The sequence below is a fragment of the Dendropsophus ebraccatus genome, chromosome 1 (genome assembly GCF_027789765.1).
Source record: "Dendropsophus ebraccatus isolate aDenEbr1 chromosome 1, aDenEbr1.pat, whole genome shotgun sequence".
Classification (NCBI taxonomy): domain Eukaryota; kingdom Metazoa; phylum Chordata; class Amphibia; order Anura; family Hylidae; genus Dendropsophus; species Dendropsophus ebraccatus.
Genome location: NC_091454.1, coordinates 23,863,170 through 23,935,258, shown reverse-complemented (window position 1 = coordinate 23,935,258; position 72,089 = coordinate 23,863,170). Strand labels below are relative to the sequence as shown.

At 42.3% G+C, this 72,089-nt stretch overlaps 1 protein-coding gene across 1 annotated transcript; it reads right to left on the bottom strand.

The window, feature by feature from the left end:
* Positions 1-26,847: 26,847 nt before the first annotated feature.
* NMUR2 (neuromedin U receptor 2) lies at positions 26,848-54,017 on the bottom strand. Its single transcript, XM_069955719.1, has 4 exons — positions 53,292-54,017; positions 36,927-37,011; positions 34,042-34,167; positions 26,848-27,798 (listed from the first exon to the last, which is right to left on the bottom strand). The coding sequence occupies exons 1-4, from the start codon at positions 54,015-54,017 to the stop codon at positions 27,539-27,541; spliced, it is 1,197 nt and encodes a 398-aa protein (XP_069811820.1). The 3' UTR covers positions 26,848-27,538.
* Between the last annotated feature and the right edge of the window lie 18,072 nt (positions 54,018-72,089).

Below are 72,089 nucleotides of genomic sequence, written 5' to 3'. Positions count from 1 at the left end.
CACGTGTCACATGCCATACCCACGGCTGTATTCCTAACAAAGAAGCCGGGGTCCGATACCGAGATCGTTGGAGGACACATCTGGACAACCTCTTTAACCGTTTCTAAATAAACCCCCTTTTTCATACCCCACCCCCACCAATCTCCCATCCCTTTTCTTCTTCTTCCAACTATCCCAACAAACTCCAAAGACGCCAAGAGAACATTGGAAAAATTGGCCATAACAGCCGCTTTATTAAAGTGCCATTGAAGAACGGAACTTCATATAAATAACATAACACTAAATAAAATTAAAAACCTTGGTAAAGCCAAATCTACGGATGTCTGGTAGGCTCCATCCAGCAGCACCAGTACTTAAACTTATCCTCCAGCCGCACCACGCCGAGCTGACAATCTTTGAATTGGTACTGAATTTTCGTTCCCTGGGTCTTATACGCATTGGGAACCACACAATATCTCCACAACTAACACCAGCAAAAATAGTGGGAGTTTACCATTCCTCTGATGGGTCTCCCTCAGAACGACTCCACCCTGAAGTGCCCTGCAAGATCTCCCTACCGCAGGCTGTCATGACAAAATAAAACAAAACAAAATGTCAACACCCAGACACCAATACAGTCAAAATATGCTGCAACAGGGCGGACAAGTGGGAAACTGATGCTCCACCTCTTCATCCAGACCTTTAGCTCTTCTCTGGTAAGTGACCTCACCTAGCAACTCTCTCCTTTCCTTTCTAGTTCCTCCCTACCACATTGTCACTTAAGCATTAACCCACATTGCCCATCCTCATATCCCTCTATTAACCCCTTAGGTCGTATTCCAGCCAATCCGGTCATGCTGGGCCATGCTAATTCTGCCCCCCTGCTCCATGCCCTTCCTATTGTTTGGCACCAAGTCTTGAAGTCCTGCGTAGAGCAATGCCGTAACACATTGCATTTCACACACATAAATAATACATTTAGCAGAAACCTATGATATCATTGGAGAATAAAAAATAGGGACTGGAGAGAACGGAACGGCTGCACATCCCATCTATGGCTGATACTAATGCCGCTAGGCCTATATTAAAAATCAACACCAGAGTGTCTGTATATGATTTTATGAAGCCATAATAGCCCCGTGTACCAACGTGCAGGTCCTATGGTTCACACGGGTCCCTACGCTAACTCCACACCGTGTCGGTCAGTGACCGCCGCCCCCGAAAAGCATGCACGTGCAAGGAAGGGGGGCCTTGGAATTGCCCTGCAACCCCCATGTCACAGGACCAGACCCAAAAAGCCCCACCAGGACCCGGCCAGCACCACCGGCGGGGAAGGCTGCCCCCAAACGACACAAGTATGGATGTAGTGCTGGCCGGGTTCTGGTGGGGCTTTTTTTATCTGGTCCTGTGACATGGGGGTTGCAGGGCAATTCCAAGGCCCCCCTTCCCTGCACGTGCACGCTTTGCGGGGACGGCGGTCACTGACCGACACGGTGTGGAGTTAGCGTAGGGACCCGTGTGAACCAGAGGACCTGCACGTTGGTACACGGGGCTATTATGGCTTGATTAAATCATATACAGACACTCTGGTGTTGATTTTTAAATACAGGCCAAGCGGCATTAGTATCAGCCATAGATGGGATGTGCAGCCGTTCCTTTCTCTCCAGTTTCCGAGAATAAAAAATAGAAATGTACTGAATTGGATTCATATTTTTCTCATGATTAATGTTTCATTCATCAGATAATTTAAACGTGATCATTTTTGTTCTCAATAAACACAGATCTCGGGCTTCTAATTACATGGTTTCCTATGGCAACTGTAGATGCTCTCGCCTGGTCCCCGTCCATTTATTTGCATACAAGTGCAGCATTTAGGTTGGCAATACAGTCAAGTGTACAAGCGTTATAGATTAGGCTTGTGTTAGCTCCACACTTCAGGGGCTCTCCAGATCCATCTCACAGGCTTCTTCTATATACGTCATTTTCCGATATACGAGGGCTAAGATGCTTTCAAGAAAATTGCTAGAATGCTCAACTAATTGTATCTTCTTCCTTCAGCTTGTGTGTTGGGCCTCACAGGGATTTCCATTAGGGAATTAGACCTTGAAATATTGTGATCCCAGCGATAGGAAACAACGTTTACCTCCTTATAGAGGTTCTTCAGCTGTAAAACAAGTCATAATGAAGAATTAATCCAGAGACGTAATGCAATTCTGCAGAAGGTTTACAAGAGGTCCTTGGCAAAGGAACCTTACGATGAGTTATAGTATGATGAAAACCTCCTGTCAAGATGGGACCCAGAGCCACAGGACAAGTGAAGCTAAAAAATAAAACAGAAAAAAACAAGGGCACCGGCGCCTCGTGTCTTACTGTGGCAGACCAAAATAGAAAGAGAGTGTACAATTGCACTCACCTGAAAGCCCCTTGGGCTATGTGCATATCACCCCACTGGGGTATCCGGAGCTCTGTGCAGAGAAGGTGGCAATGGAAGCTGAGGACTGCAGCCAGGTGTATCATAAACGGGATACTCCCAAGACAAGGGCCCGTATAAGGATAAATGGAAAAACAAAAAACTTTGATACTTGCAAACAGCGCTGTCCCAGAAAAGGTCCAAAGTTACACCAAAGTAGTAGAAAACAGGTACATATTTATTGTAGAAGCACAAGGTTTACGCGTTTCAGGAGCTTAGTAATCTCCCTTCATCAGAACAGTGCATAAAGTATAATCCAGTGGTAGTGTGATTTAAAAGGAAGAAAGCAACCCGCCCAAACCGCCCATTTCCCAAGGGGAGGGGGAGGGAGGGGAGGGACATAAATAACATATAAGCATAACAAGTTTATAACATAAAATCATCATAATAAATCAACCAACATAGTCTTTAGAATGATCTCATTAGTCTTTCAGTATATTCAACGCATATTAAACAGGAACTCGGGTTCAGTGCAGCTCCAGCACTGACAAATACCGTTGTATCTATCTAAATACGCAAATTGCGTACGCTAATTGCGCACGCCACGGGACTCTTCAAGAGGAGAATCCCCATAGCGCCGTCGCGCTATTCAAAATAGGAGGAACCTAACTTGGAGCATTCCGTACATATCAGGGGGAGAGACCTACATCCACTGGCGTATCTATCTATATACGCAAATCGCGTACGCTAATTGCGTACGCCACGGGACTCTTCATAAGGAGAATCCCCATAGCGCCGTCGCGCTGTTCAAAATAGGAGGGACCTAACTTGGAGCATTGTGTACATGTCAGGGGGAGGGACGTACATCCACCGGCCAATCAGCAAGTCCGGACCAGACTGTCAAAACAACATCAAAAAATAAACAAAACACGGGGCGCTTACGGCCAGTAGCGGACCGCCGCAATAAACCTCCGGGACACACGGGCTGGAGCAATGTCTAGATGGAAAACACTTCATCCAGGAGTCAAAAAAAAACGCACGGTCCGAATCCAGCCAAAAGAATCCCGCTGGTAAGACTGGCTAGACGGTCAGCACTAATGATACATATTGTAACTATCATGACACAAATGGTACATATTGTTATTATAATAATAAATACAAATATATAAAAATATAAAATGCCCTTATTAGAAGCTAGTTTAAAATGTAGTTAGTAGACCATAACATGGGATCATTAGTGTAGTGAACATAGTTATATATGTAGAGATAGGTATAAATAGAAAGAGATAAACCTAAGTGAATTAAAAAGTGGCTTTCATGTAAAACCTTTTTAGAAGTGTCTATTGGCATACATTTTCTATATACTCATTTAGACCTTCAGGTACCAATGTTTTGAGTTTGTAAATCCAGTAGTTCTCACGTCTCCTAAGACTCTGATACCTCTGGCCCCCCACTGGTATCTGTTCAATGGGTAGCACAGTAAAGGAGGAAAATTTGGAATTATTACAGTCAATGGCATGTCGGGAAACACTATGTAGTAGAAAACCACGTTCAACATTAGACCTATGTTTGTTAATTCTCACACGAAGGGCTTGGGTAGTACGCCCCACATACTGGATCCCACAGGAGCAAGTGATTAAATAAACCACAAACGAGGAACTACAGGACATAAAAGATTTAATATTAAAGGATTCTCCCGAAACTTTAGAACTAAAATTGGTGATTTTGTTAGCAATGTTAGTACAACATTTACACCTACTAACCCCACATCTGTAACTACCCCTAGTATTAGCGAGAAAGCCACCATCCGCACCCCCTTTCTTCTTGGCAGATTTGAGTTTACTTGGCGCTAGTATATTCTTAATACTTGCTGCTCTTCTAAATGTAACACCGGGGCGGGTGGGCAAAATATCCCTTAAGAAGGGGTCTCGCTGCAATAGGTGCCAATGTTTAGTGAGGATAGCTCTAATATTGGCATTGTCCGATGTAAACGTCGTAATAAAATTAAGATTGAAATCTTTACCTATAGGGTCATTTTTCTTACCAGGTAAGAGGCACTGGTTTTGGCTGAGGTTAGCTGCCTTGATCCTAGAGTTGGTGACCAAGGACCGCGGATATTTTTTGGCTAAAAACCTCTTGGTGAGTACTCTACTTTGATCCCTATAGTCTTCTAATTTAGTACAGTTCCTTCTGATACGACGGAATTGTCCTATCGCCCTATCGCTGGCCCCTGCCCCGCTGTCCCTTCCTCTTGGAGTGATCGGCCCTTAGCAAGCTGTCCCCAACCTGAAGACTGGTCGCTATGCTGGTTTAAGTGAAACACAGAGACAAGACAAAACAACCAGCCTGGCCAGTTGCCAGGGATGCTGTCAGCACATCCTTCAGGCCAGTGGCACGCTCCGCTGCTATTAGTACTAGGAGCCAGTGCGATGCCCGGCGCCGGCTTCTGACACCTCCTTTTTATAACAAGCTGAACCCGCGATCAACTGCTCACTCTGGATCTGGTTTGTGAACCCCTACTGCCCTACTATCCAGATATTTAGTATAATATGCTGGCCATTCAAAACAGCCAGGTTGAGAGCCACTGTTCACTATGCAGTAATGCCATGGCCCCGGGGCGCTGAATGCAGTTGTTGTGGCAGCTGGTGGGCTCTGTTTTTTTTTGGCAGCTTCATCACGGTGTCCAGGAGTTGTAGTACCCACACAAGGGAACAGGACCTTGGTAGAATGGTAGTGAGATCTGAGGGTTCAGGTGCAACAGAAGGAAAGGTCCAGCCCTTAAACAAGGATTGAATCTTTTACTTGTAGAAACTTCAGTGCAATACAAAGAATACAATAACAGGACCACAGGAATGGTAGTGTAAGGGCAGTGTAAGGGCCCTTGTCTAATAATAAATAGTTGTGTGGTTGCACCTCACCTTGCCTCTTTACCAACTTTCCATAACCACCACCAGTTCTCCAAACTTCTGCCACCATTAAGCCACTGTAACCGGTTAGGAAATCCAGAACTACTTAGCTTCCTCTTTGAATATCCAAAAACCATGCACTACAGCTGTCGTGACAGTAAACACTCCCACTTCTTTCACGGGAGAGGTTCAAGTCTTTATTTTTAGGGAACGGAGCATTGTATCGAAGAAGGAACGCACTAGCGCTAGGACTAAGGAAAATACATTGGATATGTTCATAAGAATAATATTACTAGATTTGCAACGTGCTTAACAAGAGAAAATGCACAGAGATATCTAATGGAAGCTTTTACGGAGCTGATACTTTTCTAGAGCTGGTCAAAGACTTCCAATATAGTAAAGATCCCATATTATATAAGTTACACAGGTCCACAGGAGGAGCTACAGAGTCAACCAGCCACAAAGCCATCTGTGATATCACCTTTCTTCGAGAGACTACTGCCCTCATTTGCCTTGCACTGCTCCACCCCTTGTGGACACCACATCTGAACAGCCCCTACAGCCGACATCATCTTCTCACTGTAATATACACATACATAATATGGCACAAACAAATCACCCATGAATTCACTGTCCACATTGTATCACAGAAAGATTGCTATCAGAGATAAGCGCATCTGGAGCATGCACGAGTCAGACTTTTCCCGCATTTAAATACCGGTGGCTGAAGAAGTTGGATGAAGCCTTAGGAAATCCGGGAAAACATGGATACAGCCAGCCTATGGTCTATGATTGTATCAATGTTTTCCCGGACTCCCCAGCGATGGACGCCCCAATGTTCAGACTCAAGCATGCTCAAGTTGCGCTCATCTCTACAGGCTTGTGGCTACATAAGGCCAAGTTATTGCTTGGAGTGCTTGCATTTTTGGGAAAACCAATCATTTATAGCATCCGAGTGGTTTTTCGGGCCCCTACAGGCAGTATTGTAACAAGTATAATATATATTGATCTGATGCAGTTTATGAGTATGATAAGATTTACTTCTCCCCCATCCCACTTCCCTTAATACTCCTCCATGCTGGGCTGGTTGTATTCTCGAATATTCCCTCTTCTGGAAACAATTTCCTGTCTTTGTGATTTGTGTTGCGGTTGTCGGTGCTTGAAGGGATCCAATCTACAATAATCTGCTCATTTCAACAGATAGTTAAGTCAGTGGTTCACATGCAATTTCTTTCTACAAGGCACTTAAGGCATTCAGGCTGATGAGATGGTTCTTTGCGGTAGACGCTTCTTGCTGTGCCGGGAAGGACACGTTTTGCTGAGCAGAGTATAAGGTCACCATTGGATTTATATTCATCGTCTTTTAAGATAGTTTGGGTCCGGATAGGAAAAAAGAGGGACTCTTCCCAATCATGGCTAATCATAGGGTCTTATGCTAATGTATATTATCATAGGCAATGGAGAAGGATAGAGTTTTGGCACAAGATGTTGAATTTCTCTCTTTTTTTTTTTTAAGGTTTGTAGCAGCTAAATGTTGTAAAATGATGTCATGGCATGGCATGTGTATAAAAAAAGTTATGTCTAGTATCTGTAACACCTGTATGAGCTATTAAATGAGTACAGCTCTCATGTGTATGTGGCATTTCAAGAAGAGGCCACCACCAGGGCCGTCTTACCCATTGGGCATGGTAGGCGGCTGCCCGGGGGCCCTTGCGTCCTAGGGAGCCCCTGCCCGCTGTCACAGCGGGCAGGGGCTCCCTAGGACGCAAGGGTCCCCGGGCAGCCGCCTCCCATGCCCAATGGGTAAGACGGCCCTGCGCGCCCCCCCTTCCCCTTCTTTTGCGACCGCAAGCACTTTCTTGCTTGCGGTCGCAAAAGGAAATCCGGCCCCGGCTGATGCGTTGCTCCCCGGGGGATTCTCCGGGAGCGCACGCATCAGGAACCTCAGTGCGCGTCGCTGGGGCTTCCTGTACCGGAAGTCCCGGCCTGGGCGCACACTGAGCTTCCGGATGTGTGCACTCCCGGAGAATCCCCCAGGGAGCGACGCATCAGCCGGGGGCAGAAGAGGAGAGGAAGAAGCGACGGGGGAGTGCTGGTAGGTGAGTTGGGTGTTTGTTTTTTTAATCTGCTGTGCAGGGGGGAGCCATCTATAAGGGGGGAATACGGGGGAGCCATCTGTAAGGGGGGAATACGGGGGAGCCATGTATAAAGGGGGAATACGGGGGAGCCATCTATAGGGGGGGATACAGAGGGGAGCCATCTATAGGGGGGATACAGGGGGGAGCCATCTATAGGGGGGGATACAGGGGGGAGCCATCTATAGGGGGGGATACAGGGGGAGCCATCTTTAGGGGGGGATACAGGGGGGAGCCATCTATACGAGAGGGGGGGGTACAGGGGGGAGCCATCTATAGGGGGGATACAGGGGGGAGCCATCTATACAAGGGGGGGGGGGATACAGGGGGGAGCCATCTATAGGCGGGGATACAGGTGGGAGCCATCTATATGAGGGGGGGATACAGGGGGGAGCCATCTATAGGGGGGGATACAGGGGGGAGCCATCTATACGAGGGGGGGGGATACAGGGGGGAGCCATCTATAGGGGGGATACAGGGGGGAGCCATCTATAGGGGGGGAGTACGGAGGAGCCATCTATAGGGGGGGATACAGGGGGGAGCCATCTATAAGGGGGAATACGGGGGAGCCATCTATACGGGGGGGATACAGTGGGGAGCCATCTATAAGTGGGTAATACAGGGGGGAGCCATTTATAAGGGGGTAATACAGGGGGAGCCATCTATAAGGGGGTAATACAGAGGGGAGCCATCTGTAAGGGGGTAATACAGGGGGAGCAATCTATAAGGGGGTAATACAGGGGGAGCCATCTATACGGGGGGATACAGGGGGAGCCATCTATAAGGGGGGGATACAGGGGGGAGCCATCTATAAGGGGGGGGGATACAGGGGGAGCCATCTATAAGGGGCCAATACAGATGTGCAGTGTGTAGAGAGATGAGGATGGTGACAGAGTGTGGAGCCTAATATGTCTGTCTGGCAGATTCTGTGGATTCGTGGCTCGGAGAACTTCTCATAACTGCACAGGGCAAATGAAAAAGAAGATGAAAAGGGAAGAACTCCGATCAGAGAAGATGTCCCCTATGAGTCACTTGATGTATCTGCACTGTAATGTATATGGTGTACAGAACCTGTGTAGAGCTTTGTACCTCTATATGACTGGATGAGGTGATAGTGATCTGTGTACAGTGGATTAGTCAGTAGCAGCGGTGGTGTTAGTCAGTATGCGGTGGTAATATTTGTTGCTTGTTATCTGGCATATATATAGAGAAGGGCAAAACAACATGTCTCATATATACAGAGGGGCAACAACATGACTATTATATTATATATAAGCCATGTTGTTTCCCTGTATATTGTATTATACAGTATATATACATACAGGGAGACAACATGGTTCTCATATATAATAGTCATGTTGTTGCCCCTCTGTATATATGAGACATGTTGCACTGGTGTGACAATAAACCCTGCAGATTGCTGTTGGAAGTGCTGTCTCCATTGCGTTTTTTGGATACTTTGAAGCCAACCTGGTCTGGTTTGGTGCGGCACGCACGGTTATTTTTTGTTTTTGCGCTGCTGAAAGACTGTGTTGTGAATTAAAGTTTATGTTAACAATAATTTGTATTTTTTATTGTACGTAATTGTACTGGCTAGGGGCGGGGTTGCAAAGATGGGGGGGGTTTGATGGCGGCGGCCACGGGGGGTGGGGCCCAATTCGCACCTCTGCCCAGGGGCCCATAATGCTGTTAAGACAGCCCTGGCCACCACTATTCAGAATTGAATGCAAATTACCCCCTATCCACTTGACAGAGAATAACTAGTTGATCGGTGGTCCCATAAATCATAAGACCGGAGGTCCCCCCTCCCCCTCAGTAATAGCAGAGCTGTCTATGCGCCTTCTGAACATAGCCAACTTTAAAACTTGCTCTGGAAATCCCAAAGAGAGTAAATGAAGTAGCGGTCTAGCCCTTGTCGTGTCACTAACTCTAGTTCTTGTGATGTGTGGAAGTCTCAGTAGTAAACCCCCCACCCTTCCCCGCTAATCTGTCTATACTGTTCAACTTAAATTTTGGCATAATACCTAATTAACCAATTCACAATCCCTACAAACTGCAACTAAACAGGCCTTGACCCCTTCCCCATTCTTAAATGACCGTTGCTGAGCTGTCCCTTGCTGCTCCTGGTGTTGTGTATGCCTAAATAGTCATACCAGATACTGTACCAGATGGTAGAGACAGAGAGCATTGTGTACAGACACACAGCATCGGAACAGCCGAGTGTACAGTGTAGGTGTGGTTCTGCTACTCTCTACTACTGCTGGAATACAGAAGTACGGACAGTAGCAGGGACTTGCAGAGCCACCCCTGAACATTCCATATCCATATGGAGAAAGCACAAAAGAATTGCAACACTTACCAAGAAGTGATCTTTTTATTATTCCTTCCAGTAAGCAGATACAGCGGGGGAAACATGGAGCAGGTACAGTATGTTTCAATAGGCGATTTCCATTTTGCTTAGGTGCCCTATGTATCCCCCACTGTATCTGCTTGCCAGAAGGAATAATAAAGAGACAACTTTATACTTGGTGAGTGCTGCTATTCTTTTGTGCATTCTTCTTGTGGATATGGATTAAGGAATATAATCTGCCAAACACCACCAGAAGTCTGCAGAGTGTTTTGTGTCAGTATGGAGGATATTGCTGCACTAAAGTTGGCTACAAAGACTATATGAGCAGTGCCGGTTAACTTGTTTCTCTTTGGTCCCCCCTGAACATTGCCCTTGGCTTTTCCAAGTATTAAGTATTCCTTAATAGCTCTACCAGGTGTTGTACCAGCTGCTCTCCATCTCTGATATAGGTACGGCATCGGTATCGCTACTTCAAAATAAATTGCATCAAGGAACAGTGCAGCTATTCTGTGCTCATACACAGCTACTAAGTATGAATGCAGCATAGAAATGGCTATTTAGGATGGAGTGTGGGGGCGGTTTAGATGAAGTTTTCTAAGAATTTCAAATAGGTTATTGAATTTAATTTTAAAAAGTTGCCTAAAATCGCCTAAACAAAAAAAAAAAAATTACAATAAATAATAAAAAAAATTTACAGTTGCACTTAAAAATATTTGAATTCAAATAACCTGAACGTACAGTTTTCTTGGTGCCTTAATAAGAGAGTAGTGGTCCCCTAATGTCACTAATGCCTTCCATGTCTGAAATGTCATGAACATTATTTCGACATATTGAATTTTATCTCTTTGCCAAATAGGAGAAATGCTGGATATAATTGTCAGGATGACGTCTACTCTTCATGGCTTCCAGGCCTACACAATTACATTACATTGCTTAAGTGATTGCTGGGGTGCTATGGTAATTCAGGAAATTGGCCATGGCCCCTTCTGTCACCAATACAGAAAATAGCAAGTATTGTCTTCAATTACTGGTATGTAATGAAAAGCATTGGGCGGTTTTCATGCCTTTCTATCATGGTTAACCACATATCCAGAAATCTTTTTTTCATGTTGAATGTTATTACACTTTTTTTTTTTTTTCATGCGTCGCTTGTGGGCTTCGTCTTATACAAAGAATGAGAGGCGGCTATGGGAAGAAAATATTTCACCATTAATAACAGCTAAAAGGCGCAAGAAGGCGCAAAAGTCATTAGAACGGGTTCAGCGGAAACCAAATAAACCTTTGGGGGGGGGGGGGGTCATACACATGGTTTGGATCAGATTTTTTAAAGCAGTTTTTCAAAAAAAAATTGGCTTCAAAATCCTCTATAAAAACAGATAAAAGAAGAGGAAAAAAAAACAAAACAATTTTTGGCTTTAACTTCCTCAATTTAAAACAAATAAATGAAAAAAGCAACAACAAAAAAAAACGGAATGTGCATATTGATAGCTTTACTGTATTGGGTATTATACCCAGTTTTCAGACATGTATAATGGTTTATTGCTTTCAGGGAAAACAACCACTGCTGTGTTCCTTTGATATGGCAGCAGCAGTTGTTAATTCTTTACAGTCTGTGTTCTGTATTCCAGCTTTGAATATATGTATTCCAATATTTGAATATAGTGTAAACCACAAGTATTTACGGGAACCACAATTTGCCTGAGCAACACCTGCATTGGGAGCAGAGATTAAAGAGAGTTTGTAATTGACTACCACCCCTCCCCAAACCCCATGGTGACTGCTAGGCACAGCATAGGAGAAATGTGCGCAGAAGCTATAAGGTACTGTGGCTAGTTCACACTCTGCCAGCATAGTCACTGGTTCCCTAACGACTCTAGATCACTGGGAAATTATTTAGCAGTAATAGACCACACTAGACTACTATTGTTAGCCCAAAATCCACTTTATACAAATGTGTTGTCCCACCACTGGTGTTTCTTTCTCTTCTATGCACCTGTTAAAAAGTTCTCACTTCAGGTTAAGTGGTGGATGAGGTATTTTCAGTCTCCCCACTAGGTATCAGTATTTCCTATGTACAGTATTTATATGTATTGCACAGCTGAAAGAAAGTAATGGGTTAATGCCTGTTGTCTGTTGTTTAATGCTGACCATTAGGAGGTGCTCTTTTTTTCTCTACCCATCCTCTCTCTTCTTTCTCCTGCGCACACTCATCCCCACCACTCACAGGAAGGCACACAAAGGCCCCTGTAGTAGGAGTTTCACTGGTGGAGCAAGTGAGGTAGTTCTACTTAGGTTTTTAGTGAGAGAGTACACGAAAAAAACAAGTTCCTGCAGAAGCTAAGCTAGGGCCTGGCTTATGCCAGGACCCTTGTAAGGGACGCAAGTCAGTTGAGTCTAGCCACCGAAGTGAGCAGATGCAGATAAAGGTCAACAGTTCTTTCAGCCAAACTATTATATTTACTATGCAGTGCTAAGCACCAACAAGGGAGAATAGTAACCAAGGAACACCCTGACCCATGCCAGGAACACGTCAGAAAAGTGCAGGGCAGTATCCTGAAGTAATAGGAACTAGCCTCAGTATGAAAAAGCAACAAGTATAAAAAGTTCTACGTATCCTACTGCGTAGCGTAGGTAACTGGGAAGACTTGGATGCCTAGCTACACCCAGATAACCACGACTGGGACTTGTACTACCCTACTGGGACGGTACAGTCTACGCTATCAGAGGGCAGATGGTAGTCAGATAGTGTCTAAACGTTAGTACGAGTATCACTTCACTCAAGATATCTACTAAAAGTTCCAGCAGAGTACAAAGCTACACTGGGTTAGGGCTCCTCTGGCAAACTCCTCTCCTCTGCTCTACTCTTCACTCTAGAAGGACCGTTACAACTACCTCTCTTACTTCTCTCAAGCACCTCCCTCGAGCAGTAAGGTCAAGCATTCAAGTGTGTCAAGCTTTATTACTTGAAACCATGTACTGTAACCTGCAAAGTTCTACAGTAAAGCTGTTAAATTTTTATACTAAAGCACAGGACTGTTATCCTCTGTCTGCACCTATACACCCATCTTGGGTTATTTTTTTCCCTTCTGTGGGTGGTGGTGCAGACAGTCAGGGTGCCACAACAACTAACACCTTTGGCTGAGCTGACAAACACCAGTACCTACATCATACCTGGTGGTCACCACACAAAAATATGCAATGTCCCAGTACCTGCATCTCAGCCTAAAGTTGTTGTGTCTGAAACTGTGTCTGGGTATTTTATATTTCTTATACATACTGCTAATTTATTTATCAAACTGATAAAGGGCAGTGGTATTTTATCAGTCCAAGGGTTAACACTGCCATATGTAAAAAAAAAAAAAAAAAAAAAAAAGTAAAGGTCTGGTCCCGATACACTTCCTCAGGCACTACCCCACAATCTGTTCAAGTTACAGCTTTTGCTACAGGACAGATCTAGGCCATGAAACACAGTAAAACCACAGCATTGTGTGGAGTCAACAAACTATAAGCAAAAGTAATCATGACACTTTTCTGTGTCTTTATCAGAAAGCAGCAGCTCAAAACTGGGGGAAGGAGACTGAATAGATAATAACAAGTATGGAATAAATTGTTAGTTCTACCATGGGCAGCAACATATGAAATGTTATGTTTAAGTAGAATACCCCTTTCATAGTTTTCAATGAATAAATGATAAAGTGTGCAAAATCAAAGATAATTTTACCCTGTCTACCATGGGCACCGGTGCACTAGGGAATTGTTCAGTAAAATCCAGATTCAAAATATTAGCTTAAAATATGTTTTATCCAGTAATATTGAGATACCAATGCTCATGGTGTACGTAATGCACAGTGCTGGCTGTCCCAAAGGGGATGAACGTAGAGGAGGTCAACCATGCATGCTCCATTCTCTTAGTTGACAAGAGACTTCCATTCTTGCGATTGGTGGAGCTCCCAATGGTCAGAGTTCCACTCATCAGATACCTATGCTGTAGATAAGTGATGTGTTAATCTAGGGATGACCCCTTAAAGGGGTTATCCAGTACCACTTTCTTCCAGAGACAGCACCTCTCTTGTCTCCAGTTTGGGTGCAGGTTTTGGAACTCGGTTCCATTGAAGTGAATGGAGCTTAATTGCAACCCGCACCTGAACTGAAGAGAAGAGATGTAATGTCTCTTGAAGAAAGTGGCCATGTTTTTGTAACTCTGGATAACCCCTTTAAAGGGATTGTCCAGTGAAAAACTTTTTCTCTCAAGTCAACTGGCGTCAGAAAGTTATATAGATTTCTAATTTACTTCTATTAAAAAATCTCAAGTCTTCCCATACTTATCAGCTGCTGTATATCATGTAGAAAATGTTGTTTTATTTTCAGTCTGACACTGCTCTCTGCTGACATCTCTGGCCAAAACAGGAACTTTGTCTCGGGTTTCTATGAATCCCCATAGAAAACCCTCTCCTGCTCTGGACAGTTCCTGTCTCGGCCAGAGGTGGCAGCACAGAGCACAGTGTCAGACTGAAAATAAAACAACATTTCCTGCAGGACATACAGCAGCTAATAAGTATGGAAAGACTGGAGATTTTTTAATAGTAGTAAATTACAAATCTATCTAACTTTCTGATACCAGTTGATTTGAAAGAAAAAGTTTTTCACTGAACAACCCCTTTAAGGATGTCTCAAGGGGAAAAAAAGCATATTCTGAGAGCAGCAGGTATGAGGGGCTATATAACAGAGCTCCATGCACCTGTCTCTAATTAGTGATAATGCTGTAAATAACTCATAGGAACAGAATTTACAGGCAAACAGGAGAAAAGGAGCTAAAAAAAAAAAAAAAAAAAAGATAATCATGAAGATAGCAGCTAAATGAGGATATGAATTGGCTGTATAATAATTACAGGGCTCAGGTTAGACATAATAGACATAATAAGACTTATCTAGGCTTTTATTTAAGGGCTTTTTGGAAAATTTTGAGAATTTATATGACAGGTTTTGTAAACACCACAATAACTTTTAGGCCATGTTCACACTGTATGATACCAGCCGTTCTGTGACCCATCATAGAACGGCCAGTGTCACTAATTTAAGTAAACTTAAGCATCCCAATTCACCATTGCAGATGGCATTGGCCATCTTCTGCTTCCTTGACTACCTCCTTAACCCCTTAACGACATCGGGTGTAAATTTACGCCCTCGCGCCCTGGTACTTAACGGATCAGGGCGTAATCTTACGCCCGATGTTTCCACGATTGCTGTGTGTTCGCACACAGAGCTCGGGGAAGATGGCCTGCTATAAATCATAGCAGGCCATCTTAGCTTTTCGGCACGGGGGGTGGTTAACACCCCCCGTGCTTACGATCGCCGCTATTGGCTGATCAATTCATCGGTGACCCGATGACCCGGAAAAAATGGCGGTCGGTGCTGTCCGAGGACGGCTCCGACCGCCATTACTGTAAAAAGTAATGGTGGTCACGGTGCCATCGGCCCGATTGCCGTGAACGGCCGGCCGGTACCGGCCGGCCGTTCACGGCGATCGGGCCGGTGGCACAGCGATCAGAGTCCACAAAAATAGTAAATACCTGCTCTGGACCCCTAAGCTAGGTAGCTTAGGGGTCCAGAGCAGGTATTTGTACATTACTCACCTGTCCTGGGGTCCTGATCGGCGTCTTCCGGGTTCGGGGCGTCCTCCGTTATTCTGTCGGGTCTTCGGCTATTTCCGGTGGTCCCCATCTTCTTTTTTCGGCTTTTTTCGGCTCCAGCCTCGTCTTTTTCCGGAGTTTGCGCTCTGCTTCCCTCTGGCGGCTGATATGTGTAATACACTTATCAGCAGCTACAGGGATGTTCAGAATGTAGAAAAAGTTTATTTATTTTATTTTTTTTTTTCCAAATTTTTTTTTTCTATTTTCCGCACCCTATCGCCGCTGAGTGTTGATCAGCATCGCACGAAAGTGCGCTGCTAATCAGCAACTCCTCCTTTTTGGCGTAGGGTGTTTCTTTTCTATATTCTACTGCCACGGTCTGCTGATAAGTGCCACACATAAGTGTGGCATTTATCAGCAACTCCTTTGTTGGCGTAGTTTTTTTTTTTTATACTTAAGGCCCTATTACACCAACAGATCTGACGACAGATTATCTGCCAAAGATTTGAAGCCAAACCCAGGAACAGACTATAATCAGAGATCAGGTCATAAAAGAAAGACTGGATTTCTCCTCTTTTCAAATCCACTCCTGGGTTTGGCTTCAAATCTTCGACAGATAACCTGTCGTCAGATCTGTTGGTGTAATAGGGCCTTTACTGTAAAAAAAACCGTAAAAAAACACTACATTACACCACACTACATTGAATAAAGTTTGACACTACACCACTACATACCCCATATACTAGTCCCCGTATAAAGATGGCCCCCGGCGTGTTTTCGGTATCAGACGCATACGTTATTATTGCCTCCGACACTGAAACAGCCAGTGAGAATGAATGGGGGGATCCTTCTTTCCTCCATTCATCCTCATCATCCTCATCATCCAGTGGCGTGTCTGGGGGTAGCGTAGCGTACGCTGCCCCCCAGACACGTCTTTTCCGCCAGTACCGTCCCAATAAGAGATGACGGTATGAAATTCTCCAAACTCTGTGAGAGTACCTCAGGGTACACTTACAGATTTAGGGTACGTGCACACTGCGGAATGGCGAAGGATAACCCTTCGTGCATTCCGCAGCTGGCACCCGCCGGCGGACTAATGCGGGCGCGTGTCTCCACCCGTGTCATAGACTCCAATCTATGCACGGGCGGATTCCATCGTCCATCCAAAGAATGAACACGTTGGACGGAGAGCGGAATCCGCCAGTGCATAGAATGGAGTCTATGACACGGATGGAGACGTGCGCCTGCATTACTCCACCGGTGGGTGCCAGCTGTGGAATGCACGAAGGGTTATCTGTCGCAATTCCGCAGTGTGCACGTACCCTTACAGTGTATGTAGCAAGGGACACCCGAATCCAGTCCCAGATGCCCCAGATGCCCCCTCCCCCCCCCATCCTCGGAACAAGTGGGAAGATCGTTCGGGAACTGATCTTCCCACTGCTGGATAAAGGTTACCACCTGTACGGGGATAACTTTTATACCAGCACCTCCACTTCTGGTCCCTCGCTGCCTGAGCTACTGTAGCTTGCGGCACGATCCGAAAATATCAGAAGCAGTAATAGCGCCCTAATATTTAGCAGCCATAGAGCGGACCCAGCGCTTCTGGATATGAAGGACCCCGTATTGCACCAGGACAACATTCTCCAGGTGACGTCCCCCACACTGAAGAACAGGAGACCCCAGAAGAAGTGCAGAGTGTGGCGTAACAGGGGGATCAGGAAGGACACCATTTTCCAGTGTGACACCTGTCCTGATCCCCCCGGCCTCTGCATACTGGATCGCTTCAAGGCGTACCACACGTCATTGGGATTCTACATTATCTAAATTCTGTCCCTTATTCCTATTTCAGGGGTCACGTTGATCCAGGGATTATTCTGATCGCCATTATGGAGTCGGGAAGGAATTTTTCCCCTGTGATGAGGCTACAGTTGTCTGCCTTACGAGGGTTTTTTGCCTTCCTCTGGATCAACACAGATTGAGTTTGATGGACACCTGTCCTTTTCAATCTTATAATCTAATAATTGGCCTAATGCCCCCAAATAAATTAGAATGGTCCCTTTTCCCCAGCTAAATAGGTATGGCCGCCATTCCCATTAGAGGATGCCATGATGCAATTACAAAGCCTCTGTGCGGCCAGGACAGTAGAAACCCCCCACAAGTGACCCCATTCTGGAAACTACACCCCATAAGGAATCTAACAAGGGGGGCAGCGGGGATATGGCCCCCTGGTGACGGCCACATTTGGGACGTGAAAATGAAAAATGGTATTTTTTATTTTCTCGGCACATGTTCTACGTAAGTGCCCGTCACCAATGGGGTCCATATGCTCACTGTACCCCTCGTTAGATTCCTTATGGGGTGTAATTTCCAGAATGGGGTCACTTGTGGGGGATTTCTACTGTCCTGGCAGCACAGAAGTTTTGTAATTGCGACATGGCCTCCATCCTCCATTCCAGCCTCTAAATGGCGCTCTGCCCCTTTGGTGGCTTTCCCTGTGCCCATATGGCACATTATGCCCACATGTGGGGTATTTTCATACTCAGGGGAAACTACCCTACACGTTTTGTGTTCATTTTCTTTTTTAACCCCTTGTGGAAATGGAAAAAATCAAGGCTAGACCAACATTTAGTGTAATTTTTGTAAAATTTTTACTCTAAATCATTAATCTTGTCATGATTTTTTCATTTTCACAAGGGGCTAAAAGATAAAAAAAAAACACTAAATGTGTAGCTCAATTTCCCCTGAGTACGGAAATACCCCACATGTGGACATAAAGCGCCATGCGGGTGCAGGGTAAGCCTCCGAAGGGAAGGAGCGCCATTTGGTTTTTGAAGGCTGGATTTGGATGGAATGGATTTCGAGGGGCCATGTTGCATTCAAAAGGCCCCTGTGTTGCCAAGACAGTTGAAACCCCCCACAAGTGACCCCATTATGGAAACTACACCCCTCAAGGAATGTAACAAGGGGTGTAGTGAGCATATGGACCCCACTGGTGACGGGCACAAATGTGGAACAATGTGGCGTGAAAATGAAATATTACATTTTTTACACTATAATGTTGGTTTAGCCTTGAATTTATTATTTTCACAAGGGGTTAAAAGAGGAAAAGAAAAACAAAATGTGTAGAGCAATTTCCCCTGAGTCCGTAAATACCCCACATGTGGACATAAAGCGCCATGTGGGCGCAGGGCAAGCCTCCAAAGGGAAGGAGTGCCATTTGGATTTTGGAGGTTGGATTTGGCTAGAATAGATGATGAACTCCATGTCGCATTTACAGAGCCCTCGTGCTGCCAAAACACTGGAAACCCCCCACAAGTGACCCCATTCTGGAAACTACACCCCTCAAGGAATCTAACAAGGGGTGCAGTGAGGATATTGACCCCTTGATGACGGGCACATTTGTGCCATGAAAGTGAAAAAATGAAAATATTCCCTTTCACGTCACATTGTTCCACATTTGTGCCCGTCACCAGTGGGGTCCATATGCTCACTGGGGTTTCCAGTGTCTTGGCAGCACGAGGGCTCTGTAAATGCGACATGGCCCTTGAAATCCTTTCCAGTGAAATTCAGCTTCCAAAAGCCAATTGGCGCTTCTTCCCTTTGGAGGTTCGTCCTGCGCCCCCTTGGCGCTTTATCGCCACATGTGGGGTATTTCCGTACTTGGGAGAAACTGCGCTACACATTTTGTGTCTTTTTTTTCCTCTTATCCCTTTAAGAAAATGAAAAATTGAAGGCTAGAACAACGTTTTAGTGTAAAAAATATTTTTTTCTTTTTTCACGCCATATTGTTCGGAAAATCTGTGAAGCACCTGTGGGGTCCAGATTCTCACCGCACCCCTTGTTACATTCCTTGAGGGGTGTAGTTTTCTAAATGGTGTCCCTTTAGGGGTGTTTTTAAGGTTTTGGCAACCCAGAGCCTCTGCCAACCTGAAGTGGTACAGTCAAAAATGACCAAATATAACGGAGGCGTTGAAATTCACTAGGCACTCCTTTATATCTGAGGCTTGTGGTTGCGTCAAATAGCGCAATAAGGCCACATATGGGGTATTTCTATAAACTGCAGAAACGGGCCAATAAATATTGGGGTGCATTTCTCTGGTAATAGGTTCATAATTATGAAAAATATTGGATTACAATAAAATCTCTGCACAGAAAATTAAAATTTTCAAATTTCTTACACACTTAGCTTTTATTTCTGTGACTCCCCTAAAGGGTTAAAAAACTTTCTTGATATGCTTTTGCAGAGTGTGGGGGGTGCAGTTTCTTAAATGGGGTGCTTTGTGGGGCTTTCTAACATACAGGCCCCTCAAATACACTTTAAACCTGAACAGGTCCCTAAAAATATCTGATTTAGAAATTTTACTGAAAATTTGGAAATTTGCTGCTAATGTTTTAAGCTTTCTATTGTCTAAAAAAATGAAAGATCGTTTAATAAATGCCGCCAACATAAAGTAGACATGTTGCTAATGCTATTTAATATATAATTTATGTGGTATAACCACTTTCTGTATAAGCAAAAAAGTTTCAAAGTTGCAAAAATGCATTTTTTCACGTTATTTGTTTTTTTTTCCATAAACATTCGTTATGAGTATCGACTCCAATTTTCCAGAAATGTAAAGAACAATATGTCACGAGAAAACAATCTCAGAATCAGACGGATAGGTAAAAGCATCCCGAAGTTATTAATGAATAAAGTGACACAGGTCATATTCATAACATTTGTCTCTGTCATTAAGGCCATTTCAGGCTCTGTCCTTAAGGGGTTAAAGACAATCTCCAACTATGGAGCCAGTGACTTGCCTTTAAGGTCTTTTTATGGAATTATTCATCAGAACCTGTAAGACCTATTAGATATTACTGATGATATGTCCTGGAAATAACAAAAAGTGGACATACATATGTTGTGTACATGCCTTCTGGGGGTCTCAGCCAAGTCCTTTTTGACATAGCTAGCTAAAACTACAACTTTTGGAAGATTGTCCCATTCCTCTCCATGTCACAGTCACAATGGTTAAAGAAGATGAGATATGAGGAATTTGATGGGGTTTTAAAGTATTAGGCTATGTTCACACTACGTAAGTTACGTAATAATCATGACTGTTGTTGCTGATTTGCAACAATGGCCGTGATTACTGCGTAGCTTACGTAGTGCTGCCTTCTATTGAAAACCGGCCGGAGTGTACACACATAGGGGGGGGATATATGAAGACCAGCGTACAAGTACGCTGGTTTTATATAAGGCCCCGCACCCTTTTTCCTCGGACGTACACTTCGTAAGTGCCCCCATAGTATACACTCTGGCCGGGATCCCTAGCGGTGCCACAAAAAAAATGACATGTCATTTTTGCATCCCAATTTCCCGCTGCTCCATTGTGTGAACTGACAGGTTTTCTGCGGCCACTATTCAATGAATAGCGGCCGCAGAAAACCTGTCAGTTCACACAATGGTGCATGCAGCTCTTGCCGCATACTCCATTGAGAGCAGCGGGAAATTGGGATGCAGGCGCACACTGATGCACCCGCATCCCAATTCAGCTGCAGTGAAGATCATCCGGGCGGTACTGCAGTAGCAGCAGGGATGATCTTCTCTGACACCGGACGTTCTGTGACCACGCGAACATGGCCTTACTGTGTTTACCCTACATAGAAAATACCATGGTGATCTATAATTTTCTATCTTATATTAAAGATAGGTAGGTAGTGCTGGAAAAGAGAAACCAGTATGAGGGGGTCTTTTATTGAAGGTGAACAGCAGTAGGAGGATCAGCACTTCCCTTCCATCAAGTCATCTGTGGCATCCCACTCAAGATATTGCCTTCCCTTTAGAGAACAATTACATTTTGGGGGATAAAATGGCCTAGCCCGTGTGCTCCAACAATGGGTTTTCTTAGACTTTCAGCCTCTTATTGTTCATACATTTAAGGCCTAAGAACCGAGTTGCTTGAGGAAGGACTTCAGAGAGTTAAACTTACACTGAAATAGAAAACAGTTTCTTGACATCTTTGCATCCACGGCATTAAGAAACATATGACCAAGTTTTCCATTCAGACACAACTTTTCATATGTTGCTGCCTATGGTGAGACTAATCACTCATTCTATACTTGTAATTATCTCTTTAGTCTCCTTCCATGGAAACATAGAAAGTTGCCAGCAGAAAAAGACCTCTGGGTCCATCTAGTCTGCCCTTTTAGTATTTCCCTTCTTATTATCTTAGGATAGATTTATGTATACACCAGGCAGGCTATTGTAGACTTACCAACTACATCTGTTTATTCCAGGCATCTACTACTCTTTAAGTAAAGTAGTATTTTCTCACGTTGCATTTGATAGTTCCCCTAGTTCTAAGCCGTTTCTTCCTGCTGACGACACAAAAAAAAAAAAAAACTGCGTGTGAGCTGGTCCGTTGAAGTGCATACCAGCGCAAAACGGTCTGTAACCTGCCTCCGGCTGGCGTCTGCCCTTATGATGTCCACGCTGTATAGAAAATAAAGAATCTTCACAAGTATCGGATTGGTAAGTGCGGCTTTCTATTTCTTATTCATATCTTCATGTAAGAGAAAATTTGGTTATATTGAGCACCGCCAGATACCCCCCAACTACTCAGATGTGATAGTACCTTCACCTCAAACTGTAGTGCGGATCAACCCTACTATTGCTATGAGCTGCTCTCTGTCTCCCCATCCTCCCTTCCGAGACGGCAGATGTAAACAAGTCCCTATCTGTAACTTTGTACCTTCTCTGTAATGCCAAGAGTATTCATTTTGGGTCAAGTTGCTGATGAACTCACTGTGATGAATGTTCTCGGCATTACAAAGTTGCAGATAGGGACTTGTTTACATCAGTTAACTCGGAAGGGAGGGCGGAGCAGGGGAAGTTCACACAAATTTTTTGTGTCTTCATCAGAAAGCAGCAGCTCAGAACTGAGGAGAGGAGACTGAAGAGATAATAACAAGTATGGAAGGAATTGTTAGTCTCGCCATGGGCAGCAACAAATGAAAAGTTATGTTTAGGGATGAGCGAACGGTCGGAATTTTGGTCCCACGGCATCTTCGCTCAATTAGTATGCCTGCGATCTCGGGTGCATAGGTGTGATCCCTGGAATCTGCGGGCAGGATCTTCCAGGGAATTCAAGATACATTCCCTGGATTTCCAGGGAATGTATCTTGAATTCCCTGGAAGATCCCGGCCGCAGATTCCCGGGAGCGCAACTATGCACCCTGGATCGCAGGCATCCCACTGGAGTGAGCGGCTTTCGGACAGTTCCGAAAGTTCCGCTCATCTCTAGTTATGTTTGAGTGGAATACCCCTTTAAGGAGTTATCTGGGGAGCGGAAAAGGTCCTAACTGTTCCACTCCCTGTTGCTCCACCTCCACTTGGAAGTATACTCTGAGAACAAAGTAGGGGGATGCATGTTGTGAGCATCCGATGCAGGTAAAACCATACAGGTACTATATGTTTAATGCTGCCCGATGTTACCAAAGTCACATGACATCAGGCAATTATTGGATAGTGCTTGCAGACACACCTTCGCTTGCCCGCAACATGAATCCAACCTCCGAGATGGCCAGTGAGAGGAAGTAAAGCCAAACAGGTAGGCCCTTTCCTGCTTCCCTGACAAACCCTTTAAGGTGACAGAACCCATTCATGACAAAGGAAGAGTTAATTTAATTTACATTACGTTTATTTCTTAAATAAAATAAATTTTTACGTGTGTATAGCACATTGTATGAGACAAGAGGATATCGCGTAGGTTACACTTATATATTCAAATGATTGGCAAATTGATGAGAGCCTGCACTTGGAATATATATATATATATATATATATATATATATATATATATATATATATATATTATATACATATATATATATATATATATATATATATATATATATATATACATATATACTGAAGAGAGGTAACAACCCACCATACTTATTTATTCATGGTAAAAATGCAATGTAGTTATACATATATTGGAGAAGATTTATCAAACATAGTGTAAAGTGAAACTGACTGAGTTGCCCCTAGCAACCAATCAGATTCCACCTTTCATTTTCCAAAGAGTCTGTGAGGAATGAAAGGTGGAATCTGATTGGTTGCTAGGGGCAACTGAGCCAGTTTCGCTTTACACCATGTTTGATAAATTTCCCCCATTGTCTTTATAAATACTTAAAGGGGCTATCGAGGACTGGAAAACATAGCTTTCAGAAACAGCACCACTCCTTGCCCTCAGTTCTTTTGTGGTATTACAGCTCCATTGAAGTACTGTACCACACACAACTAATCCCGGATAAACCCTTTAAGGCTCTGTTTACATTAGTATCATGTCGGCAGCAGAAATCTAACAATGGGCCACTACTCATAAGGGAAGGTTCATCTTGAAAAATCTTGACAGAGAGATGTCAGAAGATGTCATTGGTGGAGAGATGTATGCCGTGACCCTCAATGACGGCTAGGACATGGTACTCATCTAAGCCTACTGCTCTTTAGTCTGTTTTGTGCTGCCCGAACAATGAGTTAAAAGATGATCCCTGGCAGCTTCTTCCTACCCCACCAGCCATGATTGATATATTTCTCCTTGTTTGGGTATAGGGAAAAATCTATCAAAAATAAATCAATCAAGATCAGTGGGTGAGGAGAATCTGTCGGGGAGCATCTATGGTTCAGACAGCATGATAAGTTTCATTTAAAGCTCCGGTACTTCAATGCAAAGTTTGTAACAGGCGCCCACCCATCCAACATGTGCCATTTACACTACTGGTCCCTTCTAATATGATAAAGAGGCGCTCTGACCCCCAGAACTGCACAGTTGCCCCTGCCACTCCTATATGTTCCTATGTGGATTCCCCATTCTATATTAGGAAAGCTCACGTTCACTTCATTCATTTTTGAACCAGTCTTATTATGCCCGGATTTGCCCGAAAAGTATTGAACACGATTTAAAGGGTTTATCCAACCACAAACCTTTTTTTTCCTTTTTCTTCTTCCTTTTTTTAATTTTTTAATTTTTTTTACAAACAGAAATAACAAAATGCTATAAAATAACAAAGTGAATCATATTAATCTAACCAGTCCCCCTCCCCTGCTGCTCACTTAGCGATGCTTCCTTGGCTTCCCGCCAGCCTCTCTTTATCATGCTTCAGCAAAAACATGGCACCTCGACAGATTATCCATGCAGACAATCGAATTATTGGCTGTAACACTGACCTTTGGGGTCACTATTGTGATGTCGTATTGAAACATCATCGTTGGAGTCCATTGATCTGAGGCCAGCAGTAGATCAGGGGAGCATCAGCATGGGAGTATGCCTAAGAATGCTGCTATTTTATATGATATGGTTGTGTAACCCCTTAAACATATCCACATTAAAAAAATATACATAAATTGTAAAAAAAAAACAAAAAAAAAAAAACAATAATAAATGAATTTTAATTTATACTGTGTAAAATCTCATGTAGTGGTATCTTATAGGTAATAGTTTAACAAATAGACGGAACTATTTCTTTCAATAGAGAATCCTTACGGTTAAAGTGTACTTGCCGCAAAATTTTAATTTAGGAAATAAACAGCTCTGCAATATATTCGCTTTATTCTTTTTTTTATGTTTAAATCAATGTTATACATACAGCCAAACTGTGCTCTATGCTCCCTCTGTGCCGATATTTTGTCTTTGTTCAAAACAAAGACCAAACACAGGAAGTCCCAGTCCTTTGCAGCTCACACAAGAATAGACACCTGTTCATCATGCAGGTTGTATATCAACTGAGGGAAATTAACTTAGGCTACTTGTATTATTAACTACACATTCTTACCAGGAGACAATGCTCTTTGTTATGTATCACTTTAGTCAGTATAATGTCGCTGTGTGGTTTTGGTGCTGTAACAGGAGAGCTGACCATACAGTGCAAGCACCCTCAGGATTCTCTGCTACTGAGTGTGGGTGTGCAGCAGCAGTACACATGTGTCGGGAAGAGAGACATCTAGTGGCCATACAGTATGTATAACATTGATTTAAACATAAAAAATAGAGTATATTGCAAAACTGCTTGCGACCACGACCCCTATTTATTTATTTTAAAAAAAAAAAAATGTGACAGTCTCTCTTTAAGTCTATTTATTTTTTATAGTTAAGTCCTTAACTCTTATATAAAGATATACCTGCCAGTCATATAAAAGCATACATGTTAAAGCCATGCAGTATGTCCGCTTTAGGCTTGATGTATGAGAAAACACAAACAGTTTCCTATGATGGTCTGCAGGCATAGAACAAGATATTTCAATCCACTTTTGCAATGAAATAATTAAAGAGACACTTCCGTCTAAAAAGGACTTTTTTTTTTTTTTACTATTTTTGCTTCTCCCCCCCCTATTTTGACGGAACAACCTTAGACGAAAATAGGGGGAAAAGAAAAGAGAAAAGATAGTAGAAAGGAGTCAAAGCCAGACATATGTTTTATATTTTTATATTTTCTTTTGCTATTACACACCTCAAATCCTTAGCAAATTGCAATACGATATAAGTGGATGGGGTTTTGAAAACCACATATGCTTCTTGTAGAAAAATCCCATACAGATAAACAAGGTCACTATGTCTGGAACTGACCCTTGCACCTACAGTACAGTGTATATAGGTGTATTCTTTCCAGTCTGACACAGTGCTCTCTGCTGCCTCCTCTGTCCCTTACAGGAACTGACCAGAACAGCAGCAAATCCTCATAGAAAAACTCTACTGCTTTGAACCTTTCCTATCACGGACAGAGGTGGCAGCAGAGAGCACTGTTTCAAATTGGAAAGAAAATACCACTTCCTGTAGGACATACTGCAGCTGATAAGTACTGGATGAGAAGTGGTTTAGAAATCTATATATCTTTCTGGTACCATATATATATATATATATATATATATATTTTTTTTTTTTTTTTTTTTAAGGTATTTAAATGTACCAATATTTATTATCCGTCTGACACAGTGCTCTCTGCTGCCACCTGTCTGTGAAAGGAACTGTCCAGAGCAAATTGTGTTTTCTATAGGGATTTGCTACTGATCAGATTTGAAAGAATAAACCACTTCCTATATGACATACAGCAGCTGATAAGTACTGTAAGACTTGTATTTTTTTTGAATAGAGGTAATACAAATCTTTATAACTTTCTCATACCAGTTTATTTAGAAAAGAAATTAATTACACCAGTTTTATATACCATAAAGAGATTACTGTCTCATTTCCTGGATTCCAATGATTTGTTGGATATTTGCAGTTTTTATTGTACTAAAATGTGTGTATTACTTTGCGCTGTGTTTTAGCAACTTTACCCAATGGGCCCATTTTGTAGAAAAATCTACATTGTAGGTAAGAGATTGTCAAGTTGCCAAGACTTTACTATCTCCTCATATTTAGCGGAAGTGTGATGCTCTCATTTTAGTCTTCACCTCTAACTCCTCCTCCATTTTGTTAAGTAGAAATTTCCGAATAAAATGTCATGTCCAAATTGATGGAATCATCCATTGGGTTCCATTCAGTTTGGATTCATTAATTCCAAGAGGCAGACACTTGATCGGAATCCCAGCTCTTGCACTCACTTTGGGTCACTACAACCTCTGCTTCTGTAAGTACCCCAGTAAGAAGTTTCATATGGCCACCTGAAAATGAGCAAATTTGTCGAAACCAAATAAAAAAAAAATAAAAAAAAACAGAATTTCAATTTTTTTGGGAAAAAAAAAAAATCATATTTCTCATCTCTAGCGTTAGATAATCCTTTGTGAAATGCTATCATTGTCCAAAGAGAGGACACTCCAAAAAACACTGAGCAGGAACTGGTTTATAGTTTAAGAAATTATATACAGTAAAAACCAGTCATTTGTTTTATTACATACAATAATCATGTATCTCTCAGTAGTTTCTGGAAAACCCTTGACGGAAGTGTACCTTTAGGCTGCCCTCATGGTTCCATTATGAGTCAATTATGGTCTGAGCATGAGATTTAGCATTTGCAGCTGGCTATGGTCATTCCCACAGAGGGGAGGTTCAGTTCTCTTTGACAGTATCCCGTTGACTACTACTGACATGTCCATCGTTCATGCTGTTTGAGGACCAGATACTGCCCAAGTAGCCACAGACTAGTCATAGCACGGTAGAAAGATGAGAGCTGCAGACAGAGGTACGATGAGGAAACGTAGGACTTCCTTCTTCAGCCGAGTCTTTGCGGATTCGATTGGCCAAGATCAAAGTGCTCTTCTGGGGTACAAGTACCTGTACAGGGAGTTTGGGGGTCCAATGTTTGAAGAGAGGGGGTAGAAAGTTTCTGAATGCAGAACGAAAGCGCCTGGAGAGAAGGTTGTAGATCAAAGGGTTGACAGCCGAGCTCAGATAGAAGAAAACTCCTGGCAGAGGAAGAAAGGATAAAGAAAATATTTAATACCACTATCGCCTCAGAACATTATGGATCCATTCTGGAATGTTACCCCCCCCCCATGTAAACATCATACATAACAATTTGTATAAATTCTGTAGGCTCTAAATGAAGGGAAAGTCTACCAAAGGTGACCAATTTCTCCATTCGATTAGTCAGTCAACATTGTGAGATAGTCTTATGATCATCTATACACCCAGTCCTTTTCATATTCACTTATATTCATTCCATGCCCCGCTGTCCTCTCCAGGCCACCCGCCATTCGGAGGTGCTGCTTTGCCATGTCTTGCCCATAGAGTGTTCGTGTTTGTTCTTGCTACCAATTAAAGGGCCAGCATGCACACTCCTCCACCTGTCCTCCACCTATCACTGGTATGGACCCCCCTGAGTTGCCCAATCTGTTTGGCATACAGTAGATGCACACTCAGGAGTGGAGTACACTTTAGCTTTTCACCCTTCATCCTGCTTTAGGATATGGAAGCTGGACTTCTGCTTCTCAAAAATGGTCCCTATGAGAGTAGCGGCCGGTCCCCTCAGACCAGAAGACAACAATCTAAGGGTCAGGCTTGGTAGGTCGGAATCAGGCCATAAGTTTTGGGGTAGGATGCTGGACAGCATAGTCAATAGAGGTAACCCTGGCTCGGCACAGCAGAGTTGATACATGGGGGTCAGACAGAAGCAGAATTCATAGAAACTTCACTATGGACATAAGGGAACCACAATATTGCTAAAGCACAGGTAAGTGGACAGAGCAGCCTTAACTAGGTAGTGCTGGGCAGAAGTAGGTGGGGGACAGAGAAGGAGTGCACATTTTGTTCTTCTCGATGGCAACAGCATACACACCCTATGGGGCAGACTAGGCCCAGCATCATATCAGGAGAACCCACTGATTTGAATAGGCACCATGTAATGCTGTGGTAATGCTACAAGGAATAGATCTATTGTATGAATAATTCTCAAGTCAGTACGCAAAGACCAACAGGACCAGCTGGACAGTTATTCCTCTTCGAACAGTACTATAATCTACGAGCAATCTCATGCTTGAGAAAGGTTCTTAATTTGGAGCTGAAACGCATTGCAGCCAATAAATACTTTATCAATGTCACTACTGATTGCCGCTGTACAACTGTTCACACTGAAATGGTAACAAAGCGGTTTGGAACTTCCTCTTCCATCCAACTTGGTCTGTTCGAAGCAGAATTACTGTCCAGTTGGTCCTTTTGGTCTTTACACATTGTGTATCTCCCCCAATCTATAACGTAGGAGACCCCGAGCAAGTTGCGGTGGAACTGATGTTAGGAAGTGCTCCGTAGAGTTGTGCCTATTCACTAGCACAACTCGAAAAGGAGAGTGCATGTTCATGCACCACTAGCAGAACATCACTTACAAAAAGCCTTAAAATGATACACCACAAGGCTCCTCTTTCGGTCTTTCTTTTCTAATTCTCTAGCCACACTCCCTTTCATCTGTCTCCTTCATTTTTCTAACATGGAATGTACACTAGCAACATCAGGGGGCCGATGGAAGTTGGTGACTGTAGGATCAGACTACACAAGGTTTATTTGTTGTCTGTTACCGTGGAGACATAAAGGTCTGCACAGAAGCTGTAGACACTGATCTGTAGTAAACAATGTGCAAACTTGCTTTATTTTTTATATTGGATGCGTTGGAGCAATACAAAAATGGTTGCGAGTATGTACGCAGCATATTTAAGGCCAAAAAAAAAGGAAATTTTTGGCACTTGCTATAACAAATATAAAAGTTATAGTGGTGTTTTCTATGAACATTATCCATAATATGACACGTGTCTAATAATATTAGCTTCTACTGTAATGGGATCATCACTATATGACCCAACAAAAGTACTAACAACAGCTCCATATGTAGAGCGGCATCTGCCATGAGATCACAAACAGACACAGGAAGAAGGACGCAATGTCCTCTACATCGCAATTACGTAGAGAGGATGAGCCTGTCTCTGGATCTCTGGATACTGGAAGGGTCTGAATACAATGGACGTTCCAAATTCGTTACATCATTGTCCGCTTGGAAGTAGCAGAAAGCCAAGAACAAGGGCTGTGTTGTGTTAGTACAACTGCCGATCCCTTACTACAGAAAGTAACACCACAAAGCACACAGATCATGATGCTAGGAGATATAGTACACTGTGGTAAGAGCGTTCGGCTATCAGTGTTGTTTCAATGGTACATTCAATCTTCAAGAAGTTGTTATTGGATTGAGCCCATCATGACATCCCCTCAGGGCAACTCATTCGCAGAACACATCGAGCCATAAAAAGCACCTGTTTAGTTATTGTTAGAACATTACCAGTGATTACATTATATTCCAGAATTATTGGTACAGACGTACCCTTCCTTAACTTTCCACTTGATTTAACATTTCTTAAGATAAGAGACAACTTTCAAGATAATAATTTTATAATTTCAGCCCATTGCTAGCATATTGCTATTGAGCATATTGCTATATTTCAGCTATTGCTAGCATATTGCTTTACTATTTTTATGGTATTTTTTTTTTACATTTTATGCTGGTACTGTATTTGGACCGATTTCTTGGATGTTATAAAATATATTTAAAGGGATTATCCAGCTATTAAAAACGTTCGATATATTGCTGCTCTTATTATTATATAACATAATAAGCATTTTATACTTACCTCTTCATGCTCCTCCTGTGTCCTCCTGTGGTGTTTCCAGGTCCCCACTGAAAAAGTTTGTCTTGGAATTGGCGGCGGCATCATTCATCGGGGACCCAGAGAAACCACAGGAAGACACTTTGGGAGCGCCATGAGTATAAGATGTTTATTATGTTTTATATAAGGGCAGCAACATATCAAAACTATTTAATATTGCTCTAGCATGTTTTTTTGGGTGGTGTTTTTTATGCACCTTTTAATGCCCCCCCCCCCCCCTCAAAAAAAAATGCAGCTTGCACTCACTTTGTTGATTGATGGATCTTGTAGTTGGTAGCAGGAGCAGGCAGGATCCAGCACCTAAGATTCTTGCCCCATCTAAGCTCCACCTGAGCCCCGAACCTCAATCCCATCCCTTTGTTAACCCTATTTAGCCCTGCCCCTTTAGTGCCATGTTTTTCACATAAAAAAATCTTCTGCGATTTGCACACCTGAGGACGTAGGGCCTGCTGGAGACCTGTAGAGGAGAATAGCATACAGTGTGATGGCTGCTCTTCCTTTCCGCTGTCCTGTCTGCTCTATACAGGCTCCTATAGCCAGTGATTTACTAGGCTGTGAAGTGCAGGGAGGTTGTGTAGGTGAAGAGGAGACTGGCTCACTCAGCTAAATGGCCCTTATGGCATTTGCCCAAACTGCCAGATGGCCAGTCCAGCCCTGATAGGACCCATTAAGGCTTCAGGCTGGACCTAGTGCAGTATGGCTTTCAGGGAAACAAGCAATCAGTATCCCTGCCTCTGAAACAGGAAATAGATACTGGTAAGACATGTAGACTATCACAGGTATCCCATTTACTCAGGCAGACACTATACGGGATATTCTATTGTCATTGTATACAGAACAATTCAGAAAAAAACCCCTGAAAAATCTTTAAATGTACCTTTAGCCGATCAGACCCCATTTCTGTTTTCTTGTGCATACTGTCAGTATTTGTTTATCCTTTTTTTAAATGAAAACTTTTATAATAATTTCCTTGCAGAGATCTTGTGTACATGATAAATGGGCCTGTCAGGTTATATTTCCCCTCACAAATGGTTATCAGGAGGACAGACTAGATAGATAGATAGATAGATAGATAGATAGATAGATAGAAAATCTTTCCTTCTCTAAATATAAATCCGTCACCCTACCATGTATAGTAAAGCTCATACACATAATCATATATTCCTATTCCTCCACAGCAAATAAAATTCTCTCCTCTGTATAAATGACTACAGAATAGGAATCCATTGGAGCAGAATCTTGGCTGTATTCTTGGAAAACCAACCTCATAGACCAGGTGTGGAGCCAGCACCAGTAACAAATGCAAAATTGTTCCCTGTCCCCAAACCCTCAGCTACTTCTCAAAACTAAAACCCCATCTCCTAGAGGACAGAGATAAAGGGCCAGGTGATAGTTCAGAGATATTCCGCTTCCAAATCGTCCTCCTTTTTCTTCATATTACTGGAGGCCAACATTTCGCAGGTGTCAAAACATTTCTTATTACAAAGAATGTCTGGCAATCCATCGGATCTCATACATTTAATCAAGACGCGCTCCATATCAAGACGCCAGAGGGTTTCATGCTTCTGAACCATTCTGCACAGCAGCCAAAAAGCCGCAGACAATGTCTGTGTATGTGTGAGAATGGATTGAATGTAGTTACAGTGCGGTGGCTTAAAAAATAATTCGATATATAAAATAAAAATGGGAAAAAAAGTGATTTTGAAAAATTCTATGTATGTATACTTATAGGCACAATAGGGAGACAGATTCTCATAATACATAGCACTTAGTCTATGAGCAAACTTTTTTTTTTGTCTTTTTGTTTTTGGGTAATAAACAGTCACCCCCCCCCCCCCCCCCCCAATTGGGTTCTATTAAATCCAATAGCAAAATTAAGTATTAGTTTAATGAAGTATTAGGTTTCATTCTGTCTATAGAAAACCACAGGAAGAGGGAACTGCAGAATGAGAGAAGCAGAAAGACATACAAAGGCCCTACTGAACTATATAAATGTTTTATCTCACCCCAGTATTGGAATCACAGCTTACTCTGCCCAGTGCTGCTCTATAATGTCATCCATGCTGCTGTTGTGCTACAGAAGTATTAGGAGGCAGTATCCCTTTTTTCAGTTTGTTTGCAGTATATGGGAGCTATCATAGCAGCAAGTGTACACCTACTAGCTTAGTGACAACAGAAAATTAGAGCTAAAGCTTAAAAATGGGAAAACTAGTAAAATACACCATGTACAAGTTGTCCAAAAATATTCTTGTTCTCCATGTGCACGCAAGATAAAGTTAAGATGAGTTAATATCTTCAATATTTGAAGACTTATGAACCATCAAAGAGTAGAAAGCAATTGTCTGAAAATAAATAAGCCTTAGGGCCGGATTAGACGTCTCGATATTCAGGAAAAAGGGAGCGCTGACCTGTCTGGTCACCAATCGCTTGCTCCTCGTTCCGGGAGGCCTATAGGACAAAGCAGCGGTCTGCTGGCACCCCTCCTATTACACAGAGCGACAGCCAGCAGACTGTTTCTATCAGGATTTTGGTTCATGCTTTGAAACAACGATCAGCCGGCATTGTGTATGTTGGCTTATCGTTGCCTTTAAACATGAACTATTACACGAAACGATTATTGGCCAAGTACAGCCGATAATCATCTCGTTTTATAGTACCCTTAGAGTACTATTACACGAAGCGATTTTTCAACGATCTCAAACGACCGCTATTGCGAATGACCTGAAATCGTTCGCCCAATTACACGGAACAATGATCGTTCTTAAGGTCTTCTTGACATGGCTCTTGCATTCGCTGCTACTGCGAACGACCGAACAACATCATATTCCATGCGAACGATTTTCAAATGATCAACGATAAAAATAGTGCCGAATTCTATCAAATCACCAGCCATTTATCGTTGGTCGTTTAATCGTTATCTGCTATTACACAAAACTATTATCGTTTAAATCCGAACGATCTAACGATTTTTCGAACGATAATTGCTCCGTGTAATAAGGCCCTTAGTCATGGCATGGATTGATGGCTTTCTACAGTTTATTGATGCTCTATCAGCCAGACAGTAGAGGGTCAGTCAGTGATTTTATTTAGGTGTTTTAAGCTTCTCTAGAAGTTGACCTGGCATCCATATTTCGACTTGGCTTTGTTTGACTCCTCTACTATCTTGTTCCCTCCGTTCAACAAATCATCTAATTTGTTTGTTTCCTATTTGGTTTCCCGACATCAAGTTGATGTTCGGACCATGGTACTATCTTAAAATTTTATGGCACTATAGAGGACACCCAACTGATGACCACCCATATCATGGCACACCATGTCACCCTACTTCCTGCTTCCATCTTTCTAGACAACAATCATTCGGAAGTAGTTTCAAGGAAAACTACCTTGTACCGGTAGAAAAAACGGTGACAGAAGTCAAAGTAAATAGTCAAAGGTGAAATTATGCATGCAAATACATTTACATTGCATCAATGGCAATAGTATATGTATTAGGGAATTTACCAGAAATAACATGGATGAGGTTAAAGACGTTGGCAAGGGGTTCGGTCCAATCCACAACAAAGCTAAAGAAAAGACGGTCCACATGGAAGGGGGCCCAGCAGATGGCAAAAACCATGACTAACACAACTAGTAAGAAAAAAAAAGTATATTAGTATATAAAGAAGTGTCAACAATCGGGTTAGACATTAAAGGGGTAGTCCTGCGATTTTTTTTATTTAAATCAACTGGTTTAAAAAAAAATACAAGGATTTGTAAATTAGTGTAGTATTCCAGTACTTATAAGCTGCAGTACTCCCTGCATTCTCCCTGCAGGAAGTGCTATAATCTTTCCAGTCGTACACAGCGCTCTCTGCTGCCACCTCTGTCCATGACAGGAACTGTCCAGAGCCATAGCAAATCCCCATAGAAAACATTTCCTGCTCTGGACAGTTCCTGAAATGGACAGAGGTGGCAACAGAGAGCACTGTGTCAGACTGGAAACAAAACACCACTTCCTGTAGGACACACAGCAGCTGATAAGTACTGGAAGACTTGAGATTTTTAAATAGAAGTAAATTACAAATCTATATACCTTCTGATGCCAGTTGATTTGAAAGATTTTTTTTGTCCCGCCGGAGTACCCCTTTAAGACATTAAGAGAAATTAAGACTGGAGAAGAATACATATTCCATATGCCATCTTGGCACATTGATAGTCTATTCTACTCTATCTTTTAGAAGTAATAAATATGTATGACTCGGTTGTATCCCATCTTTTTTTTCTACGTCTAATGAAAAAGAGCAAATTATCAGCAGAAGATATCACAACTCCCAGGAGCGATGCGGCAGTGTAATTAAATCTGTGTTGTCACCAATACACTGCCGGGTCTTCCTTTTATTGGCAGCTTAGGAAGAGAGGGATGAAACCAAGGTTGTATTTAAGCAAAATTGTCATTTTCATCAGGGCCTGACGCTTAAAGGAGAAGTCCGGCAAAAATTTTTATTTAAGTATTGTATTGTCCCCAAAAGTTGTACAAATCCCCAATATACACTTATTATGGGAAATGCTTATAAAGTCCTTTTTTTCCAGCACTTACCACTGCAACAAGGCCTCACTTCCTGGATAAAATGGTGATGTCACTTCCTGGATAACATGGTGATGTCACGATCCGACTTTCAGAGCTGTGCAGGCTGTGGCTGCTGGAGAGGATGATGGCAGAGGGATGCTCAGTGTCCCTCCAGTACCCTGTGTCCCTCACTGTCCCTCTGCCATCATCTTCTCCAGCAGCCACAGCCCGCACAGCTCTGGGAGATGGGTTGCGACATCACCATGTTATCCAGGAAGTGACATCACCATTTTATCCAGGAAGTGACATCACCATGTTATCCAGAAAGTGACATCACCATGTTATCCAGGAAGTGACATCACCATTTTATCCAGGAAGTGACATCACCATGTTATCCAGGAAGTGACATCACCATGTTATCTAGGAAGTGAAGCCTTAATGCAGTAGTAAGTGCAGGGAAAAAAGCTCTTTATAAGCATTTCCCGTAATAAGTGTATATTGGTGATTTGTATAATTTTTGCGGGACAACACAATATTTTAATAAATATTTTCACCGGACTTCTCCTTTTTGACTCACATCATGGTGTCTGTTGTGGTATTATTTAGAAATTGTGTAACACTGTTATTTGAGCACTACATAGCAGTGTTATTTTGGAACCACATGGCACTTACATAAACAATATAACGGGATATTGTAATGGATAGTATTGTTAAAGGGGTACCTTGGAGAAATATATATACTGTATAGATAGTTATACGGTTAGGCTATGTTCACACATTTTTCAGCCCCGTATAAAATGACGTCCATCATTTTAAGTCTAAAATAACGGACGTTATTTAGCTGTCTACTATCCTTCCCTTAGTGCAATGATGGCTGCTGGTACATTATTCTAGTTTGGGTTACTAATTATCCTTTGGCTTAATTGAAAAGTTCATTGAATTTAATAGTAAAAATGAAGAAAAAGCTGTGACAAATGAAAAACTGCGTGTTAATAAAAGATCGTTTCATTGGCTGATCGTTGTTTCTATTACACGGAGCGATAATCGCTCGATTCGGCCAACTATCGATCCGTGTAATAGGGCCCTTATACTATAGAGTAATAGTTCTCATAGATTCTCAATTATACATCTCAGTACCACCTCCATACAATGCTTTTAAGAGGGGATTAGGATAGGATATTGGGATTTTTATTCAAGAATTGTTCTTAGTAGACTAAAGAGCCTACGAAGGTTCTGGACCTTCAGATTTTCTATTCTACTAGCAAACACCAACTTGGACCAGGTCCCATCTTTCCAGAACTTCATGGAAGCCATGGTGGTATGTAGGTCTCTATTAGAGATGAGCCAACCGGTTTGGCCGGTATGGGATCCGGTTCGGATTTTTCAAAAAATCTGAGTCTGATCGGATTCGGATTTTTGGAAATCCGCTCCGTTTTTTGTTTTTTTTTTAATCCGAAGAAATCCGAAATTCAGTCGAACCGAACTTTACGAAAAAATCCTGAAGTCCGGTTGGCACAAACTTTTGAAAAGTTCGCTCATCTCTAGTCTCTATGACCAAGGCCAAAGGAACTAAAAGAAAGAATGGCTATACTAAAATACTAAAAGGGCGGACTAGATGGACCCAGTTGTCTTCTTCTGCTGACAATCTTCTATGTTTCTATAACAAAGAGCTGTTTTTTTTTTTGCCTTTTCAATACCTTGTACTTATTCCATTTGTTTTTGCACTTGTACTCCATTTGTTAGATATAATTTACATGTGTTGGTTACACGCCAAAAAGAAAAATTTCCATTCATCTCCATTAAACACAATACATAAAATAAAAGTTGAATTCATACTTACAAAGCATCTTTGTGACCGATTTCCGTGATGGCCTCTGTATGTTAACAGACATCTTGTCATCTTTCGGTGAATGATCGCCCCTGAGCTGTACAAAACAAAGTGGAAAAAAAAATCCTTGAAATTGCTGACTTACATTTTTTTTTCTGCACGGTGCTTTAAATATAACCATTTTATCATTTACCAAAAAGAATGCAGCCACTGGTCTGACAAGTAAAATATGAGTCCATAGATATTGGAAGCCAACAGGAAATCAAATGAACCATTCCTGTAAGAACTGCTAAAATGTGATGTATCGTTTTGATGATATATTCTATATACTTTCTGCAATCTTTAAAATAGTAACCATGTCCTGCATACAGAAAGAGAAGAAAATGATGACTAAAGCAGCAGCACAGATAGTCTCTGGAGGACCCAACAGGTGTAATGCTTCATTTTCCCTGTGGTGGCGCTGCAGGAAAAAGGAACTCTTAACAGGTAATTAAAGAGAATATATAAGGGTAGGTAACGTCTTCCATAATGGGAGTTACACTTTGAAATGGATAACTACTCTGGCAGATAGGACCCTTAAAATGATATTGTTTTCTCTTAGAAAATATATTCTATGGACAGGGAATAGGAGGCAAAATAAACTTACCCTTAGACTTGCCACCATTGCACTATGCCAACACTACTATGGAGGTTTTTTTTTGGAAGTTTAGAAAATCCCTTTAAAAGGAACCTGTCACCAAGACAATGCCATCTAATCTATCGGCATTCACGCTATAGAGCATGAAGAGCTGAGCAGATTGATATATAACTTTGTGGAAGAAGATTCAGTGTAACTTGTTGATTGGAATCCCTGATCATTCTGTGATAAGGAGTCCAGTGGGCGATGTCACTCAATGGACTGGACTCTTTAGCCTGGAAACATCAAAGATTTCAATCAATAAATTACAGGTCATACTGAATCTTTTCCCATAAAGAATATACAGTATATCTATCTGCTCAGCTCCTTCTGCTCTATAACATGATGCTAATAGCTTAGGCAGCAGTTTCAAGGTGACAGGTTCCCTTTGAGGACTAGACTCAGTGACAGAGATAGACAGTTTTCATAGAGGTGATGATGGTGTTGAAATAAAGAGGCTAAATTGTTTGTCTGGCAGATATTGCAGAGTGTAATGGAAAACTACCTTCTAGGACAGAGATCCTAAACCTGTTGTACCTTTAAGCAGTAGTCAACTGCCAAGGTGGCACCAAGGTAAACTTAATACTATATGGGGGCCTTATACTATATGGAGATAAGACGGGGAGGTGATACTATTTGAGGGCACAGAAGGGGCCTAATACTATATGGGGGCACAGAGGGGATTTATACTATATGGAGATAAGACGAGGAAGTGATACTATTTGAGGGCACAGAGGGGGCCTAATACTATATGGGGCCACAGAGATGGGTTTAATTCTATATGGCGGCACATAAGTGGCCCAATAAAGGGTTAATACAGAAGAGGAGTTTGTATAGAGGTGAAGATGGTGCCCGAGTAAGCAGCTTGAGAGTAAAAACATATGGAAAGAATTGTTATGTCATTTCTTTTTCATGTGGTTTATCATTCCCCATTGAAGTCAATAGTAGAATTATTATTATTATTATTATTATTATTATTATTATTATTATTATTATTATTATTATTAGTTGTGAAATTGTGGGGTTTTGGACATGGAAACTAGCAAAAGTTAATAATATGTATATAATGCTCATGTGAATATTTCCTAACAATGCTGTTACAAAAAAATGTGGAGACTGAAAGGTGAGCTCCAAAAATGATTTTCTCTGGTGCTTCCATGATATTCCAGGTCAATCTGCAGTATAGTGAGGGTTGATATTGTCATGTAACCAGTACCTATGGCCATGACTGAGGGCCTCTATAGGGACCACTGCCTTAGTAGTTTGAATTGTCCTAATAGGTCATTTGGGAATGGATTATCACAGTCTACAACCTTCAGGAAGGTCTTGTTTGTGGATTGTGGATTTGTATGGGTTCTATTATGTAGATTTAATTTTACATGTCTTCTTTGTGTTATGTGGCAGATGACAGAAAATCGATATGTTATTTAAATAAATGAGCTGGGGCTGTGTGCAAAGACGTTGAGTTTACACTGGCATACAGATGGTATTGTCACCTACTGTACATTATTTTTCATAGAGCGTAAATAAAGTGGCATGATGAACCAGTCAACTCACATCCACTCCAATCCTGTGGGGGGTCTTAAAGCGACTCTGTACCCACAATCTGCCCCCTCCAAACCACTTGTACCTTCAGACAGCTGCTTTTAATCCAAGATCTGTCCTGGGGTCAGTTCGGCAGGTGATGCAATTATTGTCCTAAAAAACTACTTTTAAACTTGCAGCCCTGTGTCAAACTAGCGTGGTCTAGAGTGTGTATGCTCTCTAGAATACCCCTAAAAAAATTTCTGCTATTTATCACCTGTGTCAACACTGCACATGAGTCGGATCGTTAAGGCACCTGTGCACTGTTCAGACAGGTGAGGAATAGGAAAAATCCTGCCCGGGGGCATTCCTAGTAATGAGGAGGGATGGAGGGGTGTTTCAATCCTAGGGCATACACACTCTAGGACACACCAATTTGACAGGTCTGCAAGTTTAAAAGTTGTTTTTTAGGACAATAACTGCATCACCTGCCGAACAGAATTCAGGACAGATCTTGAAAGCAGTTATCCGAAGGTACAAGTTGGGGGGAGGGGGGGTCAGATTGTGGGTACAGAGTCGCTTTGATGGTCAGATCTCCACCGATCAGACCCCAATGGATCAGATACTTCTGAATAGATTTTAATTTAGGGACAACCTCTTTAATAAGTTGGGTTGTACATTGAAACTGGTCAAAATGGGTCCTCTATTGTTTTGGCAAATTTTTCCACCCAGAACTAAAGCATCTGGTGTTTTATCCCCCTTCATGACCTTTCCATGGGCCATTTCCTTCCTCTGTTTTGGATAATGCATTGGTTCTGACCATCCAGTAGATGGGACCAACCTTCTCTCCAAGAGCCTCATATTGGCCATATGGTAGGTTTCTATGTTAAGTATTGCCTCTCTTAGTAGACTTTTATGTACAATATATGAAGATAGGCACCTCATCTGAATACAGAATGGTCCGAATTTTGGCATCTCTCCATAGGACTACCATGAGATTGGGCCTTTGTCAACAATAGTGAGGTCGGCATCATGGGTGACTTTGAAAGTCATTGGCAATTCCTTGATATATATATGGCTAGGAGAGGCAAGAGTACTCTAGGGTTTTGCTTATGTCTAAACAACTTTGACCATCAGTATGACCACCACATACTGTACACCGATTTTGTTCTCAAAGAACAAACGGGACAATTATTAAGAGTTTTATTGTCCTACAGGAAATCAGGTGTGAGGATATACCATAGAGACACACAATGATGACCAGTGTGGGGTATAGTACTGAGAAGAGTTTAGAAGGTTGATATTTCTAGGGTGTACCTGGTTATGTTAGAAGTCGAGTACAGGTACGTATATGGGTTAAGTATGGTCACAGGCTTTTTGTACCATAGTTATATTCTTGGCTCCGTGGAGAATGAGCTCTTCATGAATCTTACAAAATGGCATTTACCTAACAAATTCATTATTTCGCATCATTTCCTGACCGCTGATTGGAAAATTGCATGGTGCATGGCAGTCTTTATAAATGCTGTCTTTGTGGTGTCCTTTTTGGATATTGGAGACATGTAAGAGAACATTTTTTTTTTTAAATTTCTCTACAGCACTGTACACTAAAATTATCCAGCCCATTAGCAAAAGTCAGAGGGGGGGCTCACTCCCTACTGATGACTCCATATTTCCACCCTGAGGACACATGGTTCAGACAGCATAAAAAAGTGATAACAGGTTCTATTTATAGTGTAATATTTTGTCCTTAGGTCTAAAATATATCTGTATAACACTATATATATGTTACTATTACTATTGATGCACAATTCTTCCCCAAAAACTGATAATCATTGCAGTGGAACTCCATTGTAAACCAACAGGGTTCACCGAGCTCCATTTGTGTCTGTTTTACAAATCTGGCACTGCCATATTGGTTACAATGGAAACCATGGCAGAGATGTGAACTAAAGACCGATAATCGGCAAAATCGGCCCAATTCTGCGATTATTGTGTAACAGAGACAACGATCACCCGATGAAACAATCATCGGCTGAACAATTCTTTAGCTCCCGACCTAAAATGATCGGCCACCATCGGCTGACAATTGAACAGTCAATACATTACCTGCCATGTTCTCAGTCTTCTCCTGCACTCGGCATGCATCACGGCACCGCACACTGCAGCTTCAGAGCAGCCAGTCTAAGTCAATCACTGGCTGCAGCGATTCTGGCCAGTGATTGGCTGAGCAGCCTGTGAGCTCTGAATCTACAACCTCTGGACCGAGAAGCATGCAGAGCACAGAAAAACACCAGGCGTGTGGGCAGGTAATGTAGTAACTGTTTGGGCAAGGGCTGCACAGAGATCACTAACAGTAACAAACCCAGTAAACAAATGCTGATTTAGTAGATTGTGATTGGACCTTCATTTGCTCATGTAATAGTACCCTAAGGTAGTCCCCCCCCCCACTACATAAAATGTATAATCCTTTATAAGACTTGGGAACGCCTTCTTGACACTTTGCACACTAGAATAAAAAAGATTCTTTATGGTATGGAAGCACAGACAGATATATGAAGGGCACCATGTGTCACATTGACCTAATAGCAATCTAACAGTGTAATCAGTTTGGAACCTGAAATATAGCTGATTCACTTTTAGACAAGCAAGGAAAGCAGTGGCAGAACCCTGTTTCTACAAGCCTTGTAACCTCAGAGTGATCTGCCTAGATGTAAGCAGGTAATGTTAAAGGAATTGAAATATTTTTTTTTTACGATTAAAGAGACATAAAAGTTTTGGGAGAGATGATGGGAAAAGGACTTTTATTCTACCGATGCGCTTTGATTTACAGCCAGCAAAAAAAAATAAAAAATAAAAAAATGTAAATTTTATTCTGTTATTCAGATTTTAGATTTTTAGATTAATCCATCTTTCGATGATTGATAAATAGATTTACCATACTCCTTCTATCAATGAGATCAATTCCCAAAGCGCTTATTTAGTCCCTATTTTTTGTAGAGGATGGGGAGTAGAATAGAGATGCGGATACGTCACTGATGTTAGGTACGGCTAATTACAGATGGATTATGTCAGAGACACATGTAAAACTGAGGGAGCAGAATTGGGGATCAATGTACACAGGGTGTTGACATTACCATGACGTGGGCTATAGATGCATGCAATAGCTCCATGTACACAAGTAGTTAATTCCTGCATATTGCGACAGACACCAGGATTACAGCACCGGAGGCTCCCAGTGTTCCCATTAATGCTCACTAAATGACTGTTACACAAGCAGCCATTCACTAAATGACCTCGGCTTGTTAAGAGCAGTCTGGTCTGAAAGGCATCTCTGGCCCTTTCCGACCATTTCATCTACCTGTCAATGATGGGGCACAGCTGTTTATTTCATATTTACAAGTGTTATTTCTTACACTTACATTAGCACACATTGTGTTTCTCTAAAAAAAAGTCATGGTCTTATTTTATTTTTGTTTCCTCTGAAAAAAAAGGGGGGGCTAGGGCTTATTTTCAGGGTCAGTCTTATTTTCGGAGAAACACAGTATGCCCCTACACTGTAGACCCAATCTATACAGTAGGTTGTGTGGTGTCCCACCACAAGTGTTGTGTACGTGCACCCCAGTAAGTCGTGCACTCAGGTAAAGTGGTGGATGAAGTATATAGTTTCCCCACTAGGTGTCACTGTTCAATATATGTATGACTACTATTGCACAGTTGAGGAAGGTTATAGATTAAGTTTTCCGTGTCATGTTATGTGCTGACCATTAGGAGGTGCTCTTTCTTCTCTCTCCTATCTCATTTTCCCTCTCTCTGTCCAAAGCATTCACAAGAAGGTTTAGATAATTCCTGTAGGAAAAGTTACACTGGTGGAGGAAGTGAGTCAGTCTTAGGGCGGGTTCACACTATGGAATTCTCGCGGACAATGTCCGCGGAATTCCGTCAGCTGTCCGCCTGCACGGGCACGCGCTTTTCCGCCGGCTCCATAGACACCAATTTATGGGCCGGCGTATTCCGCGATCCGCTAAAAGAAGTGACATGACACTTCTTTCAGCGTATAGCGGAATACGCCGGCCCATAGAATGGTGTCTATGGAGCCGGCGGAAAGGCGCCCAGATGTGCGGGCGGACAGCTGACGGAATTCCGTGGACTTTGTCCGCGAGAATTCCGTAGTGTGAACCCGCCCTTACTTAGTTTTTGAGGGAGAGAGGACACACAAAACCAAGTTCCTGCTGTAGTTAAGCCAGGGCCTGACTTTCGCCAGGACCCCTGATAGGAATCAAGAGCAGATGCCGCAAAAGACAGAGACTTTCTTTATGCAAACCACTAATTATACTATGCAGTGCTAAGTTAACAGTAGGGGAGAGCAGTCACTAAGGACCACTCTAGCCCACGCCAGGAACCGCAGGGCCATTGCTGCAAGAAAGGGCATGTCTGAAAGGAAACATTGCAAGAAGCAGAAGGTATGTCTGAAACGACGTCTTTAAAATACCCAGCTGAGGGAACTCACACAAGGCCCTTATTCTTACAGTCTGTTCAGACATAGGTCTAAATGTGAGTCCGAGTATCACTTAACTACTTATACCACTTCACACCACAGTTCTGGTAGAGTACAGGGCCTACATTGGGCAAGGGCTCCTCTGGCAAACTCCTCTTCTACAAAGCACTACTACTACTACTTCTACTCAAGCTTCTACTCTTTCCAAGCACCTACTTCAAAGCACAAAGTCAGCACTTAAGTCTGTGTCAAAATTATTACTGTCTACAGAGCGTGTACTGTTATCTTGCCAAAGTTCTACAGTAAATTGTAATATTTTTACATCAAACATACGGACTCTGTCTAAGTCTCTTTGCACCTGCACCTATACAAACACCACTGCACACCTTGAGTTAGTTTTCCCCTTCTCTGTGGGTGGCGGTACCAACATCCCGGGTGAGTTAGTCACCACTTTAGTTCATGACAAGAGCCCAAGGAACCCACAGCAAATCCAGAGGTAACCAACCATTATAACCTTACAACCATACAAAGCAGGTGCCAACATCACACCTGTGTGCTGAACTAGCATTGGCTTCACTACAAATAACATCACTGGCCAACAACAACAGTATCAACCCCCACAGTTCTAGTATAGTTAGGCCTCTATACTATATACCTCCCTCCATCTCTGTTGTTTCTATTCCATACTGTTTACCCCCTCCCCCCATAGTCCCCCTACTGTATACCCCCCCTTCAGTTGTTTCCTCATATTATATACTTCCCCCCTCAGCAGTAAGGCCTCTCATACTGTAAACCGCCCCCTTACCTCTGTAGTTTTTCCCCCACACTGTTTACATCCCCCTCTGCAGGTAGTCCTCATACTGTATACCTCCCTCCTGTCTTTGTAGTTGTTTCCCCATACTGTATACATTCCATTCTACTGGTAGACAGAAAGTTATATAGATTTGCAAACTACTTCAATTTAAAATTCTCAATCCTTCTAGTACTTATCAGCTGCTATATGTCCTGCAGGAAGTGGCGTATACTTTCCAGTCTGGCACAGTGCTCTCTGCTGCCATCTCTGTACATGTCAGGAACTGTCTAGAGCAGTAGCAAATCCCCATAAAAAAAAAAAAAAAAACTCTCCTTCCCCTGACAGTCGCTGACATGGACAGACATATTTCTGATATTTTTGGTTTCTTCAGAATGTTCAGCTATTAAACATTGTGTTTTTATTTTATGATTTGTTTATTTGCTATGACGTAAGGAAACCCGCTGACTATCCTGCGAGTGTAAGGATTATCTTATTTTGCCCGGGGTTTAATGTGTCTCCTGTGATTCTTCCAGACTTCGTACTGACTATGAATTGACTCACCTCCTCCTCCTCCTCTGAGCGCTTTACATATTAACTGTATTCGATATACAGACATGCATTGCATTGGACAAATGTGGCCTCAGCAAAGTTGACCAACAGGCATAAGGACTTGTCTTGGATGGCCATTCAGGAGGGACTACCTTTGAGGTCACTAATGCATGATCGCAACCTGTCCAACATGAGGTACTGCCCCAGGTGCCCCTTCTTGGAGGAAACATCTATGCACATCTTTTTGGCAGTGCCCCCTTGCTCAGGGCCTGTTGGATGCCCTGGAACTCAAACTCAGGGACTCTGTACCTAGAAACAGGCTGACGTACCAGTCAGTGCTATATGGTCTGTTTCGTGGGAAGCATACAAATGAGGCAATCCAGAAGGCTTGGCGCCTTATGAACTGTTTTAAGGATGCTATATGGCTGGTACGGAACCGCCTAATCCTGAACAAGGAGAGCATGACCGCTCTGGATCCAAAGCCTGCGTAGAGACTATTCCATCATGGATGGTCTGGACATGGAAGAAGAGGATTGATACCATTCTGCTTTCTTTCCTGTTTTGTCATCTTTAAATAAAACTTTGGGCCTGTGATTTCCCCTCCCTACCCCCCTTTTTTCCCTCCAGCCTCCCCTTCTACTTCATGTCGAGGTGTTGGATGGGTTAAGGTCCAGTCAAGTTCTTCCACCGTAGACTCTCCCAACCATATCTTTATGGACCTTGCTTTGTGCACAGTCATGGTGGAACAGAGAAGGGCCAAACCCAAACGATTCCTACAAAGTGAGAAGCGATAATTGTCCAATATGTCTTGGTGGTGAAGCATTAAGATTTCCCTTCGCTGGAACTAAAGTACCTAGGTTGAACCCTGAAATGAACTTCCATACAATTATTTTCCCCCCGCCATACTTTGCCAAGCCTAGACTCATCCGTCAGATGTCACAGAGAAGTGTGATCTATTACTCCACAGACTATGTTTCCACTGCTCCAAAGTCCAGTGATGGTGGCTTTATACCACTCCATCCAACACTTACTATTGATTGGTGATGTAAGGGTTGCATACAGCTGCTTGGCCATGGAAACCCATACCATAAGGCTCCTGCTTATGCCAGATGAGGTCTGGAGTTATGGAGTCTGCAGAACATTTGTGACTTTTACCCATTACACAATCTCTACTGTGGTTCTCCACTTTTCAGTAATTCTACTCATGGATGATCATGGAAGATCTAGAAGGGAATGACATTTTAGGAACTGGCTTGTTGCAGCAATGGGTCCACGGGATCCATTACAGGACCACGCTGGAAGTGCCATTCTTTCAGCATCAGTAGACGTGGATCCCAATACTTTTCTCCATATAATCTCCATTTTTTTCTCCATTCGGAGATTTTGCAACAATTGGATGCATTCCCTTTAAATCAAGAAGATGGACGCCTTTGACCAGCAACATCTTGAGCTGCATCACTAATGTAGGAGTCTCTGGCACACAGCTAGGTGACATTACACGATCACTTGTAGTATTGACACTTTATTGACTGGGAGCCAGTGCTGGTAGCTAAAGACCAAGGCTGAACAGAGAACATTGTCAGGATATATGGGAACTATGCAGGGGGGGGGGGGGGATACCACCCGTAGGGGAAGGCAGCGTCCCATCACACCATCTCAGTGACCCCTTAGGAAGAAGTCATTTACCTTGATATGTCTCATAGGCATAAGCACCTAAAACTTTATTATAAAGGGGTCCTATCTATCTATCTATCTATCTATCTATCTATCTATCTATCTATCTATCTATCTTCTATCTATCTATCTTCTATCTATCTATCTATCTATCTCCTATCTATCTATCTATCTATCTATCTATCTATCTATCTATCTATCTATCTATCTATCTCCTATCTATCTGTCTCCTATCTATCTATCTATCTATCTATCTATCTATCTCCTATCTATCTATCTATCTATCTATCTATCTCCTATCTATCTGTCTCCTATCTATCTATCTATCTATCTATCTATCTATCTATCTATCTATCTATCTATCTATCTATTATCTATCTCCTATCTATCTCCTATCTATCTATCTATCTATCTATCTATCTATCTATCTATCTATCTATTTATCTATCTACCTATCTATATCCGATCTATCTATCTATCTATCTATCTATCTATCTATCTATCTATCTATCTCTTTAATAAAATTATATAGCTTTGCAATATAACTTCATTAACTACACGGCCTCTGTGCTGCCACCAAGGTCTGTGTGAGGAACTGCAGGGCTGTCCAATCCTTGGTCCCTGTTCGCCTGCTGTGATCCCCTTTAAACTGACAGTTTGATACATTTGTAAATTACGTCTATTTAAAAATCTCAAATCTTTCAGTACTTATCAGTTGCTGTATGTTCTGCAGGAAGTGGTGTATTCTTTCCAGTCTGACACAGTGCTCTCTGCTGGCACCTCTGTCCATGTCAGGGACTGTCCAGAGCAGGAGAGGTTTTCTTTGGGGATTTGCTACTGCTCTGGACAATTCCTGACACGGACTGGAGAAAATACACCACTTTCTGCAGGACATACAGCAGCTGATAAGTACTGGAAGATGTGAGATTTTGAAAATAGAATTAATTAACAAATCTATATAAATTTTCTGACACCAGTTGATTAGAAAACATTTTTTTTTATTTCCGGAGTACTCCAAAGTAAATGATCAACAGCATTTGCCAGAATACCATTGTTTAAACTACTATAAAAACTTATAAACATGTATGAATTAATAGAGAGTCATACATATATATATATATATATATATATATATATATATATAGCAGAGCAGGATGTAGTAAGACAGCAATAGCCTGCAGTCTTCTGGAATCCCTCCAATACAGTTATTACTGTAGCGTGGCTAGCACCTGGCACTTGCCCCGGGACTCTTGGCGCCCGTCTGCAGTTGTCTCTACATCCTCCCATTTCATTAGTGCCCTCGGTATCATTACAGCTTACAAACAGCTAATTCTCAATCAAAACCAGCTGACCAACTCAGCTCTGCTACATCTGTATTTTCAGAAATAATCCAGATACAAGGATAACTCCAGGATGCCTATTCTTTATGTGCATGAAAGCTAGGACTGTGGTCATTTTCAGGATAACAGGCAACACTTTGCCAGGGAGTATGCCAGTAACCCTGGGAGTATGCCAGGGTTGGAGGATGGCAAGAGTCATGTGACTGTCGTGTTTTTATTTATTTTTATTTTTTTTCAGAAATCAATAGTACAAGCGATTTCAAGAAACTTTGTAATTGGGTTTATTAGGCAAATATGCCATTATCTGCATTCAAAAAGACTTTCCCCAGGTTCCCCACCGCCTCTCTCTCATCTACTGCTCATTATCAGGAAATCTTGACTCTTTTACATCAGATGTGCCCTGTCTGTTCTATGGAGAGGAAAGGGGGAGGAGGGAGATTAGTCGGTAGCAGAGAGAAGAGAACAAAGGATTACACAGTGGGAGCTGTGTGAAAACTGGTTTTCAGAGGTCAGAGAGGTGAGTGCTGACTTCAGAGGAGATAGCCCGGTGATGTAGCTGTAAATTAACTCTTTGTTTTCCTGTTTTGGTGCCTCATCTCCCTCCACCCCTCCCCTCTCCATAGACAACCATGAAGACAGGGGGGAGAGCTTCAAACTGTTTTTTCATGATAAAAATGCATTTTTCTGCTAATAAACCCAATTACAAAGTTTCTTAAAATCGCCTGGACTATTGATGTCAGCAAAAAAACAAAAACAAAATTAAACAACAGTGATACTTTAAAGGGGTTATGCAGGATTAGAGAAAAGCACAGTTACTTTCTTGCAAAAATAACGCCACCACTAGGTGCTACATTTACTTCAATGGAACTGAGCTGCAAAACCACACCCAACCTAAGGACAAGAGTGGTGGTGTTTTTGGAAGAAAGTGGCCATGTTTTAGTCCCCCCCCCCCCTTTAAAGGGGTAGTTCGCAAAAAAAAAAAAATTAACTGGTCCCAGCAATTGTTAGAGACTTGTAATTTACTCATATTAAAAAATTTTAAGTCAGTACTTATCAGCTGCTGTATGTCCTGCAGGAAGTGGTGTATTCTTTCCAGTTTGACACAGTGCTCTCCGCTGCCACCTCTGTCCAGGTCAGAAAGTGTCCAGAGCAACAGCAAATCCCCATAGAAAACCTCTCCTGCTTTCCAGACTTGAAAGAATACCACTTAGTGCAGGACATACATCAGCTGATAAGTACTGGAAGAACTTGAGCTTTTTAATAGAAGTAAATTACAAATCTTTGGCACTTGCTTGATCAGCTGATTTGAAAGATTTTTTTTTTTTTTTTATGAACTACCCATTTAATATCCGGACAACCACTTTAAGAACTCTGTTATATAGTTTTGTATTACCTACGATTTACAAATCTCAAGTCTTCCAGTACTTATAAACTGCTGCATGTCCTGCAGGAAGTGGTATATTGGTCTCTGCTGCCACCTCTGTCCATTTTAGAAACTATCCAGAGCAGGAGAGGTTTTCTATAGGTATTTGCTACGGCTCTGGACAGTTCCTGACATGGACAGAGGTGGCAGCAGAGAGCACTGTGTCAGTCTGGAAAGACTAGACTACTTCCTGCAGGACAAACAGTAGCTGATAAGTACTGGAAGACTTGATATTTTTAAACAGAAGTAAATCACAAATCTATATAAATTTCCGATACCGGCTGATTTGAAAGAAAGCGATTTTCAACAGAGCACCCCTTTAAAGTGTTTATATGAGAATGGAGGACAGAATCTTCAAAATAGCTCCACCTTTGGCCATAGGCTGTTTCTGGTACTGCAGCTTATTCATGTTAAAGTCACTGGAACTAAGCTGCACTACCAGACACAACCAATATGCAAGAATGGCGCTGTTATTTTCATCTCATACAGCTCCTTTTATTGCTAGTTCTGGTCTCCTAAAACCAATTCTATTAGACATCATAAAAAAGCTCTCTCGGTGGGTTATAAATAGGACATTGGTATAGAATATAGAGCAGTAGACGGACTATAAGAAATCTACTTGTGGCATTGTGGGTATTAATAGTGTGAACAGCCATAGCCATTTCCTTCAGATTATCAATACTTCCCACCTGCTACATTATAGGGATAGTGCGCCTATTACATCCCATACCTACTGAATTCAATTAACACTGCGGTAACGTGATCGTCTGGAGATGGAGCTGGAGGCAGGAGACGACCACTAATGGGATTTGTTTCATATTGTTACCTTCCAATGCCGACTATCAGCTGAATGAATTCTGTTACATAATGCGTAGTGTGTGTCCGCCTCGCTGGGTAGAAGTCAGGCGATAAATTGCAGGTACCGCAAGTAGCGGGAGGTTACACGGGGAGGAGGATTTAGATAAGATGGCTCTGTACTACACAAAGCGCTGAATACATAGCAACAGGTAGTTTGCTGTAGCAGAGCTGAGTTTGTTATTGGGATTAGATATTATGGGGGAGATTTATCAAACATGGTGTAAAGTGAAACTGGCTCAGTTGCCCCTAGCAACCAATCAGATTCCACCTTTCATTTTTCAAAGAGTCTGTGAGGAATGAAAGGTGGAATCTGATTGGTTGTTAGGGGCAACTGAGCCAGTTTCACTTTACACCATGTTTGATAAATCTTATATTTTTACTAGAATATCTATCTATCTATCTATCTATCTATCTATCTATCTATCTATCTATCATTGGTCTATTCCATTTCGTAGAATTCATAGTAGCTAGATGGCATTCAAGTTAAAGGAATGGAATAATGGCATAAAGTCATGGTTATTCTTAAAGGGGTTGTCCACTTTATAGTAAAATTGTTCAGTGTACAGTATTAGTAAGTGTACTCACTGTATATACTGACATAGAGCTGTGTTGTCCTGCTCTGTGGTGAGTTTGTGCATAAGATGGCCAACATGGAGAAGCATGTGACCATGCCCCCCCCCAGTGTCCTTCATAGGCATATAAAGGCTCAGTAGTGGACACTGGGGGGGGGGGGGGCATGGTCACATGCTCCTCCACGTCAGCCATCTTATGGACAGACTCACCACAGAGCAGGACAGCACAGCCTGGAGGAGGGGTGTGTGATTTTAGCTCTATGAGGTACATAGGGATCTGCTGTCAGTATATACTGTGAGAACACTTATTAATACTGTGTATTGAAGTATTTTACTATAAAGTGGCCAACTCCTTTAAGGCTATGTATAGCCTCCATTAACCCATTTCTTGAATTATAATATAGCCATAAAGAGTTAAAAGACAAATTCAGCTCTGCTATATTTCTCACTGATGAGTGATCAACCAAGAAGGAAGATATACCCTTTCTAAGAGGTTATATAGGAGCAGAAAATAATGGCTGCTTTCTTTCAGAAACAGCGCCACTCTCATCCTCAGGTTGTGTGCGGTATTGCAGCTCAGTTCCATTGAAGTGAATGGAGCCGAGTTGTAATACCACACGCGACCTATAGGGCAGGTGTGGCACTGTTTTTGGAAGAAAGTAACTATGTTTTTCTAATGCTGCATAATCCCTTAATGTTATTTCGTGTCTCCATCAACATTTCCATCTGGTAAACTACTCAAGTTACAATATAGCCACAAGGATTTAAGACAAGTTCAGCTCTGCTATATCTAGAAATGATGCACCATTAGCTGGGTGATAATAGTTGGTGTCACCAAAGAACTAGATATAATTCACAATGTCAAGGTAAGAATGGAAGAGTGGCATCAAGACCTTCCAGTCCTGGTATTCTGTAACACAGTGTCATAGACAAGGTTACAAGGTTGCTGCATGTTGTTCAAAGACAAATTCAGCTTTGCTACATGTGTAAATGATGTATCAGTTGCTGAGTTACAATCATTTGTAGTGAAAACATAAATCTATCTATCTATCTATCTATCTATCTATCTATCTATCTATCTATCTATCTTCTATCTATCTATCTCCTATCTATCTATCTATCTATCTATCTATCTATCTATCTATCTATCTATCTATCTTCTATCTATCTATCTCCTATCTATCTATCTATCTATCTATCTATCTATCTATCTATCTATCTCCTATCTATCTATCTATCTATCTATCTATCTATCTATCTATCTATTATCTATCTATCTATCTATCTATCTATCTATCTATCTATCTATCTAGTATCTATCTATCTATCTATCTATCTATCTCTATCTCCTATCTATCTATCTATCTATCTATCTATCTATCTATCTATCTATCTATCTATCTATCTATATTCCAATATATAATTAAAGATTTTATATATATATATATATATATATATGTGTGTGTATATATATATATATATATATATATATATATATATATATGTATATATATGTATATATATATATAATTGTAATTTTATCTCTAGTCTACTCATAAACTAAACCGGACTCTAGGAACTCTCATAGACTACTGAAGTGATGATATACCCACAATGGTTAAAAAACAAATCCAGCTCTGCTACATCTGTCATGATAAATTGTAATGTTATTTCTAGTCTCTAATAAACTAGACTGTCGCGTACTAACAGACTATGGTAGTCACAATATAACCCCAAAGGGTTAAAAGACAAATCCAGCTCTGGTACATCTGTAAAAGATGCAGTCATGATAAATTGTAATGTTATTTCTAGTCTCTAATAAACTAATCCCTAGTCTACTCATAAACTGGACTCTCGTGTACTAATAGACCACAGTAGTCACAATATAACCTCAGAGGGTTAAAAGACAAACCCAGCTCTGCTACATCTGTAAATGATGCATTGTTTATTTAGATGACTAAAGTCACAATAAAACCGCAAAGAGTTAAAAGACAAATCCAGCTCGGCTACATCTGTAGACATTGCATGATTTATTTCAGTAAAGTTTATAAGAATAAAGTAGAGATTGCTTAGTTATAGACCTCATGTATCCAATAAACTACAGTATGTGCCATCTGCACTAAAGTCCTCCCCACCTGCGTTCCTTCCATCGGTATGGGGCACCTTGCATAAGGTTTTTTTTTTTTTTGCCTTCCTCTGGATCAACACAGTAGGGCTACAAGTTTTTTCCAGCCTTATCAACTATGTAACAACCCAGTATATTAATGGAGATTCCCAACCGTTTGTACACCCTGATGTGTACCATCTATCGTAACGTCACGTCTCACCACCCATCAGCTCATTGACGGAACTAATATTGCCATCATGTTTATTGTTTTTGAGCTTTTTGAGTTGTGGGATAGTATATGTCTACTCTATGACTTCATAGTCAACTATAAGTACAATGAAGGTATTAGGAGATGACACTTACTTTAATACCCATGAGACAGTACAGGACACTGATGACTCCCATTGGTAACACATAGAAGAGTAGAGAGGTGATCTGGATGATACAGTTGTAAATCCACAAGGGTTGAACCACAGTACAGGTAGCAGAGTCGGGAATAAGACTTCCATTGGGGAAGGAATGGAGCAGGATGCCGTGGGTGCTGGTATTGGGAATGGAAAAAAGAATGGAGAAGATCCAAAGTGTGATGAGGATTCTGAGCGCCCGTCTTCGCGTGCTCTTGAGTTTGGCTCGAAAAGGGTGCATGATGGCCACGTATCTTTCCACGCTAACTGTGGTCACGCTAAGGATGGAGGCGAAGCATACCGTTTCGAAAAGCACTGTCTTAAAGTAACAACCCCAAGCCCCGAAAAGGAAAGGGTAGTTGCTCCACATCTCGTAGACTTCAAGAGGCATCCCAAGAAGGAGGACCAGGAGGTCCGAGACAGCCAGGCTGAACAGGTAATAGTTTGTCGGAGTCCTCATGTTATGGTGCTTCAGGATCACCAGACACACCAGCATGTTGCCACTGACCCCCACCAAGAAGATAAAGGCGTAAACTAGAGTCATGGGCAGCGATAAGCGACTGCGCTTTGGCCCGCACAGGTACGCCAAGTATTCTTCAGTGCTGTTTAGATACCTTGGCAAAGGGTTGTCCGAAGGGAAGATATGACCTGGCCACGTGGTGTTGATGCTCTGCTGGTCATCCATGACTATGGCTTTATAAGCTCAAGAGAGTTCGAACAGTTTGGTTGTAGGCAATGATTAGAAAGCCAAAAAGAAAAAGACTCAAGAATTCAATGGGTCAATGGTTAAAAACCGAACACAAATGACATAAAATACACATAAAATACTCAAATGAGTAAATGTAGATACATATAGGAGAGGTCAAATATAGATAAAAGAATGAATGAACAAAAAGTAAAAAAAAAACAAAAAACAAAGAAGAAATTCTAAATAATTCATAAAAAGCCACAAAAACAACATAAAATCTTCTTCCCCAGGCACTCTCGATGGCAAAATGCTGCTTAACTCTCAGTTAGTGCTGCTGTGATTCCGTTCACCAGTTGCCTTTCAAAGATCTGTGTTTTCTGTAGAATTTCTCCTCCCCTAAAGGATGCTGATTGGGTGCTGGGAATTATTCAATATTTTCACAATGACTCAAGGCTGGATTCACCGCGGATCAGAGACGAGGAGACTACATCCCGGCTGCTGCAGGTGGTTCGCTTTACATGACAAAGTTCCATTGACTACAGCAGTGATGTCAATGAAAGGGTTAAATCCGATCCTTTGCGTCCTGTGCTCTTACCATCCTTAGTGAGAATGCTGGCTATGACTACAATGACTGATAAAGCTAATGACCTGAGCCAACATACAGCACGTCTTGTAAAACATGATGTATGTCTGGAATCTACATGCAAGGAATAGGCAAAATCAATATTGTTGTTGTCAGACATGAATTTAACTTGTAAACCATCTCTATCCTTTATGATGCGGGATCTTGCTGATTTTTCAAGTGGTTATTTAGTTTGAAAACCTATTTTGTACTTCCTATTAGGGAATTAAGGGTTAATGTAGAACAAAGAGGGGTTACGAGGAGCTCGTCCCACTGTGGAGGACCTGTCCTGTGTCCTGTGCTGTTTTATGTGGGCAAACACTGTTTTAAATAGGCATTATGTTTTACTTAAAGGGGTTGGTCACTTTGTAGTAAAATAGGTCAGTGTACAGTATTAGTAAGTTGACTCACTGTATATACTGACAGCAGCTCCCTGTGTACCTCATAGAGCTAATACACTCCCCTCCTCCAGGCTGTGCTGTCCTGCGCTGTGGTGATTCTGTCCATAGAAGCATGTGACCATGCACCACCCCCTGTGTCCTCCATATACATATACAGGCTTAGGGGTGGACAGAGGGGGCAGGGCATGGTCACTTGCTCCTCCATGTTGGTCATCTTCTAGACAGAATCACCACAGAGCAGGACAGCACAGCCTGAAGGAGTGGTGTCTGATTTTAGCTCTATGAGGTACACAGGGAGCTGCTGTAAGTATATAAAGTGAGTACACCTACTAAGACTGTACACTAAACTATTTTACTATAAAGTGGCCAACGCCTTAAATTTCCCCAGTGGTGGCACTACGTCGTCTCCTACTCAACTATCCCTCGCTAGTACCCCAGTATTATTAGTAATAATGTCTCCCACTGTAATTTGCCCTCTCTTTGTGCCCTACACAGTAGAAGTAAATAGTTAAGTGAAATAGGTGGCCCCCGCAGGTAAGAAGAAACGTCTTCCCCATTAAGTACTACGTGTAAATCCTCCCCATTATGTACATCGATCTTCTAATTAAGGTCGGTAGATATATATGTATATATGACCCGGTAGGTCAGTCCTCTCATTAAAGTGAAAGTACTATTAGGTACAGTACATTGCTTTGGGTTTTTTACATGAATGGATCCATTCCTGGCTTTGGCTTCAAAAATCTGTCAGATAAATCTGTCTGTGTAAAGGCACCCTTACATGATTAGAATGTTAATGGTTATAACAACATTATTATTACTATAAAAATAACATATGGTCTTATATACAATTTACATTAAGGCCATGTTCACACAACTTATCTTTTACATAAAATGCAAAAGATACGTGGTATTTGAATGAATGGGATCCCAGCCGGAGTGTACACAGATACTCCAGCCGGGATTCCAACCGACCTGACGGAAAACTGTCAATTTCATTGAATAGCGGCCGCACAGACATGTCAGCTCACACAATTGAGCGTGCCGCTCCTGCTGCATTCTCCATTGTGTACTATGGTGAATTGGGATGCGGGCGCCCACATGCACGCCTGCATCCCAATTCAACAGAAATGAAGATCATCTGGCCGGTATTGGAGTACCGGCCAGGATTATCTTCTCTGACACTGACCATACTGTGACATGGCCGGGTCACAGAACGGCCGTTCTCAAACGATGTGTGAACATGGCCTAACACTGTATTTAGCGCCACTAGGGTGCAGTGTGGTTTATATAAAAACAACATAGAAATCTGCCCTCAGCTCTGCTAAACAGGACTACTTTAATTACCTCATATCCTCCTTATCTCACAGTCCTAGGCAACTGTCTACCACCTTCAACTCTCTTCTCCGCCCCCCACTGCCACCCCCCACATCTCTCATCTCTGCTGAGGACTTTGCCACATTCTTCAATCAGAAAATCGATGACATCAGAGTAAGCTTCACCTTACAGTCCCTTCAGCTCCCCCTCATGCCCGTCCAGTGCTCTTCCCCACTAACTCACCTCTCCACCATCACTGAAGAACATCTCTCCAAACTGCTCTCCACATCACATCTCACCACCTGCGCACTTGACCCAATCCCATCCCACCTTATACCCAATCTTTCCTCAGCACTTGTCCCAGTGCTAACACATCTCTTCAATCTATCACTAACTTCTGGAATCTTCCCATCTCCATATAAACATGCAACCATCACACCGATTCTTAAAAAGCCATCCCTTGACCCTACCTCCTTATCCAGCTACCGCCCCATCTCGCTTCTCCATTTTGCCTCAAAACTCCTAGAACAGCATGTCTACCATAAACTATCCTCCCACCTTGCATCCAACTCACTTTTTGACTCCCTGCAATCTGGCTTCCGCCCCCACCACTCCACAGAAACTGCCTTAACCAAAGTGGCCAATGACCTGCTAACTGCCAAAACCTCACGCCAATATTCTGTGCTCCTTCTCCTTGACCTATCTTTTGCCTTCAACACAGTCGACCATTCTCTCCTCTTACAAATTCTCTCATCCCTTGGCATCACTTGCTCAGCCCTCTCCTGGATCTTCTCTTACCTCTCCAACCACACTTTTAGTGTCTCCCACTCTCACACCACCCCCTCTCCTCGTCCGCTCACAGTTGGTGTTCCCCAAGGCTCTGTACTTGGGCCTCTCCTCTTCTCCATTTATACTTCTGGCCTGGGACACATCATAGAGTCCCACGGCTTCAGGTACCACCTCTACGCTGATGACGCTGGTCCGGATGTCACCTCTTTGCTATTCAGGATTTCAGAGTGTCTATCGGCCATATCTTCCTTCTCTTCCCGCTTTCTAAAACTTAACACGGACAAAACAGAACTTATTATCTTTCCCCCATCCCGCTCTACCCTGCCGCCTAATCTGACAATCACTATCATTTGCTGCACTCTATCCCCTGTCCGCTGCCTTGGGGTCACCTTTGATTCGGCCCTGTCTTTTAAACCGCATATTCAGGCCCTGACCACCTCCTGTCGCTTTCACCTCAAAAACATTTCCAGAATTCGCTCTTTTCTCACTCCTGACTCCACCAAACTGCTGGTTCATGGTCTGATTATTTCCCGCTTGGACTACTGTAACATCCTCCTCTCTGGCCTTCCATCTAACTCCCTTGCTCCCCTCCAGTCTATCCTTAACTCTGCCGCCCGACTAATCCACTTTTCCCCTCGCTTTGCCTCTCCCCCTCTGCCAATACCTCCATTGGCTCCCCATTGCCTAACGTATTCACTTTAAACTGTTGACCATGACGTACAAGGCCATCCACAACCTGTCCCCTTCATACATCTCCGACCTGATATCCCGCTACTGTCCCTCACACAACCTTCGATCCTCCAGTGACCTCCGTCTGCGCTCCCCCCTTGTTCGTTCCTCGCACAACCGCCTTCAAGACTTTGTCCGAGCCTCCCCCATACTCTGGAACTCGCTACCCCGACACATCCGTCTCTCACCCACCATCAAGTCCTTCAAAAGTAACCTGAAAACCCATCTCTTCAAACTAGGCTACAACCTACAATAACTCTGCATCACACTTGACTGGCTGCAGTTTACCTCGTGTTTCTCTCCCATTACCTTATAGATTGTAAGCCCTCGCGGGCAGGGTCCTCTTCCCCATGTATCAGTCTGCCATCTGCCTTCATGTAATGTGTTTTGATCTTGTAATGTTCTTGTTTGTTACCCCTGTAGCCTGTATAGCGCTCTGGAATTAAGTGTGCTTTATAAAGAAATAAATAATAATAATAATAATAATAATAATAATTAGTTTCTTGCATAAAGATTTTTATGCAAACCGCACTGCACCCTGGTGGCGATAAATTAGCCTTCAGTGCGGCAATGTTCTATAAATGCGGTGTGAATCATTTTGATACCATTATATTAGGCATGTTTTTATCATCTAAATGCAGTATAATGCTATTGATACCATTTCCATGCTAACATATTATAAACCATATTGCAGTATGGTAAACTTGTGCGATACTGCTGGTGGAGATAGAAAATATATAAACAATTATTACATGAAAGGGATCCCCTAAAGGGTTAAAGAGTTTTTTAATTATTATCCCCCCCCCCCCCTTTGTCACGGCTCTTCTGACCCCTCTTCTTTCCACAGGTCTATTGAAGTTAGGGTCTCCTATGTATCTCTATAAAAGCGCTCTTATAGAGATGCATTGGGGACCCTGACTTCCGACCTCCTGAGCTGCAGAGCTAAAGCTGAAGAGGTCAGAGGAGGGATCCAAGCGGCAGACGATCAGCATTGGTACGTTAATGTGCCAGTCTGCAGCGGGGAAAGAATAAATAAAAAAAATAAAAATAAAAAACTGAATGCTTCTTTAAGCTCGGGTGCAATTGATTTTTGTAATTGAACTTTTACACGTCATGAGCCAGGTGATAGCCTAAGACAAAGTTTGGATGCTATAACTAAAATGCATTTAGTTTAACATTTATCAGACATGTTCTTTACTATGAAGAAATACAAGAAAATATATACCATAAGGGATATCTACTATACGTGCTGGCTTCATGTTTTATGTTTTATGAGGATCCATTGCACAATAGGAGAGATTACATTACTGCACTGATATGTCCAAAAAGGGGCATCAGAAGAGATTAGAGTACAATGTATTTAGTGTAGCAGAGCAAGTGCGCCATTACTTCTTAGCGCCACCTGTTGTCAGGTATTTCTATTGTCTGTTCCACTTTGAGGCTATCTTCACGCGCTGTGAACATCCGGCCGTTCTGTGACCCTGGCCGGGTCACGGAACGGCCGGTATCTGCCCGGATCATCCCAGCTGGTACTTAAGTACCGGCCGGATAATATGTCCGGCCGCAGAGCTCTGATGCAGGCGCATCAGCGCGCGCCCGCATCAGAACCTCCCATAGCACACAGTGAAGCGAGCGTCTGGAGCCACTCGCTTCACTATGTGAACTGACAGGGTTTCCTACGCCCGCAATTCATTGAATTCCGGCCGCAGAAAACTGATATGTCAGTTATTTGCAGCCCCGTGCGAGATCCCACACATCGTTATTTGCGGCCCCGTGCAAGATCCCACACATCGTATGCGCTCCGGCTGGGATCCCATAGCTGAATAGGCTATGTTGCACTCCGCACAAAGTACGGCCGTTGTTGCCGGTGGCAACAACGGCCGTACTTATACGTAGTGTGAACATAGTCTGAAGGTGATACAAGGGGTTAACTTATGTCTCGTTCTGTTTATTGTCCAATCGTTAGCCTGAGTACTTCACACTACACAGACTATGATCCACTCTTAGCCCTTCTTTTCTAATACTTCCCACCAGTGGGAGGTTAGTCCAAGCTTCCACTATTTAAGGGTTAGTTAGTGTTACATTCAAAAAGTATTCCTTGTCTACACTAGGGGTAATACTTATTAACCAAAGTTAGGACAATCCATCACCAAACAAAAAGGGATTTTTCTGCATCAAAACAAAGTTAAGCTGATGCACTTTGTTGATATCTGCTTCTCATACTCAGGGAACCTTGAGGGGCTTGCTGTGCCCGGTCAGGAAATCCCGGAACTCGTACTATCAGACCTGGCACTCAGTGAGCTCTTCTGTCAGGAGGCTTATAAGTCAAAACCATGAGTATGAGCTTCTTCTAGCAAGTCACTGTTATTCAGTTCAGTTACTCACTTATTCGGCAGAGTTCTGTACTAACTAGACAAGGTCCTTGGGCAGCCCCTTCCTATAGAAAGCCAGACCTATTCCTAAGCCAACCACCTTCTATCACTGCAACACACCTATACCTCAAGTACTTTGGTTAACTCTTCTGGGTTTTCCATCTGGAGAAAGGACTATTCTGCTCTGTGTTATACCTTTTATTGTCAAATTATCCTATATTGCGTTGAAGATTCCATTAGTAAAGTGTTCCTGGTTAAGTGTTGGACACTTTGGGTATTTTTGCTCCTGAAAACAAACTTGTTCTAAACTTTCAAAGCCCAGTGAAAGTACATCCAGGGGTGGGTATACCACTCCTTGCCACAGTGATAAGTGCCTAGTCGATACACCAACAACCAGCCTACTGAGAAAAAAACACCTAGCGACCCCAAGTTATGGCATGTGTAGGAGGGGGCAATTATAAAAATCTTGTACTGGAGCCTTTAGTGTGGTAAAATGGCCCTGAATGGCACATGGGAGGTAGGGGGCTCTATTAAATGTAAATGTCAGCTAGAGAAACTGCTTTGCATCCGCCAACACATAGCTATGTTAAAGTACCTGTCACAAAAAATAATTTGGGACAGCTACTCTGTTTAGGCAAACAATATTGGAGCCATTGGTAGAGCAGCTCTTTCGAGGATGTTGTAGGTCCGAGAGGTAGCCTAGAGGAATAAGAATTGATACCGTCATTGTAGCAGCTACATGGGATCAGTATAGGTGAGTACATCTTTTTTATTGTTACACCTTCCCCAGGCATATGTAAAAAAAAAAGGTTATCATCGTTTATCATAGGGCCTAGGAGTATATGTCTCTGAATGCCTTAAGTTTACGCAGCTGTAATACGGGCATGTGCACGAGGCTATACAGTAGTTTTATGATAAAATGTAAATTTCATTTATAATGCTTTTTATGCTCTTTTTGATAGATAACATGTCAAGAATCCTTCAAACCTTTTTGTGTATTTATTTGGTTTAATTAAATTTACTATTTATAATTTTACTATTACAAGATGATGTCACCACTTAGATTTTGACAAAATCTCATTAATTTTTATTAAAAGAGAAGGGTTTGTCACCTTTGATAACTGTAACATTCTAATTGGTGCCTGGCCATTGTGCATCCCAATAATGTCTGGTGAACGTGGGTAAAAAAAAAAGAAAATTCACGAACAAACTAAGAAAGCAATTAGGAAATATGGATTTTGAGTGGATTTACCAATAACCTTTGAGTAGAATTACCATTACAAAGATCCTGTTATCATCTAATTAGAAGTCTATAGAGATGAGCGAACCTGGAGCATGCTTGAGTCCATCCAAACCCGAACGTTCTGCATTTGATTAGCGGTGGCTGCTGAACTTGGATAAAGCCCTAAGGCTATCTGGAAAACATTGGCTGTAGTCATTGGCTGTATCCATGTTTTCCAGACAACCTTAGAGCTTTATCCAAGTTAAGCAGCCCCAGCTAATCAAATGCCGAACGTTCGGGTTCGGATGGACTCAAACCCGAACCCGGTTCGCTCATCTCTAGAAGTCTATTTAAATGGGCCAAATAGTCCCAACATGATTCATTTTTCAAGATATCTTCAGAGGAGTTGGCGATCAATTTTTTCTATTGCAGAGCTCAAAAATCACCATCCTTCACATAAGCATGCAGTAGGTAGGCAGAGAATTTTATCATTTAAAGGAGATTGCCCCCCAAAAGTTATACAAATCACCAATATACACTTATTATAAGAAATGCACATAAAGAGTCCCCCCCCCCCCCTGCACTTACTACTGCACTTACTACTGCATCAAGGCTTCACTTCCTGGATAAAATTGTTATGTCACTTCCTGGATAAAATGGGGATGTCACAACCCGACTCCCAGAGATGTGCGGGCTGTGGCTGCTGAAGAGGATGATGGCAGGGGGACACTGAGGGACACAGGGCACTGGAGGAACACTGAGCATCCCCCTACCATCATCCTCTCCAGCAGCGACAGCCAGCACAGCTCTAGGAGTCAGGTCGTGACATCACCATTTTATCCAGGAAGTGAAGCCTTGATGCAGTAGTAAGTGCAGAGAAAAAAGGCACTTAAAGTGCATTTCCCGTAATATGAATAACAACCATATAAATAATGATTGTGTAATTCTAAGGTGGCACTCATGAAATTGAGCACTATTTGGTTTTTCCTTCAAATTAAAGTTGACTGTTGGAGGTCCCAAAAAGGGGGAATTTTGATCTGTATACAGACCCCTTCATTGGAGATTAAGCAAAGTGGAGAATCCATTTAATAAAGGGAATCCGTCGCCAGGTTTATGCTGCCCTAAGGGAGATTCTTGTAGTGTCTCAAAGTACTTTGAAAGCAATTTTAAATACCTGTATGTTTTTGTTAGAATAGGACAGGGACACTTGCCGTGTAATCACAGGTAAATGTAGCCGACTATGAGTCACTTAAATGTATCTAAATCAGGTGTGGGCCAAATTGTCTGCGAACGTTAGAAAGGATCCTTGAAGAGTATTAACCACGGATTATGCCGTTCCTTTAGTTACATTTGTTATCACAAGACTAAAATAATATTTGACTTTCACCTCCTTTAGCTGACAGCTTTTGGTATCCAGGCTAATTGGTATGCAATGAATTACGGGGCATTCTTACAGAACGAGCTTTGTCACAGGGATCAGGCGGGTCTCTGGGCCCATATTTCAAAGTCTTCACTCTGGTGATCTCTATAAGCTGTAATAAATGGGAAATGCTAGTTTTCTTCTAGCTGATTTCGGCAGAGCTCTTAATAGATAACCGGGTACAGAATGCCAATTACAGTACTTTGCTTTACCGAGGATGCAAAATTCTGATAACTGAGATGACTTGCAAAAAAAATCGTTCATTGGTTTTCCACTGAGACTGTGAAACTGCCGTGAAACTCCAACTCCCAGCATGCTCCAATAGCTTGGGGCGGTCAGAGCATGCTGTGTGTCAGATCTTCACAACAGCTGGGGCTCTATCAATTGAAGATTAATCTTCTACTACAGTACTGGCTAACAGATCCAAATTGCCAGAACCTTCTCAATGTATTCAGGGCAATGTGCTTGTGGACAGCTTTATAGACCCCAGCTAGAATAGATCAGTATTTTAGAAGAAGGAAAAACAGATGTGGTGTCCCACCACGGGTTTTACTGTTGGTTACACCCTTCGTAAAAGCCTGTACTTATTGTACTCATGTACTGATGAAGGTAGTGATAAAGTTTCGCCACTAAATGTAAAAGTTTATGCTGCACGGCTGAAGTATGAAAAGGGTTATTGTTTATTTGTGTGTCACATGGATCTGTGTACCTATGGGAATCTTTTCTTCTTCTCTCTCTTTACTTCTTCTACTGCACTCTTCACCCACTCACAGCGCACCTTAGATAAGCTGAGGAAGGAAGTCACATGGGTGGAGAAGGTTCATGGGTCTTTCGTGTTGGACATTGTAGAGGAAGGAAGCAAGCTGCACAGCTCTCTAAAGTGGTCCTCTCTGGGCCCTGGTCCTCTGCTAGGTCCCCCTATTCTCAAGCTAGTCAGAGACAACCTCAACCCATGTCGTGGACTAGGAGAGTTACAGAGCAGTACAGTATCCACAGACAGCAGTAAGCTAGGAACTTATCCGGATAGAACAAAGTCATAGGAACTCTATCTCGCAGCGCCGTTGTCAGCAGGGAACCCTCAGCATTCCACTCATCCCAGGTAACAAGATCTGGGCCTTGAGTCACCCTGTAGGATAGGTCCCCCAAATCTAGTGGGCATAAGGTGGTGGGAAGACTAACAGGTCAATACACGGGCACAAGTATTCTCTTCTTCTAAATATTCTTTTATCTCAGCCTCCAACATCCCAGAAGAGCACAGTACTACTTGGGTTGAGACTCTTACAACATCCTCCTCTCTGCTACTCTGCTTCTTTGTATCACTCAACACGCTACTCAGTCAGCACGACTGTACTCCACACTCTATTCCTGTCACAGATCTGGTTATTGTACTATCCAGTGTCTTATCTATTGCTTTATCAAGGGAACTATCGAGTGTATATTATCTTGTTAAAGTAAAGCTGTATAAATTGCTGCACTCAAGTACCATTCAAGTAAAACGAAGAGATTCTTTGATTCTTCAACCCGCACAGTGTTTACCACATCCTTGGGACACTTCCCCTTTCTGTGGGTGGCAGTTCCGATAGTCCGGGAGGGTCACTACACCACTCTGGCCATCTGTGACTACACTAACCCATGGGATCCCGTAGCAGCCCGGCAGGACACTGTCCACTGGGGAAAAGGGTACAATAGGTCTTCTAAAATAAAAGCAGGCATGCCATCACACCTGTGTGCCCCGCCGACACTGGCGTCACAAAGTAACATCCTAAGGTTCGGCTGTATCTCGGCCAACCACCACCGGCCGTGTCGCCTCCACACTAATGCGGGGGTGTACCACCACACAGAGCTGAGGAGAAGGGTGAGAGCCAAGACAGAGACCAAATGTAAAGGGAAAAATAAGGGGAAAAGTCTGGAGAGGCGAGCTGTACACAGGCAGGCCTCAAGAAGAAAGCAACACATCAGGTGATTTCTACCTGACTCCGCCCTGGAGGATCTGTGGCCATAGCTATAGTATGTGGTACCCAGCTTTCCCTCCACCACATATTTGGTTGCGTTACTATTTAGCATTATAACTGTCTGCAGTGGAAGAGACCATCTACTACCAGAATCTTTACCTCTTTAAAGGTGGACTATCAGCAGGTTAGACTAAACTAATCTGCTGATACTGTATGTCCCTACTGCACAGAGACACAGAGGAGGTAAGTATGTGTCTTACCTTCCCTCTCGGCGCCGTTCTAGTTCAGTTAGTTGTGTGCTCCACAGTCCGGTGAGACCTTTAGGAGCACTGCCAGCCCAGGGCAGAGCAGGGGTATTACTATGGGGGCATGGCAGGGGGCATTAATATGGGGACAGAGCTGGGGGCAGAGCAGGGGCATTACTATGGGGGCAAAGCAGGGGGCATTACTATGGGGCAGAGCAGGGGCATTACTATGGGGCAGAGCAGGGGCATTACTATGGGGGCATGGCAGGGGGCATTACTATGGGGACAGAGCTGGGGGCATTACTATGGGGGCAAAGCAGGGGGCATTACTATGGGGCAGAGCAGGGGCATTACTATGGGGGCATGGCAGGGGGCATTACTATGGGGACAGAGCTGGGGGCAGAGCAGGGGCATGGCAGGGGGCATTACTATGTGGACAGAGGGCATTTTTACTATATGAAGGGCACAGCATGGGGACATTATTACTATATGGGCAGCACAGCACAGGATCCTACATATGGGACCCACATACCTCCTTACTTTACTGCACATGACACCAAACACTGGAGTTACTACTGCATGAAAGTTTATGGGTGGGGAAAAGGGAAGGAAGTTGGTGGAAATGTGCAGAGCCTAAGATGTTTGTCTGACAGGTTCTGAAGAGAATCATTGTAGCTTGAAGAAATGATCAGGGTAGTCTGGGCAAGATGGAGAGGAAATGGAGAGCGATCGCCTCAGATCAAAGAAGACCTCACCTGTGAGTTACTGAATTAAGTTTATTTCGGTATACAAAGGGGCCCACTGAGGCTCTCTCGACCAAGAGTCCACACAAACTTGGAGCCGGCCCTGCCTCTGCCTCCATAAATAATTTCCCGACAGTCAACTTAAAGGGATATGCACAACAGCGCAACCATGAACCCGAGTTTGTGAAGTTTGTTTGAACTGTTTATTTGTTACGTTAGAACAGGTGCTTGGTTGTTTTGTGTTCTCCCTTAACTAAAAGGTTATCTTTGAATTTGAAATAAAAAATAAATAAATAAATAAAAAACTGTTAAAAAAAAGGGTCTGACCCCTTCTCTTTGAGTCCGATCGATCAATTAATGGTTTATAGATACTACCCAGAATATACGTTACCCAGAATATAAGTTACTTAAAAACACAGAGAGTCTCTCATGGCGACGTTTGCAGCCAAGAAATATTGGGAAATCTTTTTATGAGATAACCTGAAACAAAGTCATTTTTCAACATTTTGAGATTGACGTATATTTTATTTTGGAGGATTATTGTTTTCCAATTCGGTTTGATTTCTCTGCTTTTATCTCACATCTACTTTTTATTTCATTTTCTAAACGTTACTTTTTAGAGTTCCTTGTAAACTGTGAATGACAAATAGCCGCACAAAAAATGCATTAGCCGCTCTATCACTGACTCTTAGAGGGTCTAGTCGGAGCTAAATGCTTTTAAGCTCAAAATCTACGCCTGCTTACATAAAGCGTATGTTTACCCTAAACTTGAATAGACACATTAACACATATCTCCCTGTGGGTGTTCTTTATCCTTCACTTAAATGTAGGAATGCAGATCGGAGAACAAGGACGGAAGTAGGCCAAAAAGTAGAAACTGAGAAACTTATGATTACGAAAAAGTTATGTGTTTAGAACTTGCCATTGAGGGGCGGGGCCTATGCGCCGATGACAAGGGTGGGACAAGCAGTGGTATTGTGGGAGGGGATAAATGGCGTTTCGACTGTGATAAAAGATCACTTTTTACTGGAACAAGCACCATGACGTATGATATAAAATAAGGTAATAAAATAAGGTTAATTCACTTTAAGTGTGTCACATGAATAAAATGGCGCTGGTGATGGAAAGCTAGTGCCGTGGTCCTATTTTTAAACCACGACCTAATTCCTATGCACGGCGCCAGTCTATTACTGAGCACCGGCCTGGGCTGAAGCACTGGATTTGGGCCGGCCCGCCCCCAGTTGGAGAAAAAAAACCTCCCCTCTGTAACACAGCTCCATTGGAATCAATACAGCTGTGTCACAGGGGGCGGGGATTTCCTCCCACTGAGGCAGGCCGGCCCACATCCAGTACTTCAGCCCGGGCCGGTGCTCAGTAATAGAGTGCCCCGCATGCGGGAATCAGGCCGCAGTTCAAAAAAGGAGCCATCGGCTTCCCTGCACTGGCACCATTCTACCATGTGAAACACAAGTTAGAAAAACAAAAAAACAAATAGTATATATATATATATATATATATATATATAGCTAGTATTGCATGTTTTGTAATACCTGGCTTGAGAAAGATGGAATGTAGCCCATCGAAGCGCATCGTCCTCTGTACTGCTTATTGATCGTGGAAATAAGCAGACTTGCCGATGTTCGCTGACTGCTATCAGTTTTACTACACTGCCTACCTGGAGGGGGGTAAGATTACTCATGTGAGATCTTCTCCTCCATGATAAAGTCCTTTTCTATACCTATCATTGGTGCATATCCATATTATTGTTGTGAGTTTCCTTGAGCGCCGGGCTGCTCTTTTTTTTTATTTTGTTACATAAAAAATAAAATCTACACATTTATATATTAACAAAAGTCTACATGGGGGCATGCTCGCTATAAAATGAATATAAATATACTATAGTGAAACTATAGTGAAAGATGCCCATACATAATAAATTTGATTATATATGTAGCTTGACCATAATAGTCGGTATATAATGCAGGTAATGGTCTTTGTATAACAGCAAATAAAGTGTACGTATATTGGTGCTATATACCACAAAGCTTGGTATTGCTGAAAAATGTCTTATATTTGGAGGGTTTGTAAATAATGAAAATTCCTTTTTTTAGTTGGGCATGACAGCTGCATTTGCAAGTCTTCTATGGCCCTTTCCCTGGTGCCTAGTGGGGGGATCCCCCACCCTCCCGCGCGATGCGATAGTGGAGGGAGGATCCCTTCATCTTACCAGCCCGGGCCTCAGCGTTGGAATGACACTGATTCCGGCTCGGTATTCTATTGATCTGGTTTGCAACAGACCAGACCAATAAAGCACCGATCTAATGGATTGGTGCTGTATTAAGTATACAACACTGATCTCTATAAGAGTTGTATTAGAAGTCCCCCAGAGCCCATGTACAGGGACACTATTAACACTAAGCTAGGGCTGCATAAATAAAATCCTTATGCTTACCTTTTTTTCTTGCTTCCAATAAATCAGCTTTAGGAGCTGACTGTTCACTTGCTGCCTGATATATCCCAGTCCTCGTCAGCCACCGTTATCGTTATGGCATAAAGGAAAATACAAAATGATATTTTTCCTTTAATAATACTATTCACATGTTTTTGTTTTTTTTCCCCTTTAAAATAATAGACCTGCTATTGAAGCAAGGGTTAAGTTTGCACAACTTTGAATATTTCTATTCTCCAGACTGAATGGGTCATTTGTGACTCTGTAGAGCTTTATATTCAAGTGTTCCACTTTATAGTCTGCCATACAACAGGGAGCGTGGGCACAGAGCATAGGCATTAGAAAAGGCTTTACAGATACCAGAGCTTAACCTGACCCATTAGTTCTGGCAGAGTTTGCAAGTGTTTTTCTTCTTTTGCATTTTACATTTTTTTAAGAAAAGTTTTTCATTTTACAACCTCAAGTCCATTTTTGAGTGAATGCTATAGTTTCCGATGCATAATAAGGATCCATGTAAATGCCCGCATTACTTTAGGAATAGGATTTGTTTCCATACGATACTGTTAGGGCCCTATCACACGGGACGATTATCGTGCAGAAAATCTTTATATCGTTTAAATTTAAACGATAATCATCCTGTGGAATTGCAGGCAACGATCGAAAAATCGCTTGTGTGTTGTTAATTATTGTTAATCGTTCACTGTAATTCCACATCCGTTCGCTGTAGTTCCACATTTGGTCACTAATAGATCAGTGTAATGGTGCGTTTACACAGGCAGATTTATCTGACAGATTTTGTAAGCCAAAGCCTTTGGCTTCCAAAATCTGTCAGATAAATCTGCCTGTTTAAATGCACCATAATTCCACATCGTTCATTCTTTTGCTGGGATCAGATGGAGTAAACGATCGTAGTAATGATCGTTGTAATGATAGTAACTAACAACCATCATTCTGTGTAATATGTTGAACGATTTCAGGTTAACTATACACAATATCGTTTGTGATTGTTTGTCGTTAATCGTTAAAAATTGCTTCATCTAAAAGGACCCTTAGGGTACTATTCCACCAAGCAATTTTTTGACTACTAACAACTAATGAGCGCTATGCTAAATGAGCCGAAATCGGTCATCCAATTACATGGGCCGATGAGCGTTACTTATGATCGTTCTCGCGGTCGTTTTGTCGTCTGCTACTGCGTTAGTTTCAGCTTCGATGTCTTATTACACCGAACGATGTGCGAACGATTTGCGAACCATCAAACAATAAAAATAGGTCAAAACGCTATCAAGCGACCAATCATTTCTCATTGTTATTTAATCATTGTCTGCTATTACACAAACCGATTATCGTTCAACTACAAACGATCTAGCGATTTTTTTTAACAATAATCGTACCGTGGAATAGGACCCTTAGTTTGAGGCACTATTCCAGCAGTCAGGGCAGGGTGGTAGTACAGGCACAATATTATTATGCACGAGCCTGGAAGACAGAAATGGCTGCACATCATGGTTGATACGAAAGCCTATCAGCTACATTAAAAACCAACATCAGAAGATAGTATATAATTTTATCAAACCATATTGCCTCATGTACCACATGCAGGTCTCTGATACACATGAGTCCCTACGCTAAACGACACTGTGCCGGTCAGTGAATGCCAACCCCACAAAGCATGTACAAGCAGGGAAGGGGGACCTCAAAATGGCCCTGCAACCCCACTGTCATAGGACTGCAGGTGCTGCTGACGGAGAAAGAGGCCACCAAGCAACACAAGTGGGAACAAGGTCTACTACTCACCAAACCATCAGTAGATAGAATGGAGAAAAGAGGAGGTGATTTCCATATGTACACAGGTGCTTCCTGCTAATTTGGATCACATGAGTCTTACAAGGGAGGAGTGCTAGCCTCAATGAAAAAAAGGCCTCCCTTCCCTGCTTGCGCATGCTTTGTGGGGTTGGCAGTCGCTAACCCGCACAGTGTTGTTTAGCGAAGAGACCTGCACGTGGTACATGAGGCAATATGGTTTGATTAAATAAACTAACTTCTGATGTTGGTTTTTAATGTAGCTGATAGACTTTCGTATCAAACATGGGTGCGATGTGCAGCCATTTCTGTCTTCCAGGCTTGTGCATATTTTATGTATTCTGTCCCTTTTTTCATTGTGGCTACCACGCCTCCCTTGTAAAACCCATGTTATCCAAATTAGCAGGAAGCATCTGTGTACATATGTACCTCCTCCTTCTCTCATTCTACCTACTGGTGGTTTGGTAAGTAGTAAGACCTTGTTCACACTTGTGTTGCTTGGTGGCCACTTTCTCCGCCAGCGGTGCCTGCGGGGTTTGAGGGGGCCCTTGGGGTTTGGTCCTCTGACAGTGGGATTGCAGGGCCATTCTATGGCCTCCCTTCCCTGCTTGCGCCTGCTTTGCGGGGCTGGCGGTCGCTAGCGTTTAGCGTAGGGACTCATGTGTATCAGACACCTGTACGTGGTACATGAGGCAATATGGTTTGATCAAATTATATACTAACTTCTGATGTTAGTTTTTAATGTAGCTGATATTTATGTGTTTTATTGCTGTCACTGAATCATGTGATCAACAGCCTGACTCACAGAAGTTTACAGTGTATAATAAGTACTAGGAATTGGTCTGTCCTGGGTCAGTTGACTTCCTGTGAACTACATTTTTTTTACCTATAAGATCCCTCCCAAACCAGTTGCTGCTGTTATTATAGATTGGTTGGTTCAGGCTCGTGTGAACCAGGTTGCTTAGTATTTGTATCCAGGTGGCTGGAAAAGATGGATGCAACTCTAAGGCTGTCTGGAAAACATGGATACAGCCATAGGTTATAGCCGTGGTGTTTCCTTTCTCCAGTGGTTCCATAGCATTTTTATCTCTTATATGTTGCCCAGGTGTCAGGGATTACAGCTACCATGTTAGTAATAAATCAGAGGAGTCCACCAACTTACAGTATGCTCAACCATACGAGGTATAGTTATTGTAAGAAATAGATATTCTTACAATAGATACAATTTACAGCCATGAATCACCAGTCAAAAAAATAATAAAAATCCTGACGTAATACATGACAAAAAAGCACAGTCCTGTGACACCTGTAAATACTTTTGGTGTTCAAATTGTTCTGCTCTATGCGGCATGCATAATAATAATTCTGCAAAATGAAATTGTATCCGCATAAGGACAATTTGGAAATTTCTTTTACATTTTTTTTTTGTAAAGCAGAAAGTGAGAAAATAAAATCTTGGCAAGTGTTCCATTAAATCAACAAGATATCACAACATGAGAACAAAGACATAGTCACACAAACACCATGTGTTTCCTTAGGACATAGACATTGACGGGGCAAGAAATGATTACTCATTATTACCCATTATTATTATTATCCTGAATGCACGTTTGCATATGGAGAAAATGTTAATAACAGCTGTTCCATCTGCAGTGATAGACTAAGCAAAACGGAAGAATAAAACAACTTTGGGGAAAGATAGAGGCGGCGTTCTCATCTAATAACGTAAGTCTGGACTGAAGACCAGAGGCTCAGAGGAGGACTAAAGAGGGATCGGGAGTAGGATTTGGAATAGAAAGGGTTAGTTTAGTTGGGTGATGGAATGTCTTCTCTAGAGTTGATCAAACCTAGGGAAATCCTAGGTTCGATCGAACTCGAAGATTCATGAACCTTCTGCATTTGATTGCTGATGCCTTCCCGGTCCGTGGGGAAGGAGAAGACTGGCCGGGTACCGCCTGGAATTCTGGGATTCAGCCTATTACCTAGGCTGAATCCCGGGATTCCAGGC

Excerpts from the sequence above, each read along its gene's own strand:
- NMUR2 (XM_069955719.1), bottom strand. The coding sequence starts at position 54,017 with ATGGATGACCAGCAGAGCATCAACACCACGTGGCCAGGTCATATCTTC. Across the intron at positions 37,012-53,291 it reads ACTGTCTCATGGGTATTAAA|CTCAGGGGCGATCATTCACC; the intron begins GTAAGTGTCATC and ends TGTTTTGTACAG. Across the intron at positions 34,168-36,926 it reads ATCGGTCACAAAGATGCTTT|TTGTGTTAGTCATGGTTTTT; the intron begins GTAAGTATGAAT and ends TTTTCTTACTAG.